At 35.7% G+C, this 69,104-nt stretch overlaps 3 protein-coding genes and 1 long non-coding RNA gene across 12 annotated transcripts; all 4 read left to right on the top strand.

Annotated features, from left to right (window-relative positions):
* The first annotated feature begins 8,534 nt into the window (after positions 1 to 8,534).
* Positions 8,535 to 38,145, top strand: LOC141653410 (DNA-directed RNA polymerase III subunit 1). The gene is made up of 27 exons (XM_074461163.1): positions 8,535 to 8,769; positions 8,861 to 8,990; positions 9,604 to 9,756; positions 9,876 to 10,038; positions 10,597 to 10,742; positions 11,379 to 11,491; positions 11,628 to 11,727; positions 12,339 to 12,551; positions 13,322 to 13,470; positions 13,556 to 13,697; positions 13,782 to 13,922; positions 21,012 to 21,200; positions 24,517 to 24,736; positions 25,668 to 25,761; positions 27,387 to 27,621; positions 27,973 to 28,164; positions 30,466 to 30,564; positions 31,322 to 31,525; positions 31,833 to 32,021; positions 33,337 to 33,484; positions 33,596 to 33,747; positions 34,246 to 34,404; positions 34,487 to 34,600; positions 34,712 to 34,788; positions 36,310 to 36,514; positions 36,603 to 36,805; positions 37,643 to 38,145. Exons 1-27 carry the CDS (start codon positions 8,696 to 8,698, stop codon positions 37,692 to 37,694), a joined length of 4,056 nt encoding a protein of 1,351 aa, XP_074317264.1. The 5' UTR covers positions 8,535 to 8,695; the 3' UTR covers positions 37,695 to 38,145.
* Positions 38,146 to 56,736: 18,591 nt separating this feature from the next.
* Positions 56,737 to 60,144, top strand: LOC141651365 (uncharacterized). The gene is made up of 3 exons (XM_074459081.1): positions 56,737 to 56,881; positions 57,050 to 57,209; positions 59,763 to 60,144. The coding sequence occupies exons 1-3, from the start codon at positions 56,737 to 56,739 to the stop codon at positions 60,142 to 60,144; spliced, it is 687 nt and encodes a 228-aa protein (XP_074315182.1).
* Positions 60,145 to 60,204: 60 nt separating this feature from the next.
* On the top strand, positions 60,205 to 61,423 carry LOC141651364 (uncharacterized). The gene is made up of 4 exons (XM_074459080.1): positions 60,205 to 60,458; positions 60,638 to 60,875; positions 61,141 to 61,215; positions 61,367 to 61,423. Exons 1-4 carry the CDS (start codon positions 60,205 to 60,207, stop codon positions 61,421 to 61,423), a joined length of 624 nt encoding a protein of 207 aa, XP_074315181.1.
* Positions 61,424 to 61,975: 552 nt separating this feature from the next.
* Positions 61,976 to 68,080, top strand: LOC141653408 (uncharacterized). Of its 9 annotated transcripts, none has more exons than XR_012547402.1 (7): positions 61,977 to 62,109; positions 62,197 to 62,325; positions 63,428 to 63,478; positions 65,533 to 65,671; positions 65,771 to 65,920; positions 66,076 to 66,381; positions 66,743 to 68,080. It is a non-coding gene; the product is annotated as an uncharacterized LOC141653408 (long non-coding RNA). The 9 variants fall into 9 exon arrangements; XR_012547403.1 differs by lacking the exon at positions 61,977 to 62,109 and adding an exon at positions 65,108 to 65,434 and having other exon boundaries at positions 62,116 to 62,325; XR_012547401.1 differs by lacking the exon at positions 61,977 to 62,109 and adding an exon at positions 65,108 to 65,434 and having other exon boundaries at positions 62,116 to 62,581.
* Positions 68,081 to 69,104: the final 1,024 nt, after the last annotated feature.

Below are 69,104 nucleotides of genomic sequence, written 5' to 3'. Positions count from 1 at the left end.
ATTGTTGTTTTTAATCGCTTAAGATAATAATATGATAATTTGTAGATGTTTTGATTTATTAAATCGAGATGTAAATGGAAATCAGTTTTGCCGAATTGATTATTTTTTAGCCGTGAAATATTTTTTTTTTCGCTGTTTCTGTACTGTTCACGGATGAACAGTAATGTAAAAAAAAAAAAAAAAACTGTTTTTTTTCCCCTCTCGGTTTTTTTCCTAAAAACCGATTAAAGGTTTTTGCGGTTGTTTTGTTTATGCCGTTTTGAAAAGCATCCAAAAAATTTTTTGTTGTTACTGTTCACGTGTTACTGTTCACAGGGGACAAAATTTAAAAAAAAAAAAAAAAATTTGCTGTTTTTACAGATAAAACCGTGTATAAAATTGGAAACAGGCTTGTTTTGTTTTGTTTGTTTAGGCCGAAAAGAAAAAAAAAAGGAATGGACTGTTTTTTTTTTTCGGCCGTGTGCTGAAAATTTTAAAAAAAAAAAAAAAAAAAATTTCCTATTTCTTTTTGTCGAGACCCAAAAGGAAGAAAAAAGGGGGTTTTTAATTTTTGTTTTTGGCAAATTAGATATTGTGAAACGGTTCACAATTTAAGATATCATATTTTTTAAAGCAGTTTAAAATTTTGACGGATAGAATTCATATTACAAGTTTAATATGGATCAAGAATGAAATTAATGTGATTAATTGCGGAATTGTCACTAATTTAATTTAAATAGGTGGTCTGGATAAATTAATCAACATAATTAAGGAATTGTGTCATGTATGTTTAATTTATTTTTAGTTGATGTTTTTAATTTTGTTGAATGAATCAAATGAATGAATTTAATTTACGTATTTAATTTTGCAATCGGTTGTAATTTGTAATACTTAGTGTGGCCTTGGTCAAATTATGTTTTCGTAATGAAGGAAACATGATTTTTTATGTAATTATGAGATCTCGAATCTCCTTTATTTTAGTTTTGGGTTTTGTAATTAGATTGTAATAAATAGGTTTATTATGTAATTTTAATTATTGTAATTTCAAAGAAGACTAAAGATGGAGATTGGAGCTCACTCCCGCTACATGGATCAAGATGGAACATCAAGACAAGCTTCTCGGGTCCAAGGATGGATTCCAAACTTGTATTTATTGTTCATTTTGATAGGATAGGCCACACTAGGACTTTTACTGTTTTTTTTTTTACGTTTTCATTCTTATTGCTTTTCATTCACATGTTAGTTTTATGCATCATATTCCGCCTAAAACCAAACCACCTACTACTAAAATGCATGAAAATTGACTCATATAGGTTGAATGTTAGTTTTCATGGACATGCAGATGTCACAGTCTTTAAGCCATCACCTTAGTTTATTCATTCTCGCATGCTAGATTATAGTTCACTTAAAATGAATTAAAATAAAGTTGATGGGATCTTCCTCTAAAACGGAAATTGAGATTAGTCTTTATAAGGGCAAACATCTATGAATCTCTTCTTCGTCGGTAGGCCTAATATGACCCCTTCTACGTTGGGTAAGTAGTTGTGTTGACTTAGTTTACCTCAACATCATAGTCCGAAGAGTTTCTCGTGATTATGATGGACTAAAGATAGTATTTACAGAAATTTATCGACCAAGAATTCTAACGGTAGAATTAGCTAAAAGGTTAGCTTATCAATTTACAGAGAATTGAGTCTTGGGATCATTTATATAATTCTTGAGGGAGGTCAATTGTATAAATGTTTTGAGTCTTTGCGTTATGACATTAGTTCATTAGACTTAAAATCAAAACGATGCACATGCTTATTATTTTTCTTTCGCAGTGTAGAACACGATTATTTTCGATAATACTGTTACAACAAATGGCTGGAAATAACGCAATCCCAATGCCTAGTGCCACACTAGATCGTTCATCCTGGCTAAAAGTATTCATGGACCAAATGAATTAGTCCACGCGACTGAAGAATGATGGGTCCAACTTTGCGGACTGGGAGTCGGCACTACGGAATGCTGCCATTGCTGACGGTAAGCTCAGGTACTTAACTGAGCCAATACCGGTCAATCCAGGCCCCAATGCAGGAGCCAACGAGTCACTCGCTTATAGTGATTTCGTTATGGAAGCGGGTGCGATAAAGAACGTACTCATCTTTGCAATGAAAACCAATTTGCAGAGACGCTTCATTGCCCAAGGTGCAAACAAGATTTTCACCACGCTCACTAACGAGTTCTCAAAGGTACCGAGAATCATTACATATGAGCATACCTGTCGCTTCTTTGATGCGAAACTCCAGAATGGCCAACCGGTTAGCCCACACATTCTTCACATGATTGAGAATGTCGAGAAGCTGGAGGCACTGAATTGTAAAATCAGTGAGAGCATTGTCATTGACCGAATGCTTCATTCTCTTCACGATGGTTTTGCCCTTTTCAGGGCGAACTACTATATGAATGACTTGAAAAAGAGTCCTCATGAGCTACACTCCCTTCTCGTACAGACCGAGAAGGATATGAAATTGAGTGGGAGCATGAAGCAGGATGTTCTCACGATTTACAACAAAGGTAAAGGTAAGGGCAAGGCTCATGGCGACCTAGTTGTAGGTAAGCCAAAGTTTAAGAAGCCAGGAAACGGTAAGAGTGCGCCTGGTGAGACTAGTGGCTCACATGGTAAGGCAAAGAGCAAGGGCGGTGACATAAAGTGCCACCATTGTCACAAGACTGGACATTGGAGGAGGAACTGTCCCGTCTATCGTGAGGACATAAAAGCAGGCCGCGTCGTTCCTGTTGGTATGTCATCTTATATTCATATGATCGAGATTAACCATTCAAGTTTCGGAACTTGGGTACTTGATACCAGTTGTGGTTCTCATCTGTGTAATCATTTGTAGGGCCTAAAGAACATCATACCTCTCAAAAAAGGGTGATGTGGACCTGCGAGTCGGGAATGGAGCACGAGTTGTTGCTGTCTCGAAGGGAACATATGTAATCCAACTCCCTAGTGGTTTTGAGTTATTTTTAAATAACTGTTACTATGTACCCAGTTTGTCTAAGAACATTATTTCAGTTTCCGTACTTGCTAAAGACGGTTTTGCATTTTCAATAAAGGATAATAGCTGTATTTTCTCTTTTAATGAAATGATTTATGGCAAAGCAGTTTCCATGAATGGAATTTACATCTTAGATCAAACCACGAAAGTATTACACATGAATAATAAGAAATTAAAGGTTGGTGACAAAGATCAAACCTATCTATGGCATTGTCGAATGGGACACATAAATGAGAAACGTGTAAAGAAACTCGTCAATAAAAAGACTATTCCCTCATTCGAATTTTCTACATATGGCACGTGTGAATCATGTCTCATTGGCAAAATAACTCGAATTTCCTTCAAATATGTTGGAATGTGCGCTAGTGACCTATTAGGACTCATACATACTGACGTATGTGGACCTATGTCAATTACCGCTAGAGATGGTTGTAGATATTTTATCACTTTCACGGACGATTTAAGTAGATACGGATATGTCTACTTAATGAAGCATAAAAGTGAGTCCTTTGAGAATTCAAGGAATACCAGAATAGGGTACAGAACCAACTGGGTAGAAAGGTTAAAGCACTCCGTTCAGATCGGGATGGTGGATATCTTTCAAATGAGTTTGATCAACACCTGAAAGACTGTGGAATTGTTTTGCAGTTAACTCCACCTGGAACACCTCAATTAAATGGTGTGTCCGAACGGAGAAATTGAACCTTACTTGATATGGTTGGATCCATGATGAGTCACACGGTAGTGCCTGATTCATTATGGGGTTATGCTCTTTTGTCAGCCGCTCTTATACTTAACCGAAATCCGTCTAAAGCTGTCGACAAGACTCCATATGAAATGTGGAAGGGAACGGTCCCTAACTTGTCCTTTATTCGGTTTTGGGGCTGCGAGGCTTATGTCAAGTGGAGACACGAGGATAAGCTCGGCCCGCGATCGGTCAAGACATACTTTATAGGTTATCCAAAAGGAACATTTGGTCATTACTTCTATTCGCCTACCGAATATCGAGTTTTTGTTGCGGCTAGTGCGACGTTCTTAGAGAAAGAATTTCTCGGGAACAAGACGAGTAATAAAACCTTCGAGCTGTCGGAGATTCTAGAACCAACAACTGAGGAACAGATGGAGGAAGCTGTACCTCCAACTGATGATACGGTTAATATTCCTGAGGAACCTAGGAGGTCGGGTAGAGACTCTCATCCTCCTGACAGATACATTGGTATGGTCGAGGAGAATGACGTTTTACTTCTGGAAAGTAATGAACCCGCAACCTATAAAGGTGCTATGGCTTGTTCCGACTCAAAGCTATGGCTTGAAGCCATGCAATCCGAGATGGACTCCATGTATAAGAATAACGTATGGGATCTAGTTGATTTACCTAATAAGGTAAAACCTATATAGTGCAAATGGCTTTACAAAATAAAGCGTTCTGTAGACGCGCAACCAGATATCTATAAGGCACGACTTGTGGCAAAAAGTTTCACTCAAGTGCACGGATTGCATTATGATGAGATTTTTGCACCAGTAGTCATGCTACGTTCCATTCGGATAATCTTACCGATTGCCGCATTTCATGATTATGAAATTTGGCAAATGGATGTGAAAACCGCCTTCTTAAACGGTTATTTGGAGGAAGAGTTGTACATGGTGTAACCCGAAGGTTTCATAGATCCTGAACATCCTAAGAAAGTATGCAAGCTTAAGCGCTCCATTTATGGACTTAAGCAAGCTTCTCGGAGTTGAAATCTTTGTTTCGACCAAGTGATAAAAGAGTATGGTTTCACTCGATCGGTCGAGGAACCATGCTTATATATCAAGTCAAGTGGGAGCAAGATTGTATTCTTGATATTGTATGTCGATGACATACTCCTGATTGGGAATGACATTCCTCTCCTATCTTCGGTTAAAGAATGGTTGAAGAACCATTTCCAGATGAAAGATCTGGGTGAGGCACAGCGCATTTTGGGAATCCGTATCTACCGAGATAGATCACGACGGACGTTATCACTTAGTCAGGAGTCTTATTAGGATAAGGTTCTTGAGAGGTTCAGCATGACCAACTCCAAGAAGGGTAACCTTCCAATGACGTCTGGGATGCAGTTGAGCAAGTCTCAGTCACCCACGACGCCTGAAGGGGTTGAACGCATGAGTCGTATTCATTATGCATCTGCAATAGGATCGATCATGTATGTCATGATATGCACACGTCCAGACGTGGCATATGCATTGAGTATGACGAGTCGGTACCAAAAGAATCCAGGTACCTACGGAGGACTTAGGATTGGGTATTGATTTATGGAGGAGATACTAAGCTATGCGCAACCGGTTACGCAGATGCTAGCTTCCAAACGGGTCTCAGTCCAGGTTCATCTTCACTCTTAGTGTGTTGTAGCAGATTCTACTACTGAATCGTTGAATTATGATAAACATGTAGGGCATGTTATTTCCATGGGAATTAAACGTGTTCCTGAGTTGTGGTACTTGATTATGAATTTGATACATTATCGTTTTCATATACTATTTATAACTTCATCGTTTAATATATAATATTTTGTTTTTCATGTGGATTGTACTGACAACATTGAACGCCACAAAGTGAACTGAATTACATTATATTTGTTTTGGTCCGTAATCGCCAATGTGAGCTGATAACTCCGGCTATTATATTGTGCAGTCGATTGATGGTGAGTTCAACGAGCCATAAGTCAAACGGATGACTGATCGATCATAGATGCGAGATTATGACGATACCTCGTAGGACAACTTTTTGTGACAACATAATGGAGTCCTAAATGTTTAAAAACATTCGGTGCCAGGTCGTGGATAGGACATCCATTGTGTTCCTAGAGTCGATTCTTTTGACTATCGACTGTCTCTTGAGATTAAGGCAGTTTTTGGGTGACTTTGGTTTCTTTCTCACGGTCTGCGAATCGGAGGCTAAGTAGATTTTTTCTGGGTCATTTCATACTGTGCTTACATCTGCAGGATTCGAGTTGATGAAAATATCCAACCCTTATCAGGTATAGTTATTTCTCAGGGCCACTCGAGAAGTTGTAACTGAAATGCATGGCCATGCTCGAATGTTGATTCGTTTATCAGTTAAGTTACTCTCTAGTCGGGGAAGCCACTCTTGATATTGATCGCTTGTAAAATACGACCTTTGTGAATTCGGATTTGCAAATTGTTTTACATTGAGTGGGAGAAATTTTATAGGATATGAGAATCGGTTATCGCACATACACTTGTGAGGACAAGTGGGAGTTTGTTGGAGCTTGTGTCTTCCACAAATTAGTGTGATAACATTTGTAAATCTCTTACAGGTTCACAAGGGTATACTTCGTATATTTAATCAGTTGATTAACGTTTACCTAATAACGGTTGGCTTGCTAGAAAGTTTGACGTTATTATCATACAGATGGCGGTGATCAACTGGTCCCTAAAGGTCACACCTATAGGATGTGTTTGAGAAATGTGGTTATAGAAATATAATCACATTGATGCCCAATATGACTAAATAGTTAGTCAATGTGTTGATGAAATAATTATTTAATGAAAATTAAATAATATTAGTTGAGACAATTAATCAATTCGTAAGATAAATATAATAAGTTATATTTAATTAAATATATGTAATGTTAGCTTGGACGAATTAATCATTTAATTCGTAGTTAAATATAATCGATTATATTTAATATCAACAAGATGAATGTGTCATAGTGGTAATAGTGAGGGTACACATACCAAGAGGTCATGGGTTCGATCCTCACTAGATGACAATTCAACACATTTTATATATTTTTGGAAAGACCAAAAATAAGGAGAATATACTCCTTATTTCGGTTAGATGGCCGAAATTAGGAAAGGATTATTCTTTCCTAATTGACTCCAAATTTCTGTCAGTATAAGAAAGAAAGGGAGATAATTATTCTACCCTAATTCTTTTTCTTGACCTAGCCTCCTCTCTCATCAGAAAAACACAAAACAACTAAATTTTACAGAAAATTTTAGATCGATTCTAGCACAATCAATAGGGCATATCTCATATCGTCTTGGGTGCAACTGATAGGCGAATATCAATTTTGATATTGTTCTTAGGCCGTTTTTGCTAGGACCGAAGGTTATTTCTGAATCTTTTACTTTGTTCATGTATTTATTTTATGACTAGTGATCGTCTTAATTTAATTCGTTATAATCCTTCAATTTAAGGGAAGTATACAGATTATTTCCCACAATGAAAGATCTCCATACCCATTTGTTTAAGAGAGGGGCAAAATTAGAGATGACAAACAATGACGCAACCCGAACTCAGCGTGAAATTAACAGGTTTGAGTTGAGACTTAATGAATTATTTATGTAAGTGGGTCGACACGAACATAACATGGAGTTCTCTAACCACGAACCGAATATGAATGACTTATTTACTAAATTAATCATAATTTTTCTTGATCCTCTGTCACATAAATATACTTCATACTAAAACTTTTCAAATATTAACATGAGACGAAAACATGACACAAAATTAACGGGTTAGAGTTGATACTTGATGACCATTTATGTAAATGGATCGACACAATATTTGTGTTAAATATCGTCGACACTTTTACTAATTATCGTCGATAATTAACACATCTTTTCAATTTTGCCCCCATTACTCCCCCTCTCTCTCTAATCTTTTTAAAACAAAAAAAAAGACGATTTTTCGGAAAAAATCGTAATTTAATTTACGAACTTTTCGATTAAAACAGTTTTAAACATACGGTAACAACGATCAAGTTAGTAACAATGTTCAAGAGATATGTTTACCTTTCAAGTTTATGATTTGACGAACGAATTAAAGTAGAACGGATTAGCGATTATCGATCCCCGCGCCCAAAACTAATTTAAGACGAAAATTAATAATTTTTTTTTAAAAAAAATATGTCGAAAAAGGGCCTGGATGAAGAATTTTTTTGTCCAGACCTAGGTCCAGACAAAATATTTTTCGTGCGGCAAAAAAAAAAAAAATCGTTCGGGGAAATTTTTTTTAAAAATAATTCACATCAATCTGCGAAGTCCACAAATTACATTCTAATTCACACAACCAAAAATTCTATACTAATAAACCGGAAAAGAATCAATGTTACTACATTGACCGGTTAACCATTTTGGGGGAAATGAAAATATTTTCCCATTCTTTTGGAATTACGAACACTTCCGTGGGCTCTATCTGGCATAGTTAATTTTCCATATGAGGATGACTTTGACAGGTGTATTCTTATATAATTCACATATTTTTATTAAAACAAGTCAGACCAAATTTTAGTGCCATATAGTGGGTAACTATTTTCAGTCATAACAAATTTCAGTACCCGTGCAACGCACGAGCACAAAATCTAGTTAGTAAAATGTCGACGATGTTTAGCAGATTGGTATTTAATTGGGTCGAATTTAGGTTAAAGGGTTCATGACCCATTTACAAGTGACACGAACGCAAACCCAACACGATGTCTATAAAAAATGGTAGAAGTATGAATTACCCTAAAGCCTAGAGGAGGAGTGAATGCGTAAAAGCATATAACTGGAAAACATCACAGGGACATATTCACAAAAACCCCTGCTCCCTCGAACAACCAATTCACTCTAAAACCTCGTCCGCCACCGCCAATTTACCCGGCGATCAACGTGTCACCGCAGCGATGGCGGTGAGACCGAAAGAGCAAATACAATTCACGAAGCAACCGTATATGGAGGACAATGAGCCTCGCAAACTGTCAGTTTTCATTCCTTATTTATTTATTTATACTCATTTTTCTCTAATTTTCCCAAATTGTATGTTTTATTGTTTCAATTTGTATTTTCAGTGAAAGCATTAAGTTTTCAATGTTTTCGGAGGCGGAAATTGGCAAAGTTGCTGAAGTTCAAGTTTCTAAAACTAATTATTATGATGCTCAGAAGAAGCCTATTGCTAATGGTCTTTTGGACCCTCGAATGGTTATTACTTTTCCCTTGATTGATTTTCCGTTGAAATTAGTTTTTCTACTGTTTTAATTTTATTTTGCTGATTAATTAGTTTTTCAGGATCGTCTCAATGATTACAGTTATTTATATTTCAGTATATGATTTGCGTTAACACGGCCTTTAATTAAAAAAATTAGGTCAAGGATTAAGGTCTTGAAGATCAGATTTTGAATTTTAGGCTATGAATGTTTCCTTTTAGCTTAATATGTCGAGTGTCGATTGCGCTTTTGAGCTTTTGTGATTAGATACTAAAGATAATGAAGAGGAGAAGAAAAAGGAAGAATTCTATTCTCTGAAGTTGCTGATTAATGAGTTATTAATACTCTGTACTTGGCTTGTTGGTTTTTTTATGAGACGGAACAATGTCTATGAAACAAAACCCATTAAAGCTTTGTATTTGGAATTTTAGGTTCCATTTTGCATTATTTGTGAAACTATATACTCCGTATATTTTTAATAGGGAAGTTAGGCACCGAGATGCAAAATCTCAATCTCGACACGCTTTCTTCACTTCTTTTTGTAGTTTCATTTCCAATATTGGTTTGTTTTATTTCGTATGTTTTATTGTTGTTTACTGCAATGTTAGGGCCCTCCAAACAAGCATAGTGGTCCTTGCGCTACGTGCCATACCAAATATGAAGATTGTCCGGGCCATTATGGTTATTTTAAACTAGCGCTACCTGTTTACAACGTCGGCTTTGTTGGTGCCAGCCTAGAAGTTTTAAAGTGTATATGCAAGGTATGGTTTGTCCTGAACTGAGCATATAACATTATGCAAATTAGCAGATACCATCGAGTTCCTACTTATTGACTCCTACTTATACAATTAAACTTGATGTCAATGTCATTGCTCAACAGTCTTGTTCACGTATCCTGTTACCGGAAAAAGACTGTAAAGAATTTCTAAAGAAGATGAGGGGTTCCAAGGATCCATTGCAGAAAAATGAGTTGAAGAAAAAGATTGTGAAAAAGTGTTCCTCAAAAGCAGAAGTGAAGTGCTATAGATGTGGATACATTAATGGTACTTTTCTGACTTCCTGCAGATTGTTTTTAAGACTCCCTCTTACCACCTATGTCTTAGATGGCTGTATTTTTGACCCCCCCTCCTCTTACATATCACCCTGTAACTCCTCCTAGTTAGCTGCTGTTCATACAATAGATAAAATATGTAGTGTTTCTAGGCAGGCTTGTGTGTTGCATGAGATGAAGGTGAATATTCTTTCTAAATAGCTTTTAATGCTGCACAAGTGGAGACTGAAAAACCCAGTTTCCTATCCTTTTTTTTTTTTTTTTTTTTTTTTTTTTTTTTTTTTTTTTTTTTTTTTGCGAGTTATGTAGGGTGCCCCCCACCCCCACCCTCCCATCTTCTGCCTCAGTGACTGGTCTTTGGGGAACTGCCTGTATGTAAAAGGTGTTGTCTCTCTCTTGCCGTCATCTTGGCCTCTTGGGTTCTCCATTCACCTTTTGTGAGGATTAAAGATGCCTAAACCTTGGACTACTCGTACAGTTGTACTTGTGTGTGGTATTTATGATTTAAAGGCATATTTGCTTACATTTTTTTGTTGCTTGTGCCATTTAGGAAAGGTGAAGAAGGGTGCTACTGTGTTGCAAATAGTCCATAATTGTCCAAAGCAGGAAAAAAGTATTGAAGAAGGCAGAACAGGCTTTTTTACACCAATAAGCCCACAAGAGGCACTTTTATTGTTTAACCAAATGCATGATCAGGTGAAGTATCATTTTCTGAATCCTTATCTCATGTGTTTGTGGACTTTCTTGCTGCATGCATATGTTTTTTTACGCACGTGCATGGCTTTTTGTCTGTGCATTTTTCTTTGCAAGACAACCTAGACAGGAAGATGTACACTTATTGTTATTTCAGCTAGAAGTTATATACGTATAATATTTATCTAGGCATTGTGGCTACAGTTTCTCAAGGCTCTATTATCTTGTGTCCTAAATAAGTGTGTTTTGATGAGAAAATAGTAAAGATGTTGCTTTAAATATCATGTACAAGTTCTCATGTATAAAAAGAAAATACATGTATAAAAACAAGTTTCAAGTTGACTAGACATGTCAAGATTTGTCCCATTTTGAAACCCAATCCGACCCGACCTAACATGTTTTTTCAAGGTTCATGAACCCGAAATTGTCTACAGTTTACCTAATAATAATTATATAAAATTAAGAAAAGGAGAGAATTTAGTTTTTCTAAAACCTAGGTAATGATATGTACATGTCAAGACTTAATTGACTTAGTTTTGGCTGTGTTTTGAACTATTTAGAACAACATAACTAATGCCGACATTTTTAGAGTAGTTTCCTTGCTTCTCTTGTTAATGCCATGACGACGTTATTTTGTAGGACTGTGAGCTACTCTATTTAAGTGAGAGGCCTGAGAAATTTATAACTAGTACCATCCTTGTTCCACCAACTTGCATCCGCCCGTCTGTTTTTGTTGGTGGAGGACTGCAAAGGTTGAATTTTTAGACTCTCCTCTTGTTTCATTGAACTCTTAATATTTTTCACCATTTGTAAAAGAACGGAAAATTCTGTAAGAAGTCAAGGTATTTAACTCATTACGTGTTTTCTCTTCAATTTCAACACTTGCAGCAATGAAAATGACATAACTGAAAGATTTAAGAGAATCATTCAAGCAAGTGCCTGTCTTCGGCAGGGAATGCAAGAACCGAGTAACACAGTAAAATTTCTGGTAAGATAATTAATCACCTGCCCTTTTCTTTTATAGGTTGAATGTCAACAGCGCTTCCTCACTTGGTATCTGAATTCCTTTCTAAAGAAGTTACCATGCAGAATGCATACACCCGTTTTAGAACTAAATTTAAAATACTCCATCAATGGTTTTGGTGGCCGACTTTTGTCGGAGTTTGGCCGTTGGTTTAGGATTAGCTGTTTAGCTGTAAATTCTTCAATATGATTCCACTTACCATCCTATTTTGAATTTACTACTGCTATTGAATACCTTGGGTGCAAAATTTGTGATGTGGACTTTATTTTTCTTGTTAGCCCGTCAAACATTAGCATTATTTTTACGTGTTTCTCTATTGTATCGTGATCTGATCTTTTAGCAATCTGGCAACAGCCTGTTTAATGGTTTCTCCAGATCTACTTTAATATTTGCTGTCATTATACTTACCAGTTGAGGTCTTCATCTTTTAGAACGGAAAGTGTTTCTTCATCACGAGGATTAGTTGGCTTCTGGTGTAGTACTTGTAATATGATGTTTTCTTTTGAGGAGTGGCTTTCTTTTTTGTAAACTTGTAAGCATGTTGGAAAGTTAAAATGTAACGATTTATTTTTTAGGATGACTGGGAGTACCTTCAAGTTGAAGTGGCTCATTATATAAACAGTGACGTACGTGTGATTTCACAAAACCAACCTACTAAGCCTTTGAGTGGGTTTGTTCAACGTCTAAAAGGAAAGCAGGGACGTTTTCGTGGAAATTTGTCTGGCAAACGTGTTGAGTTTACTGGAAGGACTGTGATCTCACCTGATCCGAATTTGAAGATTACTGAGGTTTGTATTTATTTAAACCAGCTGCTTACTTTCTATGTTCAAAAAAGAGTGCTTCCGGCTCAATGAGGCACTAAACAATCGCCTTTGGGCGCCTTTCGTGCATAAGGTGCTGTAAGCGATGTGCATTAGGGCCTGCCTTGAATCCATGGAATAATCAGGAGGTAAATTTTAATCGGGTGATAATTATTAGGGAAGTTAATTACTTGGGTAATGAGTTCCTTGATGATAGGTTTGGCATATAAGAGTAATGATTACCGAGGAGATGTTTTACTCCAATAATCATTACCCGGGGGGAGGGTGGGTAATTACTCCAATAATCATTACCCGAGGGGAGGGTGGGTAATGTATTACCCCTTCATGAGGGTAATAGATTCGGGAGGTGAATAATTACTCTAATACTAAACATGGAAAATGCACCTTACAGGCTTACATATCCCTCGACCCTCCCCTATTCATTTCCCCCTTTTTACCCTCAATCCAAGCAAGCCCTTGATGTGGATATTACATTATTTCCTTCTAGTTTTATTCTACCTGTTTCTTTTCCTCATTATCTATATCTTACATGCTAGCCCTCTTTGAAATCCAAAAAAGTAATTTGTACAATATTTATATAATTATAAAAATACATAATCGTTTTTGCAAATAGTTCGCTTATTGTACATTGTTCCTTCTGGTCACAGGCATTCATCTCCTCGAAGCGCCTCATGCCTTTTAAAGCTAATATTTTGGGTTTTCGTTTAAATGTAAGATGTTATTATACTTTCTGGCAGGTTGCAGTTCCGCTGCTAATGGCGTCAATATTAACTTACCCTGAGTGCGTCAACCATCATAACATCGAAAAGTTGAGGCAGTGTGTACGTAATGGGCCAAAGAAGTATCCTGGGGCAAAATTTATAATTGAGCCCAATGGTGATAAAAAGTGAGAACAGTTATTCTTGATACTAGTACCGGTGTTTTGGATAGGTGCTAGAATGACCTATTAACGTTTATTAATCTTCTTGCAGGGATTTGTCATTTACTAGTAGAAAGCGTATTGCTGACGAATTGAAGATTGGCTACATAGTTCATCGTCACCTAGAAGACGGTGATGTTGTTCTTTTCAATAGACAACCAAGTTTGCATCGGATGTCTATCATGTGCCATAGGGTGATGAAATTTTTCGAGTTCATTGTGTACATCCAATCTCCGTGTACATTATCTGACCTTAATGTTCACATGTGCTCTGTGTAGGCTAGAATTATGCCATGGAGAACCTTGAGATTTAATGAATCTGTTTGCAATCCATACAACGCTGATTTTGATGGGGATGAGATGAACATGCATGTTCCTCAAACAGAAGAGGCTCGAGCAGAGGCTTTTTTATTGATGGGGGTAAGCTGTATTTGATACTACGTATGTTTTGTATGTTTCATGTACTAACAATTTCTCCTAGAAAATAGTCTCATCATCGGGTTGATTGGGGTAAGGCTATGTACTATCCAAGGCCGTCCCTATGTTTTAGGGGTTGGATATGTTACTTCGACACTCCATATATCCTGCGTACCCGTGTCCGACAATTGACACTTGGACATTGGTATGACACGCCGACCCTTCATTTTAGACCAAAAACTTGACCATTTTTTATAAAATAGCCGAGTCCGACACTTGGGTACGCACCCGTGTCCGACCCTTTGGACCGAGTCTGAGCAGCATAGTTGACGATGCCAAATTTCTAAGTAGCCCCCTAATCTAATAATACTCCCTTTGTTTCGTATTATAAGGCATTTTATGAAAAAATCAAAATTTCTTTTTATATGTCCGTTTACATTTTTCCGTGTATTACATCTTCACTACATTTTCCAAAACACCATTACTTTGAAAAAGAGGAACTTTTAGCTAATTTTTTTTTTTTCTATTTTCAGATTATTTATTACACAGAAACAACATCTTCAAGCACTTTCTTAATTCATCTGCAATCCCCTAAAATGACTTGTAAAAAAATAACATAGGGACTTTGGGAGTACTATGTATATGTAAACCAGAACCACATACTTCAGTGACTCACATTTGTCACTATATTATTTGACATGTGGTATATAAATATTTGGTTCTATTGCATATAAGTTAAAATCAGGAAAGTAGTTAATTCAGAGAGTAAACAATTAAAATTAGAATTCGCGCCACTAAATCATGTAAGAAATAGCTAACTGATCTTTAGGAAACAAATAATTTATTTGTTTAAGCCTTAAGGTGTCGTTTGGTTGATCCACTTAAATTGTGGGAATTGTAAAATCTCATGAATTGTAAAATTTTGGAGTTGTTTGATTGCCAACATTTTTTGGAAAAATGGAGGAGTTTAGAAATCACATGATTTTCCAATTCCTTCATAATGGATGAATTGGGTAACCTAGCCCCCTAAGTAATTGGAAACTCCTATGTAGTTGAATTTCTATATAGGCAACCAAACGTTTTTGCTAAAAGCACATGAATTTCATGAGGGAAATTAACTTCCATGAATTGAGTAGTCTTGTGCAATTTTAAGCCCATAGTCAACCAAACGACACCTAAATATAAGAGTCTAATGCAATTAGGTTGGCAATTGGTGTAAAAAATAAGTTAAATAAAATTAACTAATTGATTGATCTATAAGATGTACATATGTAATATATATATATATATATATATATATATATATATATATAGTGTAAAGATCATCTAAGTCCATGTCTTACATTTGAGTCCATAAGTTCTCTATAGAGCCATTGGATGGGGGAGATGGAGGGCTATGATTGAAGCAAAAAAAAAGGAGATTAATGAGCTAATTTACCACTCTCTCTCTACTATACTAATTAATTAATAACATATCCTAATTAACCCCTAATCTAACATATATACTTTTCCACTTACCACTTTCTCTCTCATCTCACACAATTTCAATCCTCACCTCTCTCTCTAAAACTCAAATCTCTAAAAACAAAAACCAAATAAAAAAAATCCCAAAAATCTCCTCTCCTCACTCACCAACCCACCTCCGCATCTACCTCCGACCCACCACCACCATTCACCCACCACACCAAATCCCTTCCCCACCATAACATAATAAAACCCACACCCTCATCCCTCACCGAAACCACCCACCACCGAACACCTCACCTCCTCACCGAACCCACACCCTCATCCCTCACCGAAACTACTACCACCCACTCCTCACGCCACCCTCCCTTAAATAAATTTTATTATAACACCACCACCACATATTTACCCGACAACAACCCACCACCCACACCCATGCCCACACCCACGACAAAGAATATTAAATTTACCCGACAACACCACCACCACCACCACATGCCGCCACCCTTTGATTTTCTCTTCTATTCTCCTTTTTATTTTTCGAAATTTATCTTGTTTGAGCAATTATTTTTTTCAAAACAAGATCTAAATTTACATCTTGTTTTTTTATTTTATTTTTTTCGAAAACAAGATCTTGAACGACCATTTTTGCCTTTTTTTGGTTTTAGTGTTGTGGTTGGTCTCTTGAAACCATTTTTGGTTTTAGTGTTGTGTTTTTGGTTTTAGTGTTGTGGTTGGTCTCTTGAATTTTTTTTATTTTTTTTTATTTTTTTTTTTTTTTTTTTTTTTTTATTTTTTCGATTATTTCCTTGTCGATTTGGTCTCGCGGTTGATGTTTGAGATCTCGTATTTTTTTTTTTTTTGAGTTTGTTGCATGGGTAAGGTGGTGGTGGGTTTAGGCGGTTTTTGTTATTTTTTTTTTTTTAAATCGTCTTGTTATCTCTTTTTTTTTGGTAAAAAAATAATCGGAGTTATTGTTGGTTTTTTTCAGATTTGGTATTTAAAATTATGTTGTTATCTTATTTTTTTTTTCGAACTTTGTGAGAATAGTGGTTGATATGAGATCTATTAAAATTACATTTTTCTATATTAAAATTATACTTTTTCCTTTATTTTTTCTATTAAAGTTACATTTCCTCCATTAAAATTACACTTTTTTTGGCTAAAATTACACCTTTTGTTGTTAGAACTACACTTTTTAGCTTAAAATTATACATTTTTCGAAAAATTACACTTTCTCCTAAAATTATACTTTTTGTTGTTAGAATTACACTTTTTTCTGTTAAAATTACACTTTTCTTCATTAAAATTACACTTTTTGTTGTTAGAATTACACTTTTTTCCGTTAGAATTACACTTTTTTCTGTTAAAATTACACTTTTTTTTATTAAAATAACACTTTTTCGGCTAGAATAACACTTTTTTAATTTGAATAACACTTTTTTTCGTTATAATTACACTTTTTTCTAATGAAAAAAGTGTAATTCAGCAAAAGTAATTCTAACGAAAAAATATAATTCTAACAAAAAAGTAATTATAAAAAAAAGTGTAATTCTAAAGAAAAAGTGTTATTCTTCTTGAAAAAAAGTGTTTACCGTTAATTACACTTTTTTCTTTAGAATTACACTTTTTTCGTTAGAATTACACTTTTTTTTCGTTAAATTACACTTTTTTCTCGCTAAATTACACTTTTTTCATTAAATTACACTTTTTCCGCTAGAATTACACTTTTTTTCGTTAGAATTACACTTTTTTTCGTTAGAATTACACTTTTAGAATTACCCTTACTTCTATTGGACTAATGTTACACTCTCAATGGACTTGGTTATATTCTCATTGGACTTATGGACTAATGTTACACTCTAAACTAAAATTACATTCTCAGGTGGACCGAAATTATACTTTTCTTGACTAAAATTACACTTTTCTGGACTAAAATTACATTCTCCTGGACTAAAATAACAAATTCATTGGACTGAAATTACACTTATATGGACTAAAATAACACTTTTTGTTGTTAAAATAACACTATTAAAATGCTAAAATTACAATAACTTGTGATAAAATGACAAAAATTCAAAATATTATTCGTTAAAATCACTCGGAAAAGATTGAAGTTAAACTTGTAAAACGCTAAATTCTCGAAAATATTTATTAAAATTACACTTTTTGCCGTTAGAATTACACTCGTAAAATCCTAAAATGTCGAAAACTTGTCTCGAAAAAAAAAAAAAAAAAAAACAAACAAATCGAAAACTTGTCTCGGAAAAAAAAAAAAACGAAAAAAATCGAAACTGGAAAAATGTTAACAAAATTTTCATAAACTTTGAAGTATAAGACAAAATATGGTGTTAATTGTGTATGATAATGAATTAGTGAATGTATTATTAAAACTAGAGAGAGAAGTGAAGTCATTAGTGTTAAGTGTGTTTTTTGTTTTCAATCTCAACCTTCCACCATGCATGATCCAAGGGTTGTGGGAAGGACTTATGGACTCAAAAAAAAAGGACTTAGAAGAACTTTGCTCTATATATATATATATATATATATATATATATATATATATATATATATAAAATCATTGAAATGTCGTGATGCGCCACGTGTCAACCCAGCCTTAAATACACGTATTAATTACAGCTGAAATTAAATACAAACATAATAAATGCTTTATAAATCTCAGCAAAATATTAATTATAATTAAATAAATTTTATTATAAAATTTTATTAAATAATTATGGTGATTTGATTCTAAATTTACTAAAAAGTTATTTTGATAAAAATTCTAAAATGTAAATAAGTACGTTCATTGTGAAAAATGCTTTCAATTGAGTATAATTTTCATTATATTTATTGAAATATTTATTTTGACATGTAGAGATGATTAAAGTGAGTGTCTCACAATGTCAATGTTTTACATTTACGTAAAAAAACATTTTGAGAAAGTTATAAAACTTAATTAGGCTATTAAATCCATTAAGAAATATATATTTGGATGAGTCATTGTATATATTAAAAAGACAACTTTAGAAAAACTACTAAGAGATAAGTTTTTAAAGTCTGGGAATGAAAAAAAATTATATTGGACAAATTGAATACATATGAGATTTTGATAGGTTTCAATAGTGTGATAACGAGTATATGTACGAGTGTGTATATATAAAAGTGATTGCGAGTGCATTTGAATAATCAAAACAAAAGTAATGATTATTAAGTAATATAATATTATAAACGACATGAAAAAGTAGAAAATACGTTACATTTTTCTTTAGTATCTTTAATTAAATATGTAAAAGTGAAATATAAAATTTTGATTATGACTAACCAAATACTTTTATTACTTTTAGTTAAATATTTTATATGTTATCTTTTAAATACTTTGAAGTTAAACATCAAAAAATAATATCTGAGAAAGTTCAACCTATTATATTTACAGGTAATAAACTCTTAAACATCATTATATATAATTGTTTAAAAAAACAAAAGCTGCAAATTTCTCATAGATATGTTTGACACATATCACATGCAAGACACAATCAAAACGTTTGAATAAGTTGAGTTTGAACTCTATATGTTTGATAGATAAATGTCACATGTTATACATAAAAAATTAAAAATTACATAAAATTACATAAAATTATATTCACATCATTTTTAATAAATATTAATTGATTTGAGACATAAAGTATCGTGAAATGATATAATTTGAAACCTTATTGTTGATTGTTGTATTATTTGAGTAAATTTTATTTTAATTAATATGATATTTCACCAGTCACAAATTTATTTATAAAACATTGATCACGCATAATTAATTATCACTTATTAGTTTTAATTAAAACTCTTATGTATTTTATTTTAAAACATTGAAGTTAAACCTAAAATTATTAAATTTGAAAAAAATTATTTATAAGAGGAAATATTGAAGGTCGTATATGAATTATATAATTTTTCTTCAATTATAATCATAAAATATTAAAACAGGCCGCGCGAAGCGCGGGATACTGCCTAGTTTATTTATATATACAAGTCTGATAAAATTAAACAATAATCATAAGTAATTGTGATAGCAGTGGAAATAATGTACCAACGAGAGTATAATAAATATAAAAGCAAGCTACATTATGAGTGGTACAAGTCACAATAAGAATGAGAGTAGTGAAAGTAACACTAGCAGCAAGAGCCGCATGAGTAGTGAATATGTCACATAATTTGGTTGATAAATTTTATCTAATCATAATTTAAGCAATGCCATATATTAATGTAACATAGATGGTAAATGTATGAATTAGGCAAGTCAACGCATTGTATTTCATATAAAATAAAAATTAGAAGGTAATTATAGGTAGTCCGGGCGGGGTAAAGCTCCAAAACTAGTTCCTTTATTTATATTATATTACCATACAAATATAAGACAGCTCTACAAAAACAAATGGAAAAAATTAAAGGAGCTTATTAGTCTACTGATATTTGATTTTTTTATTCTAACTTCTAAATGGTTAAGGCCACGAGGAAAGTAGTCCACTCTTGATATATAGTCTTTTAGGGTGGCGAGGTAGGTTTTGGTTGCACTGGGGGTTCTAGGGTTGAGATATTGTTTTGAAGATAGGGAATCGTTTTAAATGGGCCGAGACGTTCGTTGGAGTAGAGGTGGTTTTTCTGAGATGGGGGGAGATGGTTTTGAAGGTTGGGGGTGTTTTCCGGTGGGTCTGGGGTGGTTAGGCGGGTGAGTGTGATTGTAAACACAAGGTAAAGGGGAAGGTTAAAAATGGCAATGATAACCCATATCCCATACCTTTGCTTTCCTAATAATAACTAATCCAAAAGCAAACACAAGGTATTGCAATAACCTTCAAAAACCATTACAATACGGATTTGATGCTATGGTCAAGGCTAGCTTTAGGGTATCCACAATAGATAAACCTCTAAAGAGGTTTGTCACATGACACATCACCAAATTAACAAACCTCTCCAATAACAAACCCATACATAACAATAGACAAACCTTTTCAAGGTTCATGTTATAGGACCCACTTCAAAATTATCCATTTTTTTCTCTTATATGTTGGGTACATTTTAGGGACCACCACTTGCCATGTCATCCCACAAACCTGTATACAAATATGTAACCATTCTCATCTATGAACCTCAACCCTCATTCCCAACAATAGAGAGGTTTGTGAACAAACCTCTAAAAAGTACCTATTGTGGATGCCCTAGTACAAGCATGGAACTAATTGTCATAACTTTTTATTGTGGGTTTCATTTTTAAATTTAATCGGTTTTCCAGCAATCCATCTGTCCGAGTCACGACGGCGAGACTCCAAAAAAGAGGCTGCCACTCGTTCATTTGAGGGGGAAACAATCTCTCTTGACTAAGACTTCCAGCAAAATGTGATTTCCCCTCTTAGAAGCCTTAATTGATCCTTATGCCATTTTATATCATAAATCGGTTAATTTGAGGATTATAATTTATAATTCTAAAACTTCACCAAAATGATTCGTTTGAGTCAACCAAAATGTGATATCCCCTTTTAGAAGTCCTAACTGATACTCATGCCTATTTCTCTGTTTATTCGGTTTTGATGCCTATACTAATCGCTTGTGGTAAATCTGTTTCTAATACAGGTGCAAAACAACTTATGTACACCGAAAAATGGAACCATTTTGGTTGCCTCTACGCAGGACTTTTTGACATCATCTTTCTTAATTACGAGGAAGGATACGTTCTATGATCGTGCAGCATTTTCTCTGCTCTGCTCTTATATGGGAGACGGAATGGATGTCATTGATTTACCTTCGCCGGCTTTGATTAAGGTAGGGAGTAACTGCCCTGTCTGCCCATACATATTGTCTATTTTCTTTGGCAGCTGTGTTCTTCATTCTAATTATTTGACCATCAGGAATTATTTTGGTTTGGCCAAATCGTAGCTCAAGCTGCCTCTTAACTTTCCAAGCCCTAAAGCTTGATGAGTTTGCTTGGTTGAGTTTCTTTTTAGTCTCTAAACCATCATCACAAAGAATCATCTACCATACCCATGGTAAATAGGCTACTGTAGCCTGAAGGAGATGCAGTGCTAAGTAAATAATTTTGTACAATAACCACACATTGCTGAAGAGAGTTTATAAAGGTGGTCATTATTTAATCCTAATTCTCTAATGGCGGGTTTGAATAATCATTTTCTAAAATTAAAGAGAATAGGATTTACGACATTCATGATTTTTTTTCCTCTCTAAAAATCACGACAAGCATGTTTAAGGTCTGGTTTTGTGCAAGCATCCAGAGAATGAAGTTCCATTTAAGTTGTGTAATTCGGTTTCTTGTGTGCATATATATCCCGTTGGAATCTCCATAAATGAACTCATTGCTATAGGTAATTGGTATATACACGGACATGTGTATCAGTAAGTTGAGTGACACCAAAAAACAAATGAGCTTCCAACGAGAGCAGTTGGACGTGATTGTACTTGATAATGTTGATTTTCAAACTACTCGTGTGCAGTTGCGGATGTTGAGAAATTTTTGAAAGAGGGGCCTGTCAAAAAGAAAATAAATTATAACAAAAAATTAAAAATAATCAAGTTAAATACAAATCACACGTACATTTTTTTTCTTTCACCATGAAATATTTATTTTCATTAATTTTTAGTATAGAATTATAACTTATTTTTTTATTAGTTTTTGACTAAAGAATGTTAACTTTTGATAAGAGGAATAAAGTATTTTAAAAGTTCATAGTGAATACCGAACCGAAAGAGTTTAAATTTAGACCCACTAGTACGGCCTGGCGAAAATAAGTTATATGAAGTAAATTAAAATTCTTTTTATCCTTTTAGAATTAATATTTGCTTCTAAATTACTATACTTTATATGTACACAAACAATGAAATTTTAATCTAATGGTTAATAGGGAGCTATTGTGTGTGAAACATTTTGTGTTCACAATGGTTATATTAGTGTTTTATGTTACAAAAAACAAAAAATCAGAACAAGCACACAAATATTACGCAAATTTGATATATGATTGTAACATGATTACATTATCATGAGACTGACTAATTTGAGAATCAAAAAGTGATGGTTAGAGTATAAGGGGGGCCAACTACTGATTAAGTGCCAAACATAGTTCATTTCCTATTAGAATTCTCAGTTTAGGACAAAGCGCAAGGGGGCCCTGGCCCAGTCCCAGTCCCATGGAAGGGAAGATACGCTGTTGCTCATGTGTGTGTGTCATATATGTGTGCGTGTCAAATATTGTAATGTTAAAATAATATTTTAAGTGGCTGTTGTAGCACTTCTCTGTCGTAATATGTTCTAGAATGTTAATTGTTGTTATACTGACCTGTGTTCTAGATTTTGTTCCTGGTAAGTACATTTTAAATATTAACGACATGAAGGAGGTGATACTGTTATATAGAAAGACAGCGACAAAAAAGTAATGCCCTTAAGCTATCATACAAGGAGTATAATTAATTTAACAAAATCAAGAAAAGGCAAATGCTGTTTTTTTTTTCCCACACTGAAACAAAACAAAATCAATGAAAGAAACAGAAACATTGGCTAACTAGAAATCGTCCTGGGCCAAGACACTCTTGCAATGTCCTGCTGCATCAGATATTTGAGTCGAGGAGGTGGCTCATCGAGGAAGACGAGGTGAGAGGTCTGAGCAATTCCCATGTTTGCTAGCCAGTTTACACACACATTGGCTTCCCAGTATATATGCGTAACTTTAACGTTCCATTGAGGACATTTAATAAGCTCCAAGCATTGTCTAAGCAAGTGGGGTTGCAATCTGCATGAGTGAAACATCCTTCTTCTGTAGCAAGTGCACCAAAACCTGAGAATCCGCCTGACCCACCAAGTACTCAATACTTAGAGATCTTGACATGGATCCTCCTCTTGAGAGAGCCGTTATATGCATAACTTTAACGTTTAATTGAGGACATTTAATAAGCTCCAAGCATTGTCTAAGCAAGTGGGGTTGCAGTCTGCATGAATGAAACATCCTTCTTCTGTAGCAAGTGCACCAAAACCTGAGAATCCGCCTGACCCATCAAGTACTCAATACTTAGAGATCTTGACATGGAGACTCCTCTTGAGAGAGCCGTTAATCCTGCCCTCATACAAGTTCCCACCCCCAATTCTTCGGCAAAAGCTTTACAAAACTGTTTCCTAGCATCTCTAAGCCACCTGAACCTACCATACCTGGGTATCCCCTTGCAGCCCCATCTACATTGAGCACAAACTACTGATTTGGGAGCACAGCAGTCTGTTCTAAGTATGGAATTTAATATAAGTCATGTGATGATTACATGCTCTACACTTAACTCTGAATGCGGTTTTTAAATCCGGCACCAATAATCAATACCATCAAAGTTTGATTTGGGCCATTTCACATTTGCAGATGCATCTTACATCAAGAGCTTTATTTTTCTCTTCCTAAAATATTGTCATTTGTGCTTGGGAACATGTTTTACTACTATACTAGTTTGTTTATGTGTCTTATTACTGTTTCCTTGGGGTGTACCATAATTCCATATGCACATTTTGCTTCCTTGTGTCTTTTTCTATTTCTTTGTTCTTGTCCACTGCCATGCAAACTTTGTCCACTTTGAAGCAGTTTACAGATACATATTTATATACCACGTGTGAGTTTATATCTTGACTTGCATCGAGCAATTGATACAATTGGAAACCATTTTCCAGAATAGGGTTTGTATAGTATGTTTATATATATATATATATATATATATATATATATATATAATCAAAATCAGGGTGGTTATTTTTGATAAATTGGAGCATCATCGTTTTCAGCTTTAACTTGCTTTGTTGGTAACTTATAGACGTACTCTTGACGACATCTGTCACTGGGAGATTTATTGCCTATTCGAAATAAATAATTTGACTGTCTATTGGCATATTAGACAAGTCAGATTACTTCTGGAAGCCTACTATAGAACTAACTAGATTTTGGCAACTACCTTGCTAGTTCTGAATGGATGTATGTCTTTATAAGTCTAGCTGAAGCTCCCCAATCTATGTTTTTTTTCTTTTTTTCCTTTTAAGGGTGTCATAATTTTATTTATTTGATTTTGCCGGCTGATAATGTGCTTCTACTTTGTCTGGCAGCCAATAGAGCTTTGGACTGGTAAGCAACTGTTTAGCATTCTATTACGACCACATTCAAAGATGAGGGTCTTTGTGAATCTAATGGTGAAGGAAAAGATATATTCAAAAACTGAAGACAGGAAGACAAATTGTCTGGAGGAAACCATGTGTCCAGCTGATGGTTTTGTTTATTTCCGCAACAGTGAGCTAATTTCTGGGCAAGTTGGAAAAGCTACCTTAGGTCAGTGATCACTGTTCAAGTAGAATCATATCGTGTTTTAATCTTATTTCATGTGAAGAATTGTTTGCTTAGATTTTTCTAGTTGAAACAAATTTAATAGAGATTCAGAGCAGCTTTACCTTGGTATTGACCTTTCTGCGATGTGGTGAATTCAGTTAACACTTTAACCTGTTCAGTAATTAATTATCCTTATTCAGTCCTGTAAATTTAGGGAGATAGGGTTTACTTTATGGATTGGGGATTTTTCTTCTAGTCGACATTGACATATGCTTCTGTGCAAATAATTAGGATTGGAACTTGGAAAGGGAGTCCATGCATCTTAGGATCAAGTTACATACTCCATAGTCCATGACAAAGATCCAAGTCACCAGAAAAAAATAATAATAATAACAAAGTCAATATTCATCCTGCATCTAGGAGTTATCTGTAAATTTGTATATTTGGCAATAGATTTTACTTACCTTTCTTCTTCAGCTCATCATTTCTTTCCCTTGTGGGATACTTCCATGTTTCCTCTGCACATAAAAGAATAGTTTCTGAACTCGTAGGGGTTTGTGGCTGCAGCCTTTTGCCATTACCTTCTGGAAAATAAAGATGTTAGAACCGACTTTTGTATCTGATTAAGGGATGCGAAGCATGTCCATAACTGCCTTTATCCAGGCCAAAGTTATTCTTTGAATGAGAAATGAAATTGACATAAAGAGCACAATGCTGTGAAGAATGCTGTTGCATTAGTTTCACTGTTTCATTATTGAGATTTTGGATTTCAGGGTTTAGGTTTAGGAACATTCAGAGTGGTTCGTCTACATAATTTTATATTTCCTTTGTTTTTATTGTAGTTTGAGCTATTTTTTTTACTTGAGGGAAACTAGTGTCCTGTAATCATCTTTAACTGTTAGCAGTAATCTGGAATTTCTTCAACCTGTTGCAGGGAATGGCAATAAAGTAGGGCTTTTTTCGGTTCTTCTTCGAGACTATGAGGCACATGCTGCTGCGGCTTGCATGAATCGTTTGGCAAAATTGAGGTACAAATTGAGATAATGGAGCTATTGTACATCTTCCTTGGACTCTGTAAATGATTTACTTTAAAACTTTGTTATTTGACAACCAGTGTCGTGGAGTACATTTCTTTTGAGTTCACTTTGATTATTGGGCTCGTGTTTATTATATTGGTTTACTATTTTATGATTCACATAATGGCAGCATACATTTGAAAATGCATGTGTAAGAGATGCCTATGTTAAGTAGAACGTGTCATACAAAGAATAATCAATGAATGAGATAACTAGGGAGTATTGGGAGTTACATTCATTGATAATACAATATGTGCAACTAGCTTGTTCTTACATGTGAAACCAAGTGATGGGCTGTGTAGGAGAATTGAAGGATGTAGAAATGAAGGAAATGTCAGGCCAGTTAGGGGGTAGCAAGAAGCTAACCATCAATGGTTGATTTCATGGGGTTAACATACATATACAACCAGCATTGGTTTCATACCTTCATGAGAGTGACATGAGTACTTACGGGGTTACGAAAACATGGCTTTATACAAAGTTCAATGGAGAGTGAATTTGTGACGACGACTGTGTTTGGTGTTGTTTAGTGTTTTATTTGATTTGGTTTTCTATACTAGGAAGCAGTTAGGATCTGGTTTATACTGACCTAAATTTGGTAAGTTCTTGACAAAACCTGTAAAGTCTCTGATGGTGCTCTGGTTTTATGTATGATCCTAAGATTAAAATCCTAGACAACGGCCTAATTGTTGTTTGATTTAAAATTGATAAGGTTCGGTTTCAGCGTCATCTTTCTGTGAACTAGCATATTGCTTACGCTATCATATTTCTTATGTACGGCCCTATCTTTGTAAGGTGTTACGTATAAAAATTTAATTTTTAACTGAGTTTCCTCTAATTTTCTTTGGGGTGTTTATTGTAGATAACTTTGTCCACTGTCTGTTAGATAATAGACACTAAGGTCTATTTACAGGTGTTTGTTTGTGCATTTTTCATTTTTTCCGTAATATTATAACTTGGTTCTTCTAGTAGTTCAATACCAAGAACTCCACATTTTACCTAAAACTCTAAAAGTCTTTTTATATGTACATTTGATTTTGTCCAGCACATTCTTTGTATATGGCTGTCACAACCCATGGCATCCTTTATGAAATATGCTCTTTATGAACATGTCAAAGTTTTTTTGTAACAATTAACTTCACTTAGTAATTATCATATGTTATTTTTAGCGTCTTATAATTCACAACCAAATACTGTTGTTAGGTTGTTGAACACTTCTTTTTGTCCAAAGTGAAAAATATCAATACTGACTATTTGTTATATCGGGATCTGTCGGACAGTGGTCATAATTCACCAGTTAATTCATTGGGAATGTACTTGAAGCTTAATATAACATGTTTAATTGGAGTCTGGGCGAGAAGGCCCTGTGCTGCTATGTGTCTTGAGAATAGTAAATTATTTCTTATAATCCCGGCTTAACTATGATGTATTCATATGTTTTGCGATACTTGGCCGTTGTGTTATGTTGTCTTTCAGTTTCGACTATATAATGGGTTTGTGTTTTGGCTTTATTAATTTTTGTAAAAGTTTTTTGATGTTCGGAATCAACTGTCTCACATTGGTGCTTTCTTGGTCAGTGCTAGGTGGATTGGTAATCATGGGTTTTCAATTGGTATTGATGATGTCCAACCTGGGAAACTTCTGAATGATCAGAAAAGATGCAGAATATTGGAAGGATATGAAGAATGTGATAGGTTAATACAATCTTACAGTGAGGGGAAGCTGACTCTAATGCCAGGTTGTGATGCGGCGCAAACTCTGGAAACAAAAATAACTGAGAACTTGAATGATATTCGTGAAATAGCAGCAAAGGTAATTTTCTTTTCCCTTTTTAGAGGTAAAGCTGCCATGGACTCAAAAGAGTTCTAGCCATTTTGTGGGTGTATAGGTGTTGGTTGGCATTTCATCGTCTACCATTTTTTGTGTGATATAGGCGTGTATTAATACTAGTTTCTCCTTTAGTCATCCTCCTTGATCGAACTATCCTTTCCCCCATCACACGTCTGCTTTTTTTTTTTCCATTGTTTATCGCATTCCCACGTGCAATTACTTTAACTACTTTATCTATATTTGGTAGATTATGAACTGGGTTAGAATCAAATATATTTGGTTGCTGAATGCTCCAACAATTTAGCAGGACTAAATTGTGCATCATAATTTTAGGTTTGTATGAATTCACTTCATTGGAGGAATAGCCCGTTAATTATGTCACAGTGTGGTTCCAAAGGTTCCCCAATCAATATCAGCCAAATGGTTGCATGTGTTGGACAGCAAGCAGTTGGTGGCCGCCGAGCCCCAGATGGCTTCATTGATCGTAGCTTGCCCCATTTTCCTAGGATGTCAAAGACTCCTGCGGTATGTTCAATACCATCTTTCGTGAAATCCTGTGTTCTTTTGTTTAACTTTTCTTTTCTTACAAATAATATTGATATATCCGAAGAAATCTTGTGTTAAAAGAGGCATATAAACTCTCTTACTGTCCCATATGTCATCCTATCAGTAGGCTAGTAGCCTGGGATATTTTGGTAGGAAAGTTATGTGGAATATAGAGTTCTTTTTGGGTTTTTCTATAGGGTATTTCTAAATTTTATGTGTATTTTTGTTTTGTTTTAATATTTATATATGATATTTACTCCTAACCTTGACCTTTCACTACTTAAACCGTTAAGTTGTTCGTTAGTTTTTCTAGGCAGAGAATTGACTCATATACCCTTGCTTAGTGTTTAATATCATCGTCTTCCTCAATCACCATCATAGCCAATCCCATGCTTCCAACTTCTACCTCCCACCATTTCCACTATTAACACCATCCAGCTACAAGAAGAGATCACCCACATTCTTCCTTCCTCAATCACTTTGACTTCCATACCCTATTCCTAAAACAACCATGCCTTTATTTCACCTCACGAAAGAGGAGGAGATGGTAGTTGGATAGAAAAAGGGGGTGTTATTCGGGTAAGTATGTTTAACTGGTGAAAATGATGTTAATCTAAGTAATTGCTGGATATGATAACGAAAATTATTTTCAAGGGGTGCCCGTGTAATTAAAACAACACAGGGTACCCCCTAAAAAAACCCGTTTTTTCTTTTTCTAAACCCATCCTTAATACCTGGATTGCGTGAACCAAACACCATTTATGAGTAATCATTCACACAGAGGAGGAGTGGAACACTTGACCCCTAACTATACACCGAACTTTGAAAGTGGAATAAACATGGTTTAAAATCTCGGCCGAGACGTATCGTATCGCCCGAGATGTATCGGTATCGGAGGCGGCCGATACGAGATATCCCGAGATGTATCGGTATCGGAGGCGGCCGATACGAGATATCCCGAGATGTATCGGGCAAATTAAAAACAGGAAAGTATCGACCGAGACGACCGATTTATAACGTGTATCGGCCAACTCGGCCCGATACAACCCGCTATGAACTCAATATTAACGAGTTATGCAATAACAACGATTTGGAGTGCGACGGCCGAGTCGTGGACGATTCCGCAACTCCGTTACCGTGACCTCGATCGCGACCAATACCGCGATTTAAAACCCTACTGTAATTTGAACTCCGGAGTCTTAATGATTTTTGGGTGGGTGGGGGTGGCGGGTTAGAAGCAACGTCATCATAAATATTAAATATGATGTTCTTGTCGGTGCAAGTAACCCAAATAGCTATAGAAGTTATAAACGTTCTTTGGAAAATGGAGTAGCAAAAGAACATTTTCTTCGGAGGTTCTTGCTCTTTAGACTTCTTCTAAAACCCTAAAGCGAGGTCTTTAGAAATATGAGACAATCTTGAAGCAGATTTCACTTTGAAGTTATTAAAGAGAAAATGAGCAAACTTAGATAACCCATTAAGTATTAACCCAAAAACTGATGAATGATGTGTCTCATTTTTTATTAAGTTTATATAGGTTATCGAGTCAACGTGTCGAAATACCTCAACTTTATATAAATGGCTAATGGGCCATTCATGTCGGAAGACCTCAACTCTGACCCGGAATAAATTTCGCGTTCTGTCTATGTCAAACCCAATTGATTAAACGGGTTACAACATCTTAACACTAACCCGCTAAATCCATGCGGGGTTCCTGTTGTCTTTTCGCATTGGGTCAATGATTGTTACCTCTATGTATTGTTGATGGGAAGACTTGAAGAGGCAACATCATCAAATTACGATAATTATTTCTGACGATTGTGCAGTGTGATGTAGGCCTATATCAAATCGCTTTAAATTGTTCTATGGCATTTTGTTCTCGTGCGAGCGTTAAATTTTCTATGATGGTTGCTTACAAATTAACAGATTGGTCTTATTTAGACTCAGTTGTATTCCTACCTTTCTGTATCATGTCTGTAGTGGGCTAGTACGTCCAGTATAAATTAATTTCGGAATTTTTAATCAATAGCACTGCCAGTCTGCCAGCCATGTAAGCTCTGCCTGTTCTATTGCATATCCATGTAGTTCTAAAGTGATTCCACAATCCACTAATAGATCAAAGCGTTATTATCAAAATGATCTGAGGTCAGTTCGAGTATATGATCCTCCATTCTTATTTGAGGAACTGTAATTTGTTTTTTTTTCTCCTTTGCTTTGCTTATTTAAAGTTTAAACACTGTTGTTTAACTTCTAAAGTAATGTGATGTTGTTGGTGTGCAGGCAAAGGGATTTGTTGCAAATTCATTTTATAGTGGCTTGACAGCTACAGAGTTTTTCTTTCATACGATGGGAGGCCGAGAAGGGCTTGTGGATACAGCTGTATGTCGGCTCTGCTTAATTTTGTTCTGATTACTAACATGAAGTTTTAATTTTTTTCCCCGGGCTGATCACGACCATCACGTCCATCATAAGTTTCTCTCCTCCTGTCAACGTCCTAAATTTTTGTGTCCTGCGTGCGGATATTGGACGTTTAATTAACTTGACTTGGAGTGACCACACAGGACAAGTTTTTATCTTTCACTCTAATTATTAAGTATCGATGATTGTTTTAGTTTCTAGCTGTAATACCGAGAATCTATTTCCTGAATCCTGACCACAAGTGCATATTGTATGGACAACGTACTTGTATAATCAACACAATATAATTGAGAACATTTTCTCCTTCGGCCATCTGAAGTGGCAGGTAGCTGAGAATGATCTTTCTTCGGGTTATGAGTTGCTACTTTCGTGTATAGTTGAAAGTCTCGCTTCCGGTGCAAGACGGCAGATTTGTTTGCAATGTAATTTGCAATTGCAATCTCTTATCTTTGGAAGATTTATAAAGAAATTATGTGTTGGCAAAATACTATATCTGCTGCTACTGTAAATGAGTCATTTCATTATACTATACTAGTCTACCATTGTATTTGACCTCAAGTTGTTTGCGTTGGTTTCAACATGAAACTCATACGGTCATGAAACGTTTTTTCAAACCAAAGTGGTATAGTGCCCCATACAGACTATAAGCCTTGGATCTTGCTTTTTCTTCTATATTAAATGTAATACGCAATGTATTAATTTTAATTATTTTTTGCAGGTGAAAACAGCTGATACTGGTTATATGTCGCGTAGACTGATGAAATGCTTGGAAGACTTGGCTGTTAGTTATGACATGACCGTGCGAGATTCTAGTGGAACTATTGTTCAGTTTATTTATGGTGATGACGGGATGGATCCCGGACAGATGGAAGGAGCGGAAGGATTCCCTTTGGATTTGGCGAGGTTGCGGTTTAAAGTAGAGGTATGATAACCATTTTGGCATTTCAGATTGGTTTGGGCATTTTACTCCGACTTGGTTGCAAGTGTCAGGCGCAACACGATGTTACTCCGACTCGGCTGCAAGCATCAGACGAAACATGGTGTCGAGCCTCAGACACTGCTAGTATTAATACAAGTTTATGTGGGTCTAAAATGAAGTGTCCAAGTGTCTTGTCAGGTTTTGGACATGTGACACCTTCTGGGTGAAGTGTCGAAGTAACATAGAGTGTGCCAGGATTGCAGAAAGTTGTTTAGTTGTTTATGTACATCTAACAAGTCACTTTGTACAGGCAACTTGCCCAGCTGGAGGAACTGCATCTCTGTCACTTTCAGAAATTTCTGAAACTATAAATAAGAGGCTTTCAGAATTTAATATGCGTTCACCTGGCTGTTGTTCTGATGCGTTCAAGCAAAAATTGTTCGAATTCTTTGATAAGCTAGCGCAAAGAAGATGCTTTGTATCTGAGCAGCAGCTACAGGTAGTTATCTATTTTTCTTTACACTGTTAAAAATTTCACTCAGATGAGCCTCAATTTTCCATTTCTACCCTTGTGTTAGGATGTTGTCATCTACTTGTGTGTATCGCTGTTGTTGATTATTGTTCCTCCCACCGTGGGGTATTTTCTTGTTGTATTCTCTAATTCTCTTTTCCATTTGATGTTCTATTAACATTGTAGTACAGTGGGCCATTCTAGAATCGAGGTGAATAATCAGAAAGAAACGATCTATGCATGTCTTTGTAGTTGTAGTCTAGCTTGTATGCCATATCTCCATTCTGTGAAAATGTGAAGCCTTGGTTTATCTTTACGGGAAGCATCTACATAGTTTAGTTAGAGCTTTGGTGTACTTCATAAGAAATGTTTGAACATGATTGCAGTTTGGAGTTTTGCGTCCATACTCCATAGTCGTTTCCAAGAAAATTCCACGTCTTGGGTATTTTTCTATAAAAATGTTATCTACTCGTGCACCACGCAGTGAAAATAAAGAGAACTAGTCTTTTGCGGTTTACTAAAGAATACCATGTGCTAGCTGTATTCAAGTCGCATGCATTAATTTTTTTAGAGGGAGTTTCCTGTGAAAGCTTTACATTGAATGTCTGTTTTCTTCAGCCTTTTGTTTTTCTTTGCTATGAGTTCATTTTGAATGTCCGGCACAACTTGGCCTTCACTTCCCTTTATTTTTTTTAAGAATCTGCGAGTCCTGGAACTATTTTGCAACATGTATAACAAAAAATCATTTCATTCTGGTGGTGTAATGGGTAGCTATGAGGAATATAAGAAATTACTCTTTACATCTTTATAAGATCCCATAGGTGTAAAATCACACCGTGGTGGACTTGCCACTTGTTTTAAGCTGGGGCCTCACTGCAGTGAGGGACTAGGAGTGTAGGATTCACCATTATATGTTCCGGTTCCATTTTTGGAATTGATGCAACAAATTCTGATTCATGTCCTTAAGGCACTGATCTCCATAAATATTTCAGATTCTGTCTTTGCTCTTTAGTGGTTGGCTCGGCAGTTGTTCAAAGTTTGTGCTCCTCTTGGGCATGCGAGGAAGATCAATTAGTGAGATATTATGGTAGATGTGTTTCAATTTCTAGTCAACTTCAACGATTTTCTTAAGCATCGTTCTTTTGCTTGCATGGTCTATTGGGGGATCTTCACCACAATAGACTGTATTGCAGCGCTGTTTGGTCCATCTTGCATTAACAGTTTTCCTTAACTCCATTTTTATAAGGTTACGTATTAATGTGAAATATTTTGAAACATTCTTTTCTATGAACCAATGTTAAAGGTATTTTTGGATGCTTGTGTTTCTCGCCTTCGTTCAAAAGGAATTGAGCCTGGAACAGCTATAGGAGCTATTGGAGCGCAAAGTATAGGGGAGCCAGGAACGCAGATGACATTGAAAACCTTCCATTTTGCTGGAGTTGCCAGCATGAGTATCCCTTTTAGGTTGATTATTTTCCTTTGTTATACAGTTACACGGTTTACACTAAACCCAGGCAAAGAGAGATCCTTGTTCTATACTTGTATTCCTTAATTATTTTTAGATGTTACTCTTGGAGTTCCTCGAATCAAAGAAATTATTGCCGCAAGCAAAAAGATAAGTACACCAATAATTATGGCAAAACTAGTGGATGAGGATAATATGGAGAGAGCAGAGACTATAAAAGGTCAGATTGAGAAGACAAGTTTGGGGCAGGTTTGTGCTAACTTTTGCCTTATTTCATCGTCTGTGTTCCCTTGTTTAGTTTTCATTTGCAATAAGAGCTTTATAATATGTAGGGATAAATCAAAATGACTCGCTAGACAATTTATGCCTTTTATATTGTGAAGAAGCAATCTGTCACTGCAATTTTCGACTTAATTTTCAGTGTGGGTCATCCGTGAATATCCTCTTTTGTTGAATAAACGCTGATTACACAAGGGTAAGACCGTGCATATGCAACCCCTACTGCCGTGATTGGATGTCTTTGAGACATTAGGGTAGTATACTAGTATTGTTGTATTCGATTCCTGCTTGAAGAACGCATATCCTAATTGTTTGGTTGTAGTCTTTCTCTTCTCTTGTAGAATAGGCAAAACACCTGCCTATAATGCGGATATATAATGTCATTTAGTGTATCTTTTATTCATCATCGGGCCTTTATAAATTTTAAAATACCTATTTGTTTTACCCCTTGTATTCGCTGTATTGCAGGTTGCGAAGAGCATAGACATTGTCTTGACTGCTACTCGAGGATCTATAATTGTTAAGCTAGACATGAGGAAAATCAACACTTTACGGCTGGGTATAAATGCTTATGTTGTCAAGGATAAAATTGAAAAATCTCTTCGAAAGCGCATAAAAGATAAACTGGTAAAAAGATCATGTCCCTTAATTTTCAACAGTCTGATTCTAAATGGTACTTTTATTTGCATCTAATGTAAACTTAATGCAGAATGTTAAAGTTATCGATGATGTGGAGCTAGCTGTCACGCCGGAGGTAGAAAAAAATGTTGCTCATTTTGCTCTTCACCGTATTATGGATAAGCTGCAATATGTTGTTGTTAAGGTGGGATAAGGATGTTTCATCCTGCAGCTCGGTTACTGTTCTGCATAGATACTGCCGTTGTTCTAAGCTTAATATTTTTCGGAGTTTCACCTAACAATTTATGGGTTTCAGGGTATTGACACAGTTGAACGGGCCATCGTTGCTGATGATGAAAAGAGGAAGGGGAAGCTCAACTTGGTTGTTGAGGGGTTAGTTCTGTCAGCCTTTTTCTACGGTGTTCTATCCTGCTTAGATTTCGTAGCTCCTATTTATGGTTGCTAGATGTTGTCATGGTAGTTACTTGACTAATACATTTTATGAATATATTGACATATCTGCTAACCATTATTATGGTTAAGGAAATCAGGGTTAGCTAATGAAGAAAGGAAGTGGAGAAGATCAAATGTAAGGCATAGATATCTTGATGTATCGAGTAATTTGAAACAAGTAATGATTCTAATGAATAGATACTTTAAGGATTTTTTGTCGAACACTTTCTAAAATTTACCCATTTTCATATATACTACCTAACATTATTTTTATTTGCCTAAAACTACAGTAATTTACATTAATATTGTCAAACACTACAAAAGCAAATTTTCGAGCAATTTATTCCATTCTTTGATATTGCCTCAGTTGTGGCAACAAGCACATGACTTTGTGATTATTAAGAAAAGCCTTTTATTTTATTTTTTATCGATTTGGTGAATTTTCCATCGTCCTTAACACCTTATATAATTACCTAGTTATTTCAGAATGCATGAAAAAAGGAAACAAAAATGAAAGAGAAGTGTTCGAAAACAAAAAGATCACATGTTACAATGGAAGTCAATGTTATAAAATTGATCAAATTGTCCAGAAAATAACTTTCAGTAGTGTTCGGCATACTTAATATGAATTATGGTAGTTTTAAGCAAAAAAATAAATGTTAGGTAGCATATAAGAAATGAGGTAAATGTTAGGTAGTGTTTGACAAAAAAAACTCGTACTTTAAATAGTCTGTTAACATGAATAGATGCCCATTATGGCACTTTGTTGTTGGAGCTCTACTTGGGGTTTCTCCTAGTGCATGAAGAATACCTTCCATGAGAATGAAATATTCCAGTTTTCTCGTAAATTTCCTGGTATGTGATGGTAAAATATGTCCTATCTCTAGAAGGTGAAAGTATATGTTGGAGAATGGAGACCATGGAGCTACTGATGGTTGAGAGTTTTAATCTAGATTCTGGACATTGGAATGGAGCTTAAACTGCTCATTTTGATTGGCAACCTTTCTTTTGAATGTAATATAGGATGGTTTTTGGTTGGTTGAATTAATGTGGAGCTGTTTGTTGAACTAATACTATTGTGTTTCTTCGACTATTTTCATCTTTGTACGGGGTTTTGGCATATATTCATGTATTTTACTCAAGTATTCGTGCCTTCTATTTGATGGTGTAATTGCTGCTTTGGACTTTTTGGTTTATGAGGGGTTTAGTTGAGGAAACTGTGATTAGAGCAAATTCCCTTGTGCCCTTTTCGTGGTTACCTGGTATTAAATACTCCCTCCATAGACTTCTCTCTTACTGAATGAATATGCTCTCTAAAGATGGCTCATATGTAGTTTCAAGGGAAAAATCAAGGGGTAGGGATTTTTTTTTTGTTCTCTGATGTTTAAATCCTTATCTATGAATTATGTGAAAGATTAAATCCCCTCTCCACTTTTAAATATGTGTATGCTGATATTGCAGAATAGGTCTTAGGGAGGTTATGGGAACTTATGGAATTGATGGTCTCAATACTGAGAGCAACCATATTATTGAAATGCACCAAACACTTGGAATTGAAGCTGCAAGGAGCTCTATAATCAAGGAGATTAAGAAGGTCATGCAGAGTCACTCTATGGATGTTGACATACGTCATATGATGCTTCTTGCAGATACGATGACATCCAGGGTATTACCCGGACCTCTTTGCTATATTTCATGCTGATAGCTCTTACAGTGTTTGAAAGATTAATGTTTTTGTATTATCCTTCAAACAGGGGGAGGTTTTGGCGGTTAATAGACTTGGAATGTCAAAAATGAAAGGAAGTGTTTTAATGTTGGCTTCTTTCGAGAAAACAGCAGATCATCTTTTTAATGCGTCTGTAAATGGGAGGGAAGACAAGATTGAAGGAGTCAGTGAGTGCATCATCATGGGCACGCAAATCCAGGTTGGCACTGGAATGATGAAAATTAGGCAGAGGTATGTTTACAAACTCTCGAAAGAAAAATTGCTTTATTTTTTTTTTGCTTTTTAGAGGCAGTGTTAGTTTGGTTTTATTTAAAATTTTCTCCTAAATTGCAATTTCAACAAACGGTCACCCTTCTGGCTCTGATTGTAAATGATACTATATGAAAATTAGTTTAGACAAGGGTTTTTTTTTTCAAATTAATTTAACTCATTTCCTAACAATCTGTTTCTTTATTTCTCTATATTTGAGTTTGATATCCGCCCCCCCCCCCCACATTTTTTTTCTTCTTAATTTCTCTAGTTGACCTCTGTTTTCCCTAGACTGATTTTTTGTTCTTTAACTCATTTACCCCCAAAAAAATTCTCTCTTTCATTCTTCAAATTAACTAGTAATTGCCCTCTTCTTTCAAATCCCAATTTTTTTCTAAATTTTAATTCTTATCTTAAACTCATTTTCCTAATCAATCTGTTTATTTGTTGATTTCAGTCTGATATTTGTTCTAGTTCAAAGTTATTTAGCCAACTGCTGATTTTTTTTTTCTTTGTCCAAGTTGATTCAATCTAGTTGACCTCTTGTTTTCCAAACTGAACACGTGACTGATTTTTTGTTCTTTAACTCATTTACCCCCAAAAAAATTCTCTCTTTCATTCTTCTACCAAGTAACTAGTAATTGCCCTCTTCTTTCAATTAGTTCACTTCATTTGCATTCTAAATTTTATATTCTTATCTTCAAACCAATATTTCCTAATCACATGCTTCTTATTTGTTGAGAGAATTTCAGTCGGTGATATTTGTTCTAGTTCAAAGTTATTTAGCCAACTGCTGATTTTGTTGTGTTCTTTGTCCAGAGTTGATTCAATGCCGAAATTCAAATATGCATTGGACCCAATTGTTGCCTAACTTCCAAACTGAACACGTGAATGTCATGGAGCAAATATATCCTGAAATGCTCGGCTTCATTTGGAAAAAAAAAAATTATTAAAGTCAAACTTTTTTTTTAAAGGTAAAAAAAAGTTTTTCAAATTTTGGGTATATATATATATATATATATATTATATCAATCTAATTTGGTACCAGACAAGGTGGAAATAGCTAACTATAGCACCGTGGAATGTGGATGGTTTATTGCCGAGTACTCCACTCAAGTAAAAGAGACTTTTGATACCCCATCGGTGGCTCGTTTGACCAAGTATGATGTAAGCTAGAGATATAACAACTTAACAAGTATATTACCTGTTATACTGTATTTCTAATTTGAACTTTATTGTTACACAAGATTTCAGATGGCAATTTGACAAGAAATTTAGTTTATAAATAAAATCAGATATCATGCCGACTCTGGCTCTGGCTCTGGCGACTAATGCGAATAAGTAGTGTTGTGGCATTGTCTCATTTTTCTATATGATATGAGCATAACACACTATATCCACCATGGTTGGTGTGGGTATACCATTTCTAACATATCCTTTTGAGAGCGAATAAAATCAATTGATTCCGCCTGCAAATGTCAAAAATGGACTGGATTAATAGAAAGGGTTTTTCTAACATGTGCCCTTAGGGCATATGTTGTTAATAAGTTAATTACAGAAAGTTTGTTGAGAATAAATCATGAAAGATAGATGTACAAACTCACATTTACCATAATAAAAACTCACATTTACCATAATAAGTTACTTTGGCAATGTTGTGTGTATATGCATCAGATTTTAGGCCTGTGGTCAAGGCACTATAGCCTCTGTTGATACCATTCGAAGTCTAGAACAGGAACCAGTCGACTTACCACGGTTGCTCCAAGAGCAATCTCGCTATTTTTCGAGATTGACACAGTGATGATGCGTGATCACATACATTTTTAACCTTTGTGCGGGATTGTTTGGGTAATGACTCTAACCGCATGATTTGTTCACAATCATCTGATTATTATTTTTCTTTTGGTGGGGGGTTGGGGTGGGGGGGTGAATGGATTCTAAAAGCAAAACTTTATGTTTTTTAATGAAATATATAAAGAAGGGTTTTACCCATCTTATATTCATTGACATTGAAGTAGATTTTATTTTCAAAATTTAGAGTATTTTTTTTAATCATTTATATATCTTTGACTATAACATCTTTTACAAAGAATTAAAAGGGTAAACAAATAATTGGGGCAAAAATAGAATCTAATAACGTGATAATCTCAAGCTCATCCGAGTTTGTAAGAACTTGGCTCATTATCAAGTTTGCAAACTTTTTTTTTTTTTTTTTTTTTGGCAACTGTAAAAAAGTGGTAGCCTTACAACCTCATTTCAGCTTTAGCTAGGTTATGGGCAACGTTATTAAGACGACGAGATAAGAAACTAAAACAAATACAATGAAACGATGTAAAACAACTTTCAATATCCTATAACAATCCTTTAGTCATGTGATGAGGCGTCTCCACCTGAGCGAGCTGAAGCAAAAGTTGAAGGCAGTCGAAAGAAATATCCAAATGCCGGATGTTATGCCCCATAGCCCACCTGATAAGGTCCCTAATTCCCACGGCTTCAGTTTGAATGGCAGATTCAGCAGTGAAGCTTCGATCAAAGGTACAAAAACATTCCCCATTCTGCGAATACATCACCCACTCTAAGGAGGTTTGTAATGAGTTCTCCCAACTAGCGTCAACTTTAGCACGAAAAGATTGACAAGTACCTTTTTCCCCTACCATAAAGAACGGAAAATGATTGCTAATATCACTTCTAATGGTGTCCAAAGGGTCATAGCGCTTCCCCCAGAACCACCCGTTGCTCTAGAATTTGTGTAATCCTCAGCCTCCATCGCCACTCTCACCAGACTTGCTTGAAGATTAAAAAAGTAATCGATCGAGAACACCTTACCTGTAAAAATCACCTTATTTCGAAGACGCCAAATACTCCAAACAATAGAGAGAAAAAGGATGGTAGAATTAGACGAATTCTTCTTTGAATCAAAGAATAAGATCCAATTAATAACCCAATCTCTAAGACAAAGAAACTCAGTGAAATCCGTAGATAAACCAAGAGGAGAGCAAACCCACAAACGTTTCTCACCAAAGAACAATCACGGAAAAGGTGTTCTAAAGTCTTAATGGAGCCGGACTTGCAACATAAAGGGCACAAATGATTCAGATTGATATTCCGTTTCACAAATTCCGCACCAACCGAAAGAGAGTTTGTAATAATTCTCCAAATAAGGATCTTCCAAACCCGAGGACTAGGAAGCTGCCATAACTTTCTTTTACAGAAAGCCTTCACAAAGAGGTTTATACGATTGCGATCTTTTAAGGTACTGTGTTTACTATGGTGAAAAGAGAGGCAAATAGCATATCCACTCTTGACCGAATAGTTCCCTGAAGACGTGTGCTTCCAAATAAAGTAATCATTAGAAATGGACTCACAAATAGGCATAGCACAAATATTCCTGGCCTACTCGCAATCAAAGAGCTCATTGATGAGCTCGTAATTCCAACACAAGGAGGGAAGCAACAAATCCTTAATCGTCATTCTTAACATAAAAGTGGGCGGAGGAAAGCCAAGACTAGTGATTCTAGCTGGAGCTGTCCTATTCACCCAGTTAGCGCGCCAAATATTAAGCCCGGAATTAGTACTGAATTTCCATCCTAACCCCAGGAAGACCAATTCCATACCATAAGAAATACTTTTTCATCCCCATGACAAGGAGGTAATAGCTTTCAAGGCCTCGGGAAGAACAAGGCTATCATTACGAATGAGCTTCGAATAAAACAGACGGCTTATCAGAGAATCTTTCGAATGTAAAACCTTCCATGCTAATTTTCCTAGAAGCGCCTGATTCATACCCTTAAGATTCTGAATACCAAGACCACCTTCCGACTTGGGTAAACTAATGAAGTTCTTACTACACTAGTGAATAGTAGACGTAGACTTTGTTCTAGCCCACCAAAAATGTGACAACAAGGAATTAATCTTATTAGCCACACTTACCGGTATTTTGAACACCGATAGGACATAATTAGATAAGGCGGACAAAACAGAAGAAATCAAAGTCAGCCGGCCAGCTGATGAGAGGAAGATTCCATTCCAAGACGAAATACGTCGTTTAACCTTCTCAATAAGTTCATTAAAAATAACCTTTTTAGACGATCCAAAATCCGACTCTATACCCAAATATTTACCAATCCCTTGATTATGTAAAATATGAAGAGTGCTCAAACCTTCTCTAACAGAGCCCGACGTAGTGCTAGGACTACAAATGATGCCCGATTTATTCTTATTCATAATCTGACCCGAAGCACTACAAAAAGAATCAATAATCCCCTTGAGCCTCATGTAAGCCTCCTCTTTGTCAAGGAGAAAGAAAACCGAATCATCTGCAAAAAAGAGATGTGAAAGAGGAGGGGCATTTCTGGACAACTTAATCCCATAAATCATACCATTAGCTTGAGCCGCTTGAATGTTGTGAGAAAGAATCTCCATACAAAGAATAAAAAGATATGGCGAAAGTGGATCCCCTTGACGCAACTCACACCTAGGCCGAAACTGTTTCAAAGGAGCCCCATTAAAAAGAACTTCATACGATACCGTAGACACACAACTCATAATAAAATTAATCAACATAGGAGGAAAACCAAAACAAACAAGAGTACGCTGAAGAAAATCCCATCTAATGTGATCATAAGCATTGCTCGTATCAGCTTTGAAGGCGAATCTCCCACAACTACTAGAAGAATACTTATTAATGTTCTGAATCGCCTCATGGGCAAGATGGACATTATCACCAATATGTCGATCAGCAACAAAAGCGTTTTGATAGTCACCCACCAAGTAGCTCACGACTCTAGCAAGTCTATTAGTAATACATCTTGTAACAATTTTCATAATCACGTTACAAAGGCTAATTGGGCGCAAATCCTCAACCTTTTCTGAACTATCACACTTGGGGATAAAAGCAATAAAAGTCCGATTAAGTTCTTTAAGAACCGTACCACTATTCAGAATACTCAAAACAGCAGAAGTAACGTCCTCTTTAACAATGTGCCAACATTTTTGGAAAAAAATAGCAGGGAAACCATCAGGACCCGAAGATTTTAAGGACCCCATCTGGAAAACCGCTCGCCGAACATCTTTTGACGAGAAAGGTTTAGAAATAAAACCAATATCATCTTCATTAATCCCGACGTTTACCTTTTGGAAGAGCAAAAATTCATCAATCCTAGGGAAAACATTAGAGCCACACGAAAAAGAAGCATCGTCCTGACTGACCGGATTATAGAGATCATAGAAAAACGAATAAAAGAGATTACCAATACAAATGTAACCTTATTAGTATGAAACATGTTGACATTTTTGTTGCGAACACTAAAACACAAAAATATTTCACGTAGTTTGATGAGAAGCATACAACAATTTAATATCTATATTTATATAAATTAAGATATTATGTGGGTAAGTAGACGTCATAACATATGAATGCAATGTGGAACTACTTAATAGGACATTGAGAACTGTGATATAAAATTAATCGTCTTAATTGAATAGACAATAGGTTCGTTGGCCAATATTTTTTACTTTTAATTTGTTTCTCATATGTTTTCATTATTTTCATCAGTAACCGTGTCAATTTCACATGAACTCCACTTTTCGTAGGCCATGATTTTTTTTTTTGTATTAATATATTTTTCTTCATTGTAATATAATTTTTGTTGTTTCAAAGGATAACATGGTTTTAGAAGAGTATCCTTGGCGATCTCTATGTTATTCTTCTACTATGATATTTTAATTTACTACGTTATATACTTCCTCCATTCAACTCCACTCTACCACTTTCAATTTTCTACGCTATTCATAAATAAACTTCCGATTTCAATTTTCTCTCGATACATAAGTGAAATTATATTCATGTGAGATCTTGTTTGATTCGTCTCTACGAGTACATTAAAAATATCTAACTTTCATAATTTTGCATACACGTAGCTAATGATATTTACCGCGTAAAACACGCGTTGGCAAATGTGAAAAACTAAAGTGGTAGAGTGGAGTTGAATGGAGGAAGTAGTATTTAAAGTACGTTATATGAAAACACTATGTTATTTTATTTTTTAAGCTCTTTTTATACATAACCAATTCATTGAAACTAACGGATAATATTATACAACATAATATTGCATAGTTAAATTAATATACTGTTGTAACAACAAAATAGTAAAAGCTTATTTATATGTTCAATTGTTTTTTCCGAGATAACTTATTTTACAATAAAATCTTAAAATTAAAATTTAGAATTTACTTTGATGTCTAATTTTTATTTAAGTCGTTTAGTTTACTTTAAGTTAAAAAGATAAATTTTAATGTTTGTGGTGTTCGAGTCTGTATTTAATGCTACAAATTGTTTAAACCTTTACTTTTTTTTTTCCTTTTTAAATAACAAATACTAGTGTGACATGCTAAAATTGTTTTAAAAGAGGTAATGATGTTATTTAGTGATTTGTTTTTCTTTTTCCTTTATTAATTTTTTTTGTCTCTTACTAATAATAAATGACTTGGTGATGTGGGGAAGGGTTGTATAGATAGTAGAAACACAAATTCTCATTTGTGACGGGTATATCCGTCGCAAGCTTATCCGTCGCAAGCTTGCGACGAGTCAAGTATTACTCATGTGGGGTAGATAAGACAAAAGCAAAATGCCTAGGGAGTAGCAATCTGCTTTGTCTTATCTACCCACATGGGTATTACTTGACCCGTCGCAAGCTTGTGACGGATATGTCCGTCACAAGAGAGACTTGCTGTAGTTGAAATGTTGATGTGGCATAAAGATAGGTTGTTAGTTTATCTTTTTATTATTATATATAGATTTTGTGTTGGAGTTGTTTATTATTCATGTGTGTTATTACCTATTAAGATATAGAAAAGTGAAAATTTAATATTTTTACACATGAATAAGATTGACATTTCATTGGATCTATTTAAAGTCGAGATCTTGTTTACAAAATGCACAAATATTGACTATAATAAGGATCATAAGGTGGAGCTAACATTTGTATGGAAAAATAAAAAATGTCCAGCCCAATTTTTGAGAGTAACCGAACATGTTAGGGTCCAATTTGAAAGTTAGTTTCATTTGAGCGAGAAAATTCATAGACTCACTTATTCATTTAGTAAATAGAGGATACCTCACAAGCGTACGAGGGTATCGTTGTGTATTGTGAAGGTCAAATCCAAGGGACGGTGATTATGGTTCTAGGGCGGACTAAAAGGTTCTAGTTTAGTTCTAGCAAGTTGCGTTGATTGATTACTAATGATGAAACTAAAGAACTAAAGTAAAGAAAACAACTAATGAAGATAAGCTAACTCAAATTTAGCGAGATTAGGATGTTAGGTTCGCTAGTGTAGGTTAGGGTCAACTTATGGTCTAAACTAGAGATAATCAAAGGGTAGAGTCATGGTAAGCCCCGACCTCTGGATGTGAGACGATCCCTTAGGTCAAGGTTGGTCAAACTCTTGTTCTAACCGCCCAAAACCCGCAATAGTCACAAACAATCCCGACACCAGTCTAAGCTCTCACCCAAACATGCAAATAGATAGTGAAAGCCAAGGACTCAAATTCTCATTCAAGCATTTCCACAAACACTTAGTGTGCATGATAATAAGATAAGTTACCCAAAGAGTTTCTCATCTAAGAACCAATAATCAACTCAACCAAGCCTACACAAGGTCCCCCTCTACCCTAGTAATACACTACTCACACATGACTACAACATTAAAAACAAAAGATAAAGAATTCAACATGAAACTAGAAAGAAGACACATTGTGTGAAAGCAAGTTAACTAAAAAGAAATAAGCATGTAAACAAATGAAAGGAAGTGAAATTAAGGTGAGAATTATACCAACACTAATTAAGGGAGCAAACTTGAATTGATGTAAGGAAGATGAATCTCTTAAAGTCTTCAATTTGCAGCCCAATAACTAAATGTAAACTAATGAAAATAGTAGATCTAACATAAACTAAAGAGTAATTAAGTTATAATTAGGAAAGATTAGTGCTTGATTATCAAATGCTTACAACTTGAAACTAGGGTTTTCTCTATTTAGGGTAATGTGTCTAAATGAAATTAACATAGGGTATATATAGTGCTCCAAAAGATTAGGTCTTAATGAGGAGGAGTTGAGAAATGTCGAGCTGCGTCCCCAGCTCCCTGGCCGGCCGCCAGTCGTTTGATCGGTTTTGAGCAGATTTGACTTTAAACTTGAGAATCTTGGAGAAGGTGTAGTGGGAGCCGAGTACCCGGCCGCTTGTCTGAAAACCGGCGCCGGGAGTTTTAACTTTTGGCTTCAAATTCTTTAAAATGTTGAACTACGTGTGTTCCCAGCCAGCAAGCCGACTGCCGGCCTACCAGTTGATAACACCAGTTCTTCGTGTTCTCTTAATCATGATGTGTCGCGGTCCGGTGTACCGGTGCCGAGAACTTTCAGCTTAAATCTTCAATTTTCTTCTAAGCCAAAGGAGGGACCTCCCTAGTCGGCTGAGAGGCCTTCTTCTTCTTCTTCTTCTTCTTCTTCATGCTCATTAAGCTCTAGGTTTCATTGGTTGACCCAATTCCTTAATTATAGTTCAAGTACTTACAAAACGAGACGGAAACTCATATCAACGGAAATGGGGTGTAAAATACAAGTAATAGTCATCAAAAGCGTCTTAAAACGCGTCAAAATTCATAGTAGAGAAAGGGATAAACGGCCAAAACTAGGTGTATATCAATAATGACCAATTTATAACAATTAATATCCGGATCGGGTTATATTGGGTTGGATTAATTTGGGCTTGGTCAAACTCGAGTCTTGAGCTCCGATGTCAAATTGGATCAACTTTGTCAGGTTTAGTACCACCATTGTTTATGACAAAATTAATGATAAGCTCGACCTTTGTCCAATCCAATCCATATATAGATCACAAGGTCTAGAGTTTGAAAATTGACCATTTAAGTTTTTAAAAACAAAGATAAAACTTTTGAGAAAGATGCAAGATTTATTTTGAGAAAGAGTTAAATTGTAAAATCAGCTATTAAAGATGTACTACGTATATAACTAAACCTGTTAAATTTTGACCCAATCCGGCCCGTTTTAAAGGTTAAAACCCGAAAATTTTAACACGACGACCCGAATCCGAAGTGATACGTTATTTTAGGATCGAGACCCGACCGAATGAGTCGACTCGGTAGGTCAAAGGTAAATTAAAATTTTTATTAAAATATTATTATTTAAATTTTATATTTATAATAATAAGGGTTTTTTGATAACTGCTACTACAAGTAATCCACTTTTTGAGAACTGCTACCAAGGTAAAAAATTAAAAATTAAAAACTGCTACCATAATCCTTGGTTCGGTTAAAAATCGTACCAATTAACACCGAAACTCAATTAAAATAAATCTCAGTCATTCATTTCAAATCCTTAAATTAAGTTATAATTTCTATTCCTATTTTACCCTTCCCCCCCTCTTTTTAACATTACACTCACCCTAATTTCTTACACTCTTCTACTTCATTAATTCCTCTCCAAATCTCTTCATTAATTCCCTCTCTTTAAATCTATTCATTCATTCCCCTCTTTTGAATCTATTCATCCATTCCCCTCTCTTTGAATCTATCATATTAGGTAACATTGCATTCAATTCTTCATTGTCTCTCCTTCTACTCCATTAATTTATTTTAAATCTCTCCTTTGTTTTCAAATTAGGGTTGTGAAATTTGGGTTTTCGTTATTTGAATCGTGCATCAATGTCTTCAGGTTCTTATTCTTGGTCCAATTACAGGGGGCTGAGTGTGGATGTGGCATTCCATTAGCTTTATTGAAGTCATGGACACAAGAGAATCATAGAAGAAGGTACATTAAGTGCAAGTTTCAAAACCGAATTCAACTCTTGAATTGTTTGTGGGTATTTTAGATGGTATGATGACGAACAAATAGGGTATCAAAAGAATACAATTAATCAATTGATGTTGGAGAAGAAGGTACTAGATTGTGAGTTGATGATGATTAAGTGCGAGAATGGACACTTGTGAATAGAAAATGCCGACAAAGGGCATTTCTAGGTAAATCAAGTTAAGTGATGAATTGAATTTTGTTAGGTTAATTTATTCAAATGAGTAGGTTAATTTGATAGAGTATGAATGACGAATTAGAATAGTTAAGTAATGAAGATGAACTAGTTTTACTGTCCGTGCAATGCACGTGACTTTCATATTTTTGTCATTATGTATTTTATTTCAAAAAAAATCTTATTTAACCACCTTAGTAGAAAAACTATTGACAAAAGCTGCTGGAAAAACAACTCCTTATGAATTGGTGATTTTTCGCGAAATGTTTTGCTTCGGTTGCTTTTAAAAATTTTGGATAATTTTGTCACTTGTATAAGATCATTTTACATACCCCCTTATATAAAAGTGTGCAAGAGTGTTTTAAAGGTGTGCATTTTGGCAAAAAATGTGGGATGAATAGTTTAACTTTTTTTGTCTTCTTGTGGCTTGGGCTAGGTAATTGGGCCTTGCCTTTTGGCTTTGCATTTTGTGATCTGGCCTTATCAGCAAAGGCCTCCCTGCCTTTCGATCTCCCTCCTCCATTCGTCCCACTACTCTCAAACGCTCTCACCATTCTTTGCTATTAATCCCTTCGTTGCTCTTTCCTCAACTACACACACCTCCACCTTTTCCCTTCACTTTTACTCTCACAAACGCTGAATTTGACTATCGCGATAACCTTGATTTTGGTTTTCTTATTTGATCTTTGGTCTTATTAATGGGTTTGTTGTTTGTTTGATCTTTATTTGTTGGCAAATGTTCATGATTGCTCTAATGCTTGACTTTAAGGTACCCTTTTCCTTTTTTTTTTTTTGCCAAATTATGGTTGATTTTAGTCGATTTAATGCTTGATTTAAGTCGATTTAGTACATATTAGAGAATATTACTATTTGTAACTAAATTAGGGTTTTATACATGTTTAGCTCATTCATTTGATGATGTTCTGATGATTGTATTTGGGGTTTGGTTATATGTTATTGCGTGTTGCCTGTTGGTGTACTTGTACAGAAATACAGAATGTAGGGTTCGGTTAATGGTTATTGTCCCGATTGGTTATGAACCCTGATTGGGTTTTTTTAGCTTTTGAGTAATCATCTTTTTATTAAGTTTTGTTAATTTTTTGGATGTATTGTTCAGTTGTATGATTTTGCTATTGAGTAATCGAATTTTGTTCTGGCTGTACTGACCGTGCTGTTGTTTGTATTTGGGAGTGTGGTCCATGGTTGTGTTGGGGTTGTTTCGTAAGTTGTAGTGGGGTAGAACTGTAGAAGAGTAGTTTTAGTGGTCTGCGTGAACCTTAAGAGTTTTATATTAGTATTTTCGTCTAAATTTCGGAGATATTCTTCTTTAAGCCTAGAGGAGAGGTCTAATTATTGCTATACATGGGATTGTTGAAGGACTGAAACCACATTGAGTAATCGAATTTTGATCTGGTTGTATTGACCGTGATGTTGTTTGTATTTGGGAGTGTGTTCCATGGTTGTGTTGGGGTTGTTTCGTAAGTTGTAGTGGGGTAGAACTGTAGAAGAGTAGTTTTAATGGTCTGCGTGAACCTTAAGAGTTTTATATTAGTATTTTCGTCTAAATTTTGGAGGTATTCTTCTTTAAGCCTAGAGGAGAGGTCTAATTATTGATATACAGGGGATTGTTGAAGGACTGAAACCACACCTTTTTGAGTTAGTATATTTGTGTTGAGTAATTTTCGATGTGAGAAGTACTTGATTTTATGATACGGTGCTTTATGTGAGACCAAGTTATTTTATATTTCTGGTTTAGTAATACGGTTGGTGGTTTAGCTCACATTTGAGACTATCTCATGTAAGTTTATGATTTGGTTCATGTGTTTTTTGTCGAGAAGAAGAAATCTTGGAAGAGCATCCATAACCTTTTCTAATGGAAAAGATAGTAGTAGGTTGCGGCATGCAGTTAGTTGGTAGTGTAGTCAATTTCCGATTATCTTATGCAAAATTTGATGGCTATATCTAGGCCATATAGCTATTCGAGGGTAGAATTGTGACTCTTAACAAAGTTTAGGGTATATGAAACAAGGAACATGTAGATACAACTAGCAGAAAAGCAAGAGCTAAAGAATGGGGAGGACAAGATCAAAATGGGACAAAAGCTCAGAAGGTACGGAATTTTCTTAGCATTCAAATTGACAAAACTTACCTAACCGATCTAACCTCACTTGAACACGGGAGGGAAGTCCTTCCCAAATTCACCCGACAATACTTGAAACCATTCTTATTGATTGCTTTGAACAAAACCTTTTATACTCACAAGTCACAACCCAAAACAATCCGGGCACAGACTGACCTGTACCTAAAATAACTACTTCTCCCGCATTTTACAACGAACTACTCTCATATTTATTTAATTCCCCATTGTTGTGTCAATTTCAGGCGCACCCAAGTCAGTCGACATGGAGGAGATCCAGGAGGAATACAAAGAAAACATGGTAAGAGCATTGGATTCATTCCTAACTTCTACATTTTCCTCATTCAGTTTGTACTCCCTTTGTCTGAGTTAGACCTTATAGCCGAGTCAATCTTGATATGTTAGTTTGAGTACGAGTCATGTCGAGTCCTAGTTTATCTAAATCATTTGTCCAAAATTTTGCAGGATGATCCATTGATTGGGGAAATAAGTGCGATAGAAGGGAATTAAGCAATACAATCAGCTTTACTTAAGTTTTATACATGGTCTACTGTCTACAGAAGGCGTCTTATGGTATTAGTTAGTAGGAAGTTATCTTCCATGTCTTTAGTAGAGATGGGTTTTCTGTGTGCAGAAAGATCATCCTAATCTCCTTTTTTTTTCTTTTTCTTTTTTTTTTTTTTAATGTGCAGTAGCACATACTACTAACTGGGAAACTGATGTGGAGTCTGTATTAGTTTTACCCGTCTTTACTTATTTCAAAATTTTTGTTTTTTTTTCTTACACTCCCGTCACATGCCACATATGGGAAAAATACTTGGAAATTAGAGTCACTGAGTTCCTTTTTCATTGAACACCTCTGTTATCTGCCATCTAATCTATTTGATTAGTAGAATATTTCTTGGGAGTATTTTTATTTTGCCAGTTGCGTATCATGGGTCATCCAAAAACAGCTTCTCTATATTGTATACACATGGGTTAGGTTACAAACATCGGTCGTTATTTTACCATTGACAGGAGCCTTTGCGACCTTACAATGATGCTCTTTTGTGGTATTGATAGCCGTGTACTGGAGAAGTGGCTATGACTTAGAGATTGTTTCAGTGTCTACTCTGAATCTTATTCTTATGGTACATTCATCGGAACATGTACATTAACTAATCTTCAGTGTTTCCTGCACATGTTTAGGCAGTCTGATTTTCAGAGTGGCAGCTTGATTTATTCATATTATGGGCCTTAGCGAGTACTAATCACCTTTCTGCAGCCCAACAGTTGCTTGACGGTTTGAGGGCCAGGTAAGAATTTGGTGGCTTTTCTTTTTCACATTATTTTTCTAATGGTGTCCTCCATTCAGTACCATATTTGCTGAACTTTCTCACTCTGTAGAGTGTCCATTATAAACGAGAAGAAACAAAAGTTGATGCAAATGGGACTCACTGTATGTTGTTTTCCTGTTCCTTTAACTCGTGCTGAAATTGTGAAAGAAGAGGAGGTTAAGATTGTCCCGGATAATGGTACTATTAATATGTAAGTTTTTTCCTTCCTGATTCTCAAAACGTTATTTTGCGCCCTCCCACTCAAACAGACAATAAAAACCAATTTCATGAATTTCTTTCACTGTGTCTGGTCAAGTCTCGAACCGACATCATTGGATTGCCGAGAAAGTTTGATAGGTTTAATGAATCAATTAAAGATGAAACAATTGGTTACTCTTAATGCAGGTTTTATGATGGTGATTACGCGATTTGCGAGCAACTGTTTAAATTTAGTGGTGGCCAAATGACTGAAGATATCTCAGACCTCCCATCTTACTTACGTATGAGACCTTAAACTTATTGGCTTCTTAATTCTTCATACTTCCAAGTCATTATATGTTAAATTCGTCCTATGATTTACTCGTTTTTGCAATTGTCCTTGAACTCAGTCTAAGTCATTATATGTTGAATTCTTAACATGTGCAAAACCTGATGGGATATCTCAACTTTAACCATTAGACTTGGGAATGCAACACAACAACATTTTGTGCAGCAGTTGAAATATTACAACATAAAACTAATGGTGGCTGTTGTAAGCCTGTAATCAAGACTACGTTCTCGCTTTTGCATACTCTTTTATCTTTCGAGACATGTTTTCGACATTGCTGCCGGATTTGTCGGTTAGTCTAAGTCATTATATGTTGAATTCTTAACATGTGCAGAACCTGATGGGATATCTCAACTTTAACCATTAGACTTGGGAATGCAACACAACAACATTTTGTGCAGCAGTTGAAATATTACAACATAAAACTAATGGTGGCTGTTGTAAGCCTGTAATCAAAACTACGTTCTCGCTTTTGCATACTCTTTTATCTTTCGAGACATGTTTTCGACATTGCTGCCGGATTTGTCGGTTTGGTTAGGTTTTCGGACGCTGTAAGTTTACATGGTGCGATTAAACCTTTTATCTTGAGTTTTCTTAACGTCTATTTTACTCTTTAATCAACTTTAGACAATTACTTTTTGAAACGAGACACAAAAGTGAGAAGTGAGAGGTGAGAGGTGGGATGTAAGATGAGACACGAACGATCTCGAATTCACTGTTTTTGGAAGATGGGTTCCTTTGAAAACCCATTTATTGACCGACTTAGTAAAAGTAAATAACTGACTCAAAACATGGGGCATTGGTGTTTAAACCAGGAGTTTAAATGCATTCACCCTATTTCCTTAAAAAGGCTTCCTTGACAGACATGGGTGAGATATATGTAGCTTTATTTTGAGGGATATGTTGATATAAGAGAGTATTTCACGATGACCTGAATGAAAAATGTATTGAGAACGTGAAAGGATTATCAATTCATTAAACAAAACATAACCAGTTTAACAACGTGGTACGAGAAAAAAATCAATATATGAAGGAGTGGTACGAGAAAAAAATGGGAGGAGTAATAATATGAGAGCAAGTGGAGGAGGAGATGAAAATAAGGATATATAAGAGGAGGATGGGGGACATGAAAGGCATAAGGGAGGAGGAATGGGAAGGGATAATGGTCGAGAAAGAGACTAAGGGTAAAGAAGAGGTAGAGAGGGGAATGAAAGGATGCGAACGATAAAAGGAAGAAGAATGAGGAAGGTGAGGAGGTGAAATGGAAAGATACGGAGGAATAGTATGCGGGAGAATGGGCGGAGGCGTAATATAAGAGCAGGTGGAAGAGAGAAAACGAAGGATATATAAGAGGGGGGAAATGGAGGATATATAAGACAGGATGATTGGGGACATGAAAGGTATAGGGGAGAAGAAAGAGGAAAGTTATAGAGAGGGACCACGAGGATGAAAGGAGGGAGGCGGTTTAGGATGTGACGATGTTGGAGAGAGAAATAAATGGATGAGGGAAAGGGAGAGGGAGAGGGAGAGATTAAACCCTAAGTCGCGTATATTCTTGGAAGTTCATTATTTATTTATAAAATATTTTTTCTTAAACATTGTTTAGCAGTTCTTAGAGTTGTGTATGTATCCGACAATCCTAATAGCCCTAATACAAATAATCCGATACATGATATTATGCATATTACTACAGAATTACTTTTACCCATAAAACCTTCTTACTCAATTATTCTAATATATAAATCCCCAGATACTCCAATATCCAATTATTGCAATATAGAAAGTGATTAGATTACCAAATATATTGGGGTACTTTCTCAGCTAGACATTCAGCGTATGTCATATTTATCGCTATACATTCAGCTTTTATCATATCTATTTACATTCACATATTTTCTTGCTTTCGTAATTCTAATTGCTGCTTCTTTTTCCTTCATCGTGCCTTTCCAAACTTCTACCGCCCTTACTTATAAGAGCTTAACTTTTTAGAACAAAACTTATAAGATCACTTATAAAAAAGGTAATTTAAGTCAAACGAACATGGCTTTAAACCTATCGCGAGCTTCTCATCTCATTATCTTTTGAATGAACGTTGAGCTATGTACGGTATAAATGTCGAATTATTTCTCTAATAATGATAACAAGTCATGGTTAGGTCATTAAGAGTAATCATAAATAGAGAGGTTAAGGAAGACAAGTGATAGAGAAAGAGGAAATTTAAAAAGGACGGGAAGAGGACGAACAATAGGTCAAAAAAAGGTAGGAGAAGGAGTAGAGGAAGAGCACGACAAAGATAAGGGAAGAAGAAATGGGAGGAGAAGGACAAGGAGGATGGCAGGAGGAAGAAATATAAGGAAGGGAAATTAAGGGTGTGAAATAGGCTATGGAGGCGGATGAATGTATAAAGAGAAAAGGAAATGAGGAGGAGAGAAGTTCGAGTTTAATCTAATGGCTAATTTACTGAAATTAAGAAAATAGTGATGGCTGATGACCAACGGGAATTCTATCATTAGCCTATTTCTCACTCAATCCATATTGTGCTATAAGCATGAATCCAGAGTAAGAGTAAAGAAGAGGAGGCAGAGAGGGGAAAATGAAAGGATGCGGACGATAAGAGAAAAAGAAAATGGGAAGGAAGAGGGAGGAGAAAATGAAATATATGAAGGAACACTTGGAAAATTGAGAGAAATAATATGAAAGCAAGTGGAGGAGAAGGGAAAATAAAGAATACATAAGAGAAGGATAGGGAAACATAGAAGGTATAGGGAAGGAAAAAGGGGAAAAGGAAGGAGGACTACGAGGTTGAAGAAGAGAAGGTGGTTTAGGATGCCGCGGCGTTGAAGAGAAAATAGAGAGATAAAGAGGATGATGAAGTAGAGGGTGAGGAAGGTTGGGTAAAAAGAGAAGGAAGAAGAGGAGTAGGGAGGGCTAAGGGGAGAAGAGCGATTAGTATGAGGAGGAAGGGGAGGAGGATGTGTGATGTTTACGTTACTTCGTAAAGTTCAATATAATACTAATGACTTATGTATTCCATGTAATTGTGTTCTTTAACAATTAACCATCTAAGCAAAAAGTGTAGTTATATTCGAATATTCATGCTCTCAGCAAAGTTAAATACAAATTGTTTACGAATGGTTATAATTTTGTTTGCAATTGATTCAACCATCAAAATAATATAACAACAAGAGTTTCATTGTGATCAACGCTCAACATGTACAAATAACCGAACCAGATCGTATATTCATGTTCCCAACAAAGTTAGATACGAAATATTTACGAATGTGATCTTATTTGCAATCGATCCGAATATCCAAAAAATTATAACGACAAAAATTTCATTGTGATCGCTACTTAAAATATATAGAAAACCAAACTAAATTAAGATTCAGTACTATGCATTTGAAATGTAAGCAATTAAAATAACTTGAGGAGGAAGGAGATCCCGTCTTTGATGTTTTTCGCTTCTCCATCAGGACAGAACAGAACGGAATTGGAGCGGGGGAGTTGAGAGTGTGTGGGGGGAGTTGGAAGAGAGAGAGGTCACTTACAACCATGTATGTTTTGGTGTCCCTCTATTCCTAACAACCTTTTGGAGAGAGAGAGAGAGAGGAGGAGAGAGAGGAGGAGGAGGAGGAGGATGATGAGGAGTAGGAAGGGGTAATGGGAAAATGACGAGTAATATGGGGAGGAGGAGTTATAGTAATAAGAAGAGAAGTTCTTATAATGAAAAATTCAAAAAAAAAAAAAACGACAAAGAAAAGTAATTTATTAAACTTTCGAACTACCTTTTCATAAATGTATATGTTAATTGAGACAATCTATATCACGATGTCGTTTTCTTGGAAGATTCATAGGGGAGATGATGGAGGAGACAGAAGAGGAGGCGTGGAGACTGGGAAATGGAAGTGGAGAAGGAATCGAAAGGGGACAAAGAGGATGAGGAAGCAGTAACGTTAAAGAGATAAGAGATAGGTAAAGAGGAAAACGAGGGGGAGGGAGAGAGGAATGGGGGGAATAAAAGGATGAAGAGATCACGAGAGGAGGACAAGTAGTAGGGGATAAAGAGGAAGGCGAAGAATGTGGATGTGGGGAAGGGAAAAAGGATGAAGGTTTAGTTAGAAAATAAGGGGAAAAAAGAGAAGGATTGGAGAGGGAAAAATATAGAGGGGTGCGGGGACGATCAGAGAAAAGATAAAGAGGAAGAGCAAGGAGGAGATGTGGGAAGACACGGAGGAGTAGTACGAGGAAAAAAAGGAGAAGGAGTAATTTAACTAAAACTGGATGATGGGGGAGATAGAAGATATAAAGGATGAGGATATGAGACATCTAAGGTATATGGGAGGAGGAAGGGAAAGGGGAAGAGGAGGACCACGATGATGAAAATGGGGTGATTTAGGATGTAGCGACGTAGGAGAGAAAAAATGGGAGAGAAAAGGGTAACAGGGGAGAGAGGAGAGAGATTGAGAAAGGTGGGGGAAGAGGAGGAGGAGGAAGAGGAAGAGTAGGAAGGAGTAAGGGGAGAAGGACAAGTTATATGAGGAGATAGGAGAGGGGGTGATTGAGGATACGAGGAAGAGAGAAAGAGGAGTACAAGGGAAATGGCGAGTCATATACGAATTATCCTATAAATACTATCATAGTTTGAATAGCTAAGGATAACCACATTCCTAATGAATATAGTTGCCGAAAAACAGGATATAAACAATAATCAAATTGCAAGCATAGAGCGAATTAACCATCTAAGCAAAAAGGAGGTTATAGTACGACATTAATACCCCCAACAAAGATAAATACAAGATCTTTGCGTATGCTTGTCATCTTATTTGCAATCGATTCAACAATCACAACAATATAACGCCAAAAAAAGATTTATTTTAATCGCAACAAGAATATATACAAAACCAAAACAAATCAGGATATGCTAACATGCACATGAAACGTAAACAATTGAAATATCTTTGCGCAACGCGCACGGTGCAACCAACTAGTTTAAAAAAGGTTAAAACAGATCCAAACATAAAAAAAGGTAATGAATAAAGACAATTATTAAAATGACCCGTTTTATTAATAATCTTGTTCAAAGTCGTCTTACACAAGTAAATGGGTCAAGACTAAAGAATTGTTGCTTGATGGCCTTTTTTTATAAAATATGTAATAAATATGCGGGATGATGCAGAGTTGTTGCTTGGTGGTTTTTTTATTTTTTCTTTTTTCTTAAAGGAAATTTGTTGTTGATGAGGTGTAGGGTAAATGGGTGAATAAGTGATAAATGCTGATGTGGCAAAAAGTTGTATGTTTAGTTTGTGTTTTTATTATTATATATAGATTTGATAGAGTATGAGGGTTAAATTGTGTTTTATAACTGGATAAGAAGGGGGGAAAGGTCGAAGAGGGTAGTTTTGTCTTTTCAAGTCAAAAATTGGGCTTCGGTGTTAATTGGTACTGACTTTTAACCGAACCAATGAATATGGTAGCAGTTTTTAAACTTTTTTTTCACCTTGATAGCAGTTCTAAAAAAGTAGATTACTCGTGGTAGCAGTTATAAAAATCCGAATATCTAAAATAATTAGTAAAAAAAACTTTATTTTAAACATGTATTACTTTTCTTTTAAAAAATCGTAAAAAAGGGGCTACAAACAACTTTTTCGGTCCGTATTCTGACCTTGACTTGACTTGTGACCCATATTTAAAGCGAATTTTAACCTAACCCGTATAACACAAGCCATCTGACCCGTTTAACGGGTCTATTAATATAACGAATTTTTTCAATGGTACCCCTTAATTTTGTCAGATTTTCCATAGTACTTCTACTTTTAAGAATTTGTCCATTGTACCTTTAAGGTTCCATTTTTGCGCCCATGTTACTCCTCAATATAATGGCCGATAATGGACCGTTAAATTTTGATAATGTGACAAGAATTAGTAAGTTAAAAATTAATACCCGTAATAAATATGAATGTGCTAAAGATCTAGAAGAGCTGAGAAGAGCTAGAGATCAGTTCTTGAGACAAAAAGCTAAATGTGAATGGATAAAGCATGGAGATGATAATATTGCTTTTTTTCATGCCAACATTAAAAGAAGAAGGGCTGAGAATAGAGTTTTCCAAATCAAGGATATGAAAAATAATCTATGTTCTAAACTCGAGGATATTTAGAATGCCTTTGAGAATTATTATAAAATTCTGTTAGGTACTTCCAAGGAGGTTAGTAATATTAATCAGAGAGTGGTGCAGGCTGGACAATGCCTGAAAAGGGAGCATTGTGACATTTTGAATGTTACTGTAACTGCTGAGGAAATAAAAGAAGCAGTGTTTGCTATACCAGGGACAAAAGCTCTAGGACCTGATGGGTATAGTAGTCAGTTTTTCAAGGATAACTAGAGAATTATTAGGACTGATGAGATTAATGCGGTTAAAGGGGTATTCCAATCTGGACAATTAATGAAGCAGTGTAACTGTAGATAACTCATTTCTGCACCTCCCGCAAACCACCCGGTGATGATTGGGCCGCATGTTTTGTACGCGGAACGATTTGTGACAGTTCGTAAGTTTATCGTCAAGTGATTGCTCAAACATTTATGTCCACCTCTTAATTGTCATCTACGCGCCGATACAGTCGTTTTGACATTAATTAGAGTACATTTGGAGCCCGGCCCTAAAACCGTCTTCATTTTCTGATAACCGCTAAATCCCGAGTCAGAATGTTCTGGAATGTTCCGGATATTTCTATTCCATATTTCAAAATCTTTTAATCTTTGGTAAAGAATTTCCCATAATATTCACACAAAATATTAAAGAAAATAAGATTAATCCGTTATTCCTTAAACTAAACACGGAAATCTTTCTTCCGCAGGAGGAAACCACCTGGGAACAGACACAGCAGCTGCTGCCTCTTCCAAGGGACGCAGTGCCTGCTGCGCCTCTTCCCAGGTCCTTTTCTGCGTATTTTTCGTTGCTGCGCCTCTTCCAAGGGACGCAGTGCCTGCTGCGCCTCTTCCCAGGCCCTTTTCTGTGTATTTTTCGTATCTTTTTATATCTTTTCGAGATTCACTTCCAAAGTCTCTCCGAAAACCCTAATTCCTTCACGTGATTAGTATAAATAGGAGCCTTCGCTCCTCATAACTCTCACGCGAGTGTCCGCCCTTCTCTTCTCCCTTTGCATTCTAGACCACGTTCTTACTTTTTGGCGCCTACGTGCTTGAACTTTCGACCACGTAAGCTCGGATCCTTCTGAGTACCAGCCTCGTTTGCATAACCAACAAATTTGACCAACTCCACCATAATCAACTTAATAAATCTTAATCGTTTTCCTTTTACGAGGGCACTTTCGTTACATTCGAGTCGAGCATCACTAATCATAAACTTAGTTCATCTCGTTTCGTCAAATCCTTCTTTGTTTATTGTTATTTAGTTTTTGTAATCATATTGTACGGTTTATGTCGAAAGTACTTCTAAAAAACCGATTTGTAAAACCATGTTTAAAACCCTTTTTTACGGATTATCAGGAGACAGACGTCGATAAAGGACGCAGTAACTGCTGCGCCTCTTCGTGAGACTGCCGCAGTTCCTGCTTCCTTTCTTCTTCCTTCGTCTTCTGTCAATTCGTTCGTTTTGTTAGTTTCTTTCGTTTATTGTTCATTGTTCATATGACGACTTAAGCATAATAATTCTAATAATTCAACATATTGTTCATCATCATTAACATATAATTTATCATTAAATTCCCGACTTAAATCCCTTATAATCTAATATTCGCGGGTTTTCGTCATTGAAGTCAATCCGGGTTGTAGAGATTCGATTCTTTCATATTGAATTTCTGGAATTCGATCTTTGATATATTCCCACCTGTTTGTCCGTCATTGGTTCTTCATTAATTCGTCATATTTATCCTAACTAGTTCACTCGTGTCACTAATCAATCTTTCATTCATGTAATTAATTCGTTTGCATTCGTCTCATCCATGTTTTATCGCTTTCATGACTCATTCACATGTAATTAATGTATTAAATCACTTTCATCCGAGTCATATATCGTAATCAATCATTAAATTCACCCACGAATACTAACGATTTGCGATTCCGCTTCACGGCCCGAACTCGACCTTGAACAGACGCGAAGAATCGCTGCGCCTCTTCCAAAGGGCGCAGCTTAGCTGCGCCTGTTCCAGGTTGATTTCTGTCTCTGAACTTCCGATCTGCCTTAACCTAGTTTAATTAGTTTACGTATTAATCTACTATTATTCGTATTATTGCCTAATTCATGTTCGTTAATTTATTTATTCTTTTTTTTCCAAATTATCCGTTTTTAAAGGTATTTTCGACATAAATCAATGAATCCGTTGTAATTATTGTATTTCTTTTATCGCATTGTTTGTATGCTTCCACATGTAATTGAATCTAAATCCCTACTTCGACTCAATTGTATGCTAAATTAATTGTTCACCGACTTAGCCTAATTCTCACATGTTAGGATCAAAACTTGGATGTTGCATTGGATGCATATAATCGACAATATATCGAGTATAGATAACTTACCTAATCATTAGTAGAGGCCGCTATCGAGGCGGGCGGGATTAGGTGTTCGATCAAAAGAGCTTCCTAATAGGTACCCTCACCCCTTACTCCAGATCTCTGTGAACATCCGTGTTCATTGGCATCCACGAGAGTCATTCTAGACATAGAATGCTAAGGGTAACGAGTTCTTGGTGTTCATGTCACTACTTTGTGTCTTGATATGGCACGAGGTATTCAAATGGTTTCCAATTTTCCATAATAAATTGGTGGCGACTCCACAAATGCAAACGCTTATTTCCCAAGCGCCCCCGTGGCCCGTATCCACAGTAACAACACTATCATCACTTTGATTCCTAAATTTGAATTGCCAGAGAATGTGATGCATTTCAGGCCCATTGCCTGTTGCAATACCATTTACAAATGCCTCTCAAAAGTGTTGTGTGCAAGACTGGGACAAGTGCTGCCTGATGTGGTTAGTGCTTCCCAAAATGCTTTCATTAAAGGTAGAGACATTGTTGGGAATATCCTAATTTGTCAGGACTTGATCAAACTGTACAAAAGAAAGAGTTGCTCTCCTAGAATCATGATGAAACTTGACTTGCAGAAGGCATATAACTCTGTAGAGTGGTGTTTTATGGAGGGCATGATGAAAGCAATAAGGTTTCCTGATATGTTTACTCAATTAGTGATGCAATGCATTACTACTCCTTATTCTATATCACTGAATGGAGATATGTTTGGGTTCTTTAAGGGCAAGAGGGGGCTCATATAGGGGGACCCTCTTTCACCTCTTATTTTCACACTTTGTCTTGATTATTTGGGCAAAATCTTGATGGTGGTTCAGAAACATGATAGCTTTAAGTACCACCCTCTTTACAATAAGATTAAATTGTCTCATTTGTGTTTTGATGATGATCTAATTCTGATCTGTAAGGGGGATAGAGCAACTATTGAACTATTATTGAAATCTTTTGATTACTTTTCCAAAGCTTCTGGGTTGGTCATGAAAAAGGGCAAGTCCAATCTATATTGCAATGGAATTGATGATCAGTTGGTAAGGGAGATTGAAATGGCTTCTCGAATTAAGTGAGGGGCAGTTCCTTTTAAGTATCTAGGGGTAAATGTCTCCCCAAAGATGCTGTCAATCTTAGATTGCAATTGTTAGTTGAAAGGGTGGTTGACAGAATAAGGAGCTTGGGCTCTATGAAACTTTCTTATGCATGGAGAGTAGTGCTGATTAAAACAGTCCTCAATACTTTGTATAGTTATTGGGCTCGAATATTTATTCTGCCAAAGACTGTTATTGGAAGAATTGAAGCTATCTGCAGAGCTTACCTATGGCATGTAACTGATCAAAAGGAAAGCCTTGCCTTGGTGTCCTGGGAGCAGGTTTGTCAACCAAGGAAGCAAGAAGGTTTAAGCCTTAAATATTTGCACTTGTGGAACATTGCTGCCATTGGTAAGTATGTCTGGTGGGTTGCTAAGAAGAAAGATCACCTCTGGGTGAGATGGGTACATGCAGTATATAGAAAGAATGCTGAATGGATGGAGTACAAACCAGGGGTGGGGAGCAGTTAGGCCTGGAGGAAAATATGCCAGGTCAAGGACATAATTAAACCTTATTTAATTTCTGATAATGGAATACAACACTATACTATAACAATAGGGTACCAGTGGTTGAAACCAGATGGTGTGAAGGTTAACTGGTATCCATGGCTGCTGAACAAATGGGTAATACCTAAGCATTCCTTTCTGACTTGGCTCATAGCTCATCAGATACTGCTCACACAGGATAGGTTATGCAGATTGCAGATTATACAGAGCAACTGTTGTTTCCTGTGTGGTATTCAAGAAGAGAGTCATTCTCATCTTTTCTTTGAATGCTTATACAACAAACAATGTATTCAGATGTTGGCTGACTAGTATATGATCATTCTACCCGATAATGATTGCATACAGTTGCTGATTGAATGGAGACAGTCATCTGCTTGCAGGAAAATGGTGACTGCAGTGTTATTGGCATGCCTTATGTACCATTTATGGCAGATTAGAAATATACGCAGGGTGGATGGTTATGTTTGGAGACGGTAGGTCTTATCAACAAGGTTAAGCAAGAGGTTAAAAGAAGATTAAGTCAATGTGATGTTAAAAGTAGAAATGAAAATGTATTAAAGTGGTTAGAATACATTCAAAATCGTTGAGCCATGGTAGGATAATGGTCAATTGAATGTAATTTGTGATGTAATGGGACATCTTAATTCTAATGAGAAGCTTACATTTCCCCCAAAAAAGAATAACTATGAAATAAAAATAGAAGGTTGAACATTTCCCATGGTAACCCTGTGTTATATACATTTTACCTCAGATATCCCTAAGTTACAATAAAAGAATAACCACGTTCTCGCATTACAGCTCACCACCCAAAACATGAACAAGGTTATGAATTTAAGAAGACTTTATCATATACTCTTTAAAAATCCCAAAGATGGGTTACTGTAGCTAGAACAATACTTTTTAGTATTTTTGCCCATTTTACCCCTCTAATGCCATATAAGATGTGAATTAACAGTGAGAAGAATTGTATTGATTATTGATGCAAAGTACACAAGGATTACAAGAGTATATATAGTAAAACTAGTCCTAGAAATAAGCCTTAGAATATGGACATAATATACATATAAAGGGAATAGATCAAGCTAATTGATATGCAAATCAATTTACACGTAAATTGATAGAGGTTAGCCTTATCGTCCCTATCTTTTCCCCTTTTTCACATTTCCCTTTTTTTCACCTCTAAATCCTTGCAATTTCTCCTTCTTCTCAGCAAAAGCGTTCATGGAAGAAACTAGCACGTTCTCAGGCCACCAGGCGACCGACCACACCATTGTCGCACCATCACGGTCAAAAAAGTCCGGCAGTCTGTTGCGTCCATAGAAGATACCAATCCTATAAGGCAATTTATTTTTTGTTAATTTGTTGGTTTTGTTCTAAATTTAGGATTTGGGATTTTGGGTGGTTTACTTGCATGAGAATTTAATTTGTTTACTGATTAACTTTAATCTTTGATCGTGATTGTAAGCTTTACTTTAGAACAAGATTGGGTGACAGTAAGTGCTTTCTACAAGCCGAAAGACTGCCACCATTACCCCCGACCCCTTTACTCAAGTCAACCCGGACCCGATAATCCCACAATTTCAATCATGCAAAGGGTATGAAATAAGTTTGATGCTATTGTTGTTATGAGAGGTATTGTTGATTATATTGCTGAAATGGTTGTTTATGCCATGAATAATTTAGATGATTTTGTTGAACTTATTAACAATAAATTATCATCTTCATCTTATACTGGGTATGATTGTAGCATGATCACTTGGAATTATTAGGGGAGAAATGGTGTTGATGATGAAAAGAATTGTACTTTGCATTTAGAAACACGTAATCTGATGATCTAGGGAACAAGAATGACAAGGGTTTTGTTGGAAAAGTGTGAAGAAGAAGGGTGGTGCTATTGATGATGGTTGAGCTTTGAATTTGGGGAAGAATGATTATGGAATAGTGAACAGGGGAAATGCTGTTGATAATATGTCGAATTCAGGGAAGAATGATGGTGGTGTTAGTTGTTTAGATGGTGTAAATAGTGGGAAGAAGAAGGGGAGTAATGTTATTGAGAATTTGTCGAATTTGGGGAAGAATGATGGTGGTGTTAGTTGTGTTAGTAGTCGGATTAGTGGGAGGAAGAAGAGTTGTGTTAGTGAGAATAAGTCAAATTCGGGGAAGAATGATGCTGGTGTTAGTTCTTCAAGTACTCCAAATCTATGACTCTTTAAGAAAACCCCTTTACTGATTTTCCACCGTTCATTCCCATTTACTCTCTACCTAACCTTCCCCCTTTTTCGTTCCCCCTTTCATGTTTGTTTCCCATTCAATGTTCATCGCTTTACCCATTTTCGTTAATCTTTCTTCCTACTCCATACTTTATAGATCACATGGTCACTCACTTCAGCGATTTTTTTTCCTGTCATTTATTCAACTGATGTCTTTCCCTTGCATATCAGGTCTCTGCCTAGTGCCAATTCGAATTATCCATTTCAGCATTCATTCCCCAGGTTCACCATCTAACTCTTGGACTTATTTCTTCTAACTTTATCACCTACTGTTATTACACATAAATTATATTATCAGCTCCCGTTTTCAATTGTGTTTGGTTTGAAATTTTGTTGTCTAATTTTAGGCGTTCAATAAACCTGATCCAATAGTGTTTGGTTTGCTTTTGTTAGTGTTTGTTTACTTTTAGCTCTTGGAATTTCGTATATAGATTTTGTTAGTTTTTTTTTAAATATTATTTTGATATGATGTTGAATAAAATTGTGTTATAAGTCGCAACAGGTTTTATGTTTTCTCAAAAAAGTTAGGTTAGATTTGCTTTGCGATTGCACTTTGCTAACATGTTTTATGTATCTTTTTTCCGACACCTTAAACCGATGCAGCATCACCATAATACCATACTTGTATACAATTATTCTGGGATGAGTCACTCATGTTTTATTTGTAGTGGTCTGCCCTTTTTCTATCTTTGAAAAGCGACTTGCTTATGGAAAATGACCTGGAGTTATATGATATTATAATTATGGTGTAAGGAGTTGAGTAAATGGAGAAATAGGGTGAAATGAACATACATAGAAGTAGGACTTTTGAACAAGATAGCTTATTTTCTCTTATTGTTTAAGTGACCACACTGAATCATTTTTCGGACTACGAATTTGGTGCTGCTGTCTAAGTAATTAGCAAATAGCCAAGAAGTCAAGGTGGGTATCTTACATTCTAGAGGCAAATGTCTTTCAGATTGATGCCTTTTTATACTGGTTAGTAGTTAGTACTCAAAGTTTTTCCTGCCTTTAGTTCAAATTTTAAAACTATCAATAAGTTAAAACTATTTATCAGGCTATATCAAGCTTGGTCTATCTAGACTTGAATTTGGTGCACTATTTTGATATTTTGTGAGTGATTTGGAGGATTTAGGGCATTTATGTATGCACAAGTGTTTATATGTGCTAATTAGGCTCGTAATTGATGTCTTTTTCACCTCACTAGCCTGACTTAATGTGAGAACATAAATTACTGCACCACGTTCCGTATACTTGCAAATATATAACTATGTAAGTAACGATTTTCAGAAGTGACATACAATATTAACAACCTTCGCCCCTCTTCCGAGGAATTTGTGTCTGTACTATTGTGCATGACTTCTTATAGTTAAAACTCTCCAAAGCTTTCCATGAACATAATGAATCATTACTTTTGTAAAATTTTCAACTGTGCAATCCCAAATTTTCACTGCTTTTGTGATTATTTTTTTTGTCTGCTTAATATGAATGATGAGAGTTAAAGTCAGAAATATATGATAAATACTGACAGACAATCTTAGTACTCATGATGCTTTCTTTTCTGATTATTGTTAACGCAAAACCTTATATTTCAGAATTTCTTTGATTCTAGCTGTATTTCTTGTGTTGCGTATGGTTCTAATTAGGATTAATTGGCTTGTTACACATTCCATTACTCAATTTAATTGGAACAAAAGTCAAACATGTTAGTTTCTTTATCATTATTGCAACCAAGGTTTTGCATGTAGGGATCCAAAAACCAACCATATTGTTTTGACAATTATGTAATTGTAGCAAGCCTTTTTGCTTGAGTCATTTGTTCCGGAGTCATCAGTTGGATCCTTGTCACAGGATTCACGACCATTCAGCTTCATTGAGGTCAGATTATCAATGAGCATGTTCTTCTCACAGTCTTGGCAAGGTTAATGCTTGTACATTAGAAATGTTTTATTTGAGAACGGGTTCTGATTGGGTTTTACCTCAACAATTTTTCATTATTGGGCTTCAATTGTAGTTTTGTCAAGGAAAAATTGCTACGAAATAAGTTAAACAAGAAGGGAGGGAGGAAAGTAAAGGGAGATGGGGAGAGATTAGTTAAGACTTTACCCTCAATATTTGTATATCCCCTTCTCACATTGATCACAGAGCATGATAGTTGCAGGAATATTCCTGTAATAGGTTAGTCTCTTAAGAGAAATCTCTTTAATGGTTTTGCTTATGAATTTAATATTTTTCTGGCAGTGGATCTAATGAAGCATTATTATGATATCTTGCAGTAAGGTCGTCTAAGGGCTCTATTAGCGTGGTAGAGAAGTGCATGTTAAAGGGTGTTGCCGACTTTCTTATAAAGTTTGTGAGGAAAAATGAATTGAAAAACTTGTGGCATCATGTATGGATCGAGAATCCTAACTATACGTATTTTCCGTTCTCGCTTGTTCGTTTTTTATTCGGTTATCAGGGATATGATTTCGTGGTTTTGATTCTTGTTTTTATTTTTCTGTGTTTCCTTCACAGATTAATGGACAGTATCCTCGAAATGTCGCCATCGAACAATAGGAAACGAAGCCCGCATTTGTAAACAATCCAACAACCAACCCCTCGGCTAATACCGTGTCTATAAGCCATAAAAGTAGTAGATGCAATGAAAAATCTAGTGATAGCCAAGTGAGTGTTGTACTTTGTTGGTAGAACAAACCTGTATCTGTCTGTCGTTTCGCTTTATTTAAACATAATTCAGAACCAAGACAAAACGAATCCTTTGTTAAATTGGAAATGTAAAGCTGTGAATATTTTAATAAAATTTTGACCAATTTATGCAGAGCTCTTATACGATATATTGGAAAATAAAGAACCCGAGCAAATTCTAAAGAATGTCAAAATAGAGAAGGAATTCATTCCTTCTGAAGAGCCTGGACATTGTCGAGGAGCCATGAGCCCATGAACTTGATTAGTAATATGAATAAGCTGATATACGTTGTGGTTCAAGCAAGTTCTGAAGGAGAGTTTCAGAATCTCAATTCTACGCCCGAGCTGCAACTCTTGTTAAAAAGAGTCAGTAACTTAGAGACCAAAGAGGGATATGAAAGACACTCTCTAAATTATTTTAATGCCTCTAACTTCTCAGGGTAAGTTGATTCTTTGCGGTCTACTATTTATTCAATTTTTCTATGTTTTCTTTTACAACTAGTACTTGATAAGTAAAACCAGGGACTGGCAAGGAGTACGGATGATTTTTACTTGTTAAATGATCAATAACATATTTTTATAAATCCGTCATGAAATAGGTGGATCCATATAAAACGAGAGTGGGTAATATGTTAAATGATCGATATCATATTTGTAGAATATGTTATGTAAAATAACCATACTCTTCAATAATCATTTTGGATAATGACCTATAAGTATCGATAGTCATTACTTGGCAAAAGCAAGACCACATTACACTTGTTTCCAGGAATAACATACCAGTGACATTCCTTTCTTCAGGTATAAGAGCAACAAAATGTCCCAGGGTTTGTGTGTGTTAGTCTTCAATGGTGGTGTTTGGACAGACTGTGATCCGATGATCCAACCCATGTTCGATTCGCCCATGGGCCATGGCCCAGGTCCAGCAGCAAAAATTTTGAGTCTTTTTAACTCAAGAACTAGTCGATAACTCTTCCGCCCAACAGAAAGTGGTTTCACTAATCAAGAATCAGTGGACTCGCACGGTTATTGTTAGAACACACTTGGTTGATGATGCCAAGTTTCATTGTCATTTAATTGTTTGCCTCTTAAGTTAAATTGTTTAGCAAATTGAAGCATCAAATGATTGTTCAAAGAATCCTCAAAGATGATCAAGATGAAAGACAAGTCAAGAATGCCCATTGCCTAGAATGAATGTTGTAAACGAGGTAGTTAAACATATCCTCTTTAAGCATAAGTGATTGCAAAACCGTGCAACAGTTCCTGTGACTGTTGCACCAAGGTTTCTGGTACTAACGTATGGAGAATTTTCGGAAAAATTCACAAGTGTTTAAAATCTTTCAAAAGGCTTTATTGTTTTCTAAAAGATACCATTTTCCAAATCTGAAGAACAATTGAGAACAAAAAGGATATTCTTCCAAGCTAAATTAAAGATGCCAATCCTATTAATGCAAGTGGATTTTCATGCTAAAAACGGGTCTTTTGCTGTTTCCATTTTGGGCAAAATTGTGAGTTCCCATAAATTTTATGGAAAACACACTTTACTTTGGAAAAATGCTGCTGCCTTGAGCCTTGCAACCTGATTGTTCTTCTTTATTTTTAAATGATAAACAACTTACAAATCCATGGACATTAGAGTGTACAAGTGTTAAAGATCCTTGTCTTACACACTTCTTCCTTCTATAAATAGCCATCTCATTTATCATTTATTGCTAAGACTTTGAAAGAGCATTCATTGTAAACACTTTGCAAATCTTTTCAGCATTTAAGCTTTGTTCTTCAATCATTTGCAAAACCGTTTTCTGTTTACAAAAGTCTTCATTTGTTTTTCAAAGCTGTAAAATCTCCAAGTATTAGTTCGCTTCACTGTTGCATAAAGAATATGTTTATTGATTCTCGTGTTTAGGTCTTAATTGTAATATCCATGTTCTTAAGTGAACCACTGAGATTCTGACTCTGTAAACCGTTGAGATAGAACTTTAAGTCTTGAAGCGGAGTAGCTTTGAGAAAGGGAAAGTCTTGAAGCGGAGTAGCTTTAAGCAATTGCAACCGGAGTAGGTTGGCGAGTTATTTTCATTGTAATGGTTTAGTTAAGTTTGAGTAAATTTATAAACAAGCAATAAAATAACGGTTGGATGTAGGCTCCGGAGTAGGAGCTGAACCAATTTTTAAAAATCGTCTTGTTTTTTTTTACTTTTACGTTGTCTTATCATTTCACTTTTATACATCAATCTCGCTACCAGTGCTGTGCAACAGTTACTCATATTGTTGCATAGACCTGCTGTACCGTTTGTGAACTTACAATCCATTAAGTTTCTTAAACTCGTACTTAATAGATCTTACTTGTGTTAGCCTCTAACTAAGTAAAAGAGAAATTTTTTAAAAGGTACACCTAATTCACCCCCATCCCCCTCTTAGGTGTTTATCGTTCTTAACTCTTCAATTGGTATCAAAGCCTCGTGCTCTTGATATTGGTTAAAACCAAGGAGTTGATCCCATAGTTATGGACGATTCAAAACACACTAAGTATCCCATCTTTAAGGGAGAAAACTATGCCTGGTGGAAACACCGCATGGAGCACTATGTCAAAAGTATGGACTACGAATGTTGGTTGATCATTCAAAATGGTCCCCTCAAAATTGAGGTGACTAATGCCGATGGCACTAAGTCCCTCAAAAGTGAGGACAAATATGTTGAAGCCGATTATAGGAAAGTCGAGAAAAAGTCTAAAGCCATGTCCATCCTTCAATATGGCATCGGTGAACAAGAGATTAACCGGATATCCGGATGTGACTCGGCAAAGGAAATTTGGGACACTCTAAATCTTGCTTATGAGGGAACGTCACAAGTCAAAAAGTACCGTGTCCATCTTCTCATGCAACAATATGAGATGTTCAACATGGGAAGAGATGAGTCAATTAATAGTTTGTCTTCAAGTTTGTCTAGTATTATTAATGACATCAAGAGTCTAGGTAGAAACTTCGAATCCGAGGATTTAGTCCGTAAAATCCTTCGTAGCCTATCTGAAAAATGGCAACCGAAGGTTACGGCTATTGGGGAAGCTAAAGACTTTTCCTTGCTGTCCCTTGATGAACTTATGGGCTCACTCATGGCTCATGAGTTAATTCTCATGAAGCGCTCTGGTGAAAGCTTTAAAGGGAAA

The sequence above is a fragment of the Silene latifolia genome, chromosome 4 (genome assembly GCF_048544455.1).
Source record: "Silene latifolia isolate original U9 population chromosome 4, ASM4854445v1, whole genome shotgun sequence".
Taxonomy (NCBI): Eukaryota; Viridiplantae; Streptophyta; class Magnoliopsida; order Caryophyllales; family Caryophyllaceae; genus Silene; species Silene latifolia.
Note: the sequence above shows the minus strand (reverse complement) of the source record. Positions and strands in the feature narration are given on the sequence as shown.

Bases quoted from the DNA above. Each gene is read 5' to 3' on its own strand.
- LOC141653410 (XM_074461163.1), top strand. From the start codon at position 8,696: ATGGCGGTGAGACCGAAAGAGCAAATACAATTCACGAAGCAACCGTAT. The intron at 10,743-11,378 runs GTGAAGTATCAT...GTTATTTTGTAG, and splicing joins TTAACCAAATGCATGATCAG to GACTGTGAGCTACTCTATTT. The intron at 13,471-13,555 runs GTGAGAACAGTT...ATCTTCTTGCAG, and splicing joins GAGCCCAATGGTGATAAAAA to GGATTTGTCATTTACTAGTA.
- LOC141651365 (XM_074459081.1), top strand. From the start codon at position 56,737: ATGGCCGATAATGGACCGTTAAATTTTGATAATGTGACAAGAATTAGT. The intron at 56,882-57,049 runs GTGAATGGATAA...AAATTCTGTTAG, and splicing joins CTTGAGACAAAAAGCTAAAT to GTACTTCCAAGGAGGTTAGT. The intron at 57,210-59,762 runs GTATAGTAGTCA...GATGCATTTCAG, and splicing joins AAAGCTCTAGGACCTGATGG to GCCCATTGCCTGTTGCAATA.
- LOC141651364 (XM_074459080.1), top strand. From the start codon at position 60,205: ATGGTGGTTCAGAAACATGATAGCTTTAAGTACCACCCTCTTTACAAT. The intron at 60,876-61,140 runs GTGAGATGGGTA...CTTGGCTCATAG, and splicing joins AGAAGAAAGATCACCTCTGG to CTCATCAGATACTGCTCACA. The intron at 61,216-61,366 runs GTATTCAAGAAG...ATCTGCTTGCAG, and splicing joins CAACTGTTGTTTCCTGTGTG to GAAAATGGTGACTGCAGTGT.